At 45.9% G+C, this 72,089-nt stretch overlaps 3 protein-coding genes and 1 long non-coding RNA gene across 4 annotated transcripts; 2 read left to right on the forward strand and 2 right to left on the reverse strand.

Moving 5' to 3' along the window:
* Positions 1-6,439: 6,439 nt before the first annotated feature.
* Positions 6,440-10,296, forward strand: LOC120699743 (probable polygalacturonase). The gene is made up of 6 exons (XM_039983803.1): positions 6,440-6,648; positions 7,012-7,335; positions 8,320-8,440; positions 8,520-8,694; positions 8,810-8,880; positions 9,259-10,296. Exons 1-6 carry the CDS (start codon positions 6,637-6,639, stop codon positions 9,927-9,929), a joined length of 1,374 nt encoding a protein of 457 aa, XP_039839737.1. The 5' UTR covers positions 6,440-6,636; the 3' UTR covers positions 9,930-10,296.
* A 19,158-nt stretch (positions 10,297-29,454) lies between these two features.
* On the forward strand, positions 29,455-30,589 carry LOC120699744 (major allergen Dau c 1-like). Its single transcript, XM_039983804.1, has 2 exons — positions 29,455-29,943; positions 30,026-30,589. Exons 1-2 carry the CDS (start codon positions 29,763-29,765, stop codon positions 30,328-30,330), a joined length of 486 nt encoding a protein of 161 aa, XP_039839738.1. The 5' UTR covers positions 29,455-29,762; the 3' UTR covers positions 30,331-30,589.
* Positions 30,542-33,826, reverse strand: LOC120699745. The gene is made up of 2 exons (XR_005685583.1): positions 33,764-33,826; positions 30,542-30,610 (listed from the first exon to the last, which is right to left on the reverse strand). It is a non-coding gene; the product is annotated as an uncharacterized LOC120699745 (long non-coding RNA).
* Positions 33,827-35,124: 1,298 nt separating this feature from the next.
* Positions 35,125-36,104, reverse strand: LOC120699746 (major allergen Api g 1, isoallergen 1-like). Its single transcript, XM_039983805.1, has 2 exons — positions 35,832-36,104; positions 35,125-35,748 (listed from the first exon to the last, which is right to left on the reverse strand). Exons 1-2 carry the CDS (start codon positions 36,010-36,012, stop codon positions 35,444-35,446), a joined length of 486 nt encoding a protein of 161 aa, XP_039839739.1. The 5' UTR covers positions 36,013-36,104; the 3' UTR covers positions 35,125-35,443.
* Between the last annotated feature and the right edge of the window lie 35,985 nt (positions 36,105-72,089).

A 72,089-nucleotide genomic window follows, 5' to 3' on the forward strand; every position in this document is an offset into this window, starting at 1 on the left:
GCAAATTTTTTTTGCATTGACAGGCATCAGGAACTAAACAGGGCCAAAAATGAGGAACAAATTTGTTCATCCTCCAAATTCTTCTATCCTATCTCAAAAAAAAAAACTTCTATCCTACTTGAATCGATTCCCAACACATCTCGGCCAACCAAATATGGGTAGGTTACATGTCAGCAGCTCTGCTGCATGTGAGTCAATGACGTAGGCAGTAGGCACGTAGCCCGGCTGGCCTCCTCTCTTTGGCCGAGACCTATTCGGATTCGGGGTGTCAGATGTTCTGCATCTGGCACAAGGCACCGCTGCTTCGAGCTCCTACAAGAAAATCCTTATCTCATCTCGGTCATATTGCAAAAAGGGACAGATTGCCATGCAGTCTAGACGTGCAGTGCTAATTGTTGAATCACAGAGCCATTACCTGATTACCGTTAAAAAGTTCGTATCGACGACGACAACCCGATGACAAGCAAAGCCCTAACAATAATCCTCACAGACCTAGATTGTGTAAGCTCAATTTTTGTATATATGGCACCATAGCACATTGTAACTTGTATGTGACTAAACAAAAGAAAAATGAAAATTTCATCAGCAGATATGGACCGGATAAAATGGAAAAATTTGAGGTAGTAAATCAAGTTAAAATTTTGTTCAATCGTCAAACGAACAAAGGTGACTGTTCACGGAAGTAAAATGGATTTTATCCTTAAAAAAATCTTATAAAGTCTTATCCGATTGTAAGGAACATGACCCCATTTAGGGCATTGTTTGTGATTTTGGTGATTGAGTGACAACATAATCAATGGGACTAATGAGTTTGTGAGATCACACTTGTAGGCGTTATTAGGTCCCATGGATATGAGTCAACATGTCTAATTCATCGTCGAGATGCAATGTCCAATCCATCGTCAAGACGTCATGTCCAATCCACCATCAAGATGACAAGTCCAATCCGTCGAAGAAGTGTCAAAGTATAGTGAAAATTGAAGTATACAAAAGATCGCCGCGACATATTGGACGAGGAGTTGCAGATTCAGCTGCACCGGTTAAACCGATGGCCCCAGCATCAGTGCATCCGATGGTTGTCGGAAGATCCGACGCCCTATGCATCGGCGCAATTTGGTGTGCCAACTGAGCCAAGTGAGCAAATCTCAGTGGCACCGATTGAACCGACGAGGTCAAGACGAGCATAGGTACATTCAACGTGCTATGTTCCAGAGACGATGTAAAATATGGAGCAACCAAGCCTTCAACACTGGAAGAACCGATGCCCCATCGGAGCAAGCGTCGGTGCAATGACGTCAGCAAGGAATTATCAAATGCAACGGCTACGAGAAGATCCTGTACCACCGGAAGAACCGATGCACAAGCATCAGTTTAACCAATGGTCCCAAAAAGTTGCTGCAGCCGTGTCAGAGGAGCCAACGGTTAGAATCATTCTGTGAGTGACCGGAAGAACCGATGCTCTAGCACCGGAAGTTCCGATGCCTACGCAGAAAACTGGCCAACGGCTCTAAAAGGCTAGTTCAAGTTGGAGGGCTATATATATGGACACCCCCGGCCATTTAAAGCTTGCTGGAGACTAGAGAGACCCCATACACATTGAAGAACACCTCCAAGCCAACCCAAGTGCATATTGATCATATTCTTAGGTTTTAGCACTAGCTTTGTAAGTGTGAGTGCTAGATTAGCTCTTGAGAGAGTGAACAAGCAAGATTGTGATCCTTGTGGCTAGTTCTAGAGTGAACCAAACTTGTACTTCGGTGCGCCGGCCTCCTTGGAGCATTGGTGGCTCTCCGGCATGTCAACGACCCTCCGGCTTGGTGTGGAGCGGCGTCGACAACATTGTGCGGGGGACGGAGACCCCTCATTCGTGGGCAATCTCCCTTAGTTGAAATCAGGATCAATGTGACTGTGATTGTGTTCACGGAAGAGACTTGATTGTCGGGAAGCGATACTCTTCGTGAGTGCTTCAACAACGTGGATGTAGAGGCGCCTTTGTGGCAATCCGAACCACGGGATAAATCCTTGTGTCGAGAGTTTGCTTCTTCTCGTCCCTTCTCTTTAAGCTTCCGCATTTCATATTGCAATTTGTGTACCTTTACTTTCTTAGTATATTATCTTGATAGGATTGGCTATAGGTTACAAAATTCTTTTTGGAATGAGAGTTCCACACTAGAAGAACCATAGTTGCACATCTAGATAGTTTGTTTTAGTTTAAGTTTTGTGTAAACTAGTTGGAGTCATAGGTTAAGTTTTTAAGAGTGCCTAATTCACCTCCTCCTCCTCTTAGACTAGAGCACCTGATCACTTTCACCGATTTCGCATAAGGTTCAACCATCATTTCCGATCATCTATGCTACTATAAAGCCTGAGTACTTGAGATAGTGATCTTCACATTTCTAGGCACAGTGTTTATCATGTGTTTGTTAATCTTGGCCTCTTGGGTGGTGTTATGTCCGTCAATTTGGATCAGAGGCCATTTTTGTCATATACTCATATAGAAAATATGGAGAGCAGAAAATATAACGAGGAGTAGAAAATACAATGAAGAATGACATTCAAGCATGATGGCAAATTCCTTGATTATGCTCTTAATTAAGAACGGCAAATCCATTTCGATGTCCACGGTTGACCAATCCATACAAAGAGTTTCAGAAATCATTTGTATTATTATATGAAGAACACCTCCTTTGATTTAGCTTTATTTTCCTATAAATATAAAGAGATGTATATAGCCTGAAAGAATGGAAGATAACAATGTGGCGATCTCCTTTCGCTAGGATCAGCTGTAGCAATATGGTGAACGCTTGAATCTGAACCGGTGGAATTTTCATGTTAGTGTTTGTATAGTTTCTTTTTTCCAGACGGTGTATTCTCTTCTCCTAAAATGAATAACTTTCACAAGGCAATACGCTAAAATAGACAATGGAGCAAAAAAAGAAAAAGAAAAATGAAAACGCGTACTAAAATGGGTGTATTAGCAAGTTACAACAGACTTCCCAGCATCATGTCGTGTCCGGTCCATAGTCCATACTACGACTGCTGTCCCCGCCGGGGCGCCCGCGCGCCGGCATGCTGCCCCGACGCGCCGCCATCGCCGGCGTCCTGCCGCCGGTGCCCCGCCTCGCGGCGTACCCTGTCGGCGACGAGCCCGCCGAGCCTCTCGGCGGCGCGCGCCGAGTCCCGCCGCCGCCGCTCCCGCACCTCCTCGGCGACGGCCTCCTCCTCCTTCCGGGCCAGGCTCTCCAGCACCGCCTCGAGCGCCGGGCGGGTGCTCTCGCCGCCCTCCAGCGCCGCCCTCATTATGCCCCAGTGGCCGGCGTAGTAGTTCTTGAGGAACTCCCGGCTCTCCCGGCGAGGGAACAGCTCCTCCACCGAAGCGGGGAGGCCGCCGCCGCCGGCGGCGAGCAGCAGCTCCTCCGCGCGCGCCATCGTGTCCACCAGCGTCGAGTAGTGGGTGCTGAACACCCACATCTCCCGGAACTGGCGGAACAACTTGTCGTCCCCGGGGCTCGCCGCCGCGGCGCTGGAGCCTTCGCCGCCGTTCGGGGCGCGCCTGCGTGGCTTCTTCTTGTCGCCGAGACCGTGGTCGCCGGCGTCGAGGACCGAGGGCTCGCCGCGGCTGACGCCGCCGCCGTCGTCGGCGCGGGGCTTCTTGGTCCTGCACCGCGGGGCGTAGTCGTCGTGGTCGTGGCCGTGGCCATGGCCCCGCGCGACGCCGGAGCATTCGCCGACGCGGAGCGCGTGGCCCCGGCGGTCGCCATCGTCGGTGTGCCGCTTCTTCTTGACGGCTGTGCACGCGACGTCACGATCGAACTCGCTCCGCGTCGCGGCCCCGGCGCCCGAGCTCTCACCGGCGCACAGGGCGGCGCCGTCGGCGGGAGGTATCTTCCTGCCGGCGGCGGCGGCCCTGCGCTGCTGCCGCGCCAGGCGACGCGCTTGGTGCGCCTCCCACTCCTCCAGCCCCGGGAGGAACGTGCCGGCGAACTCCCGGAGCAGGCCGTCGTGTGCCGGGCCGAACGCTTCCCCGACGCGGGAGTGGACCTCGTCGGCGTACGTGTCGCCGGCGTGCAGCACGGAGAGGAACTTGCCCAAGATCTCGGAGCCCGCTTCTTCCTTCACCCGGCGCTGGAACGCGAGGCCCTCTCGGAGCCGGGGGTCGTCGCTCGTGCTGGCGCCGGCCGCTCCGCTCTTGAGGGGCAGCGCGTGGCCGACGCCCGCCACGTCCGGCCCCGCCTCCGCCGGCACGGACCGGCGCCGGCTGCCCCTTCCGCTCCAGCGCGTGCTGCTCCGCCGCGGCCTCGTCGCGGCGATGCCTTCCGCGGGGACAGGGACGGGAGCCCTCGCCCCGCTGAGGAAGGCGGCGAACCGGTCGAGCACGTCGGGGTGTTCCCGGAGGAGCCCCGCCGCGCGGGACCTGACGAAGCGCGCGTCGACGCGGCCCTCTCCGAATCTGCCGAGGAGGCCGAGCAGCTCGTCCCGGACGCCCGGATCCCCCACGAGCCCCGCCTCGATCTCCCCGAGGAAGGCGACGGCCTCGGCGACCTCCGCCACCGGGTACCTCACCATGGCCGCCGCCTCGCCCGGCGGCGGCTTCTGCTGGTCCCCCAAGGATTCCTCCTCGGCCATGACGCCGGCGAAGAAATCAAACCCAGCAGATGGAACAACGATCCCGTCGGAAAATGACGAACAGGGGGAGGGCAGGACGGCGGCGATCGATCGGTCGGCCGGCCGGTCGGTCGTGGGACGGGGGAGAAGACGAGGCACGAGACCTAAAACACCTCCATTTAAAATGCTACTGGCTCGCCGGACACGATTTCCTGCCGCTACATGGCGTCTGATCGCCCGGCGGGAGGGCTGTGTCGCAGTCGGAGTCGGCCTAGAGTCTCCCCGCCGGAGGAGACCCAAGCCAACCCCGACACGGATCGTTCCGGATTAATTAACCGCAGGGCCACGGCTCCAATCCTAGTACTCCCTCTTGACCCTTGACCACCGGACTCCGGAGTCCGGTTGGCGCACGCGCACGCGCGCGCCTGACTCCCCGCCATTTCGTCGGAGGCGGGGAAGAAGCAGAGGAAGAGGGAATGGGCCTTTCTTTTGTTGGGCCAGTTGGGCCGCCTGTTAAGCTATATTATTATCCAACGAGCCCAGCTGATCAACGTGTCCGGCCCGGCCCGTCCGAGACCCCCGCTCCTCCGCCGCCGGCCCACCGGGGAACGCAGCCGCCGGCGGCGCGCCGCCGCCACCCTCGCAGTGGCGTCGCCCAAATGATTGGATTGGGCGCTTAGCTAGCTAGCCCTGCACTCAGCAAGACACAGCACGTGGCATTATTTCGAAGAGTGGACAGCATCCAAAATGGACAGGAGGGATCCCTGGCTGTAAGCACACAACTCAGCACAACCGGGCCGGCCGGGGGATCCAGTTGTGTCTCACATGCGTGCTCTCCGTTCCGTCCAACTCAGCGCTCACCGGCGGCGGCCAATGACGACGGGGTGTGTGACCGTCCGGCGAGCCGTGCGGCCGGACAGGGATTGAGTCACATGGCAGGATACAACATGTGTTGTAAAGTCCTCCTGTGTTGTGCCGCGGTTCTCCTTACCCCTGCGTTACCCACCGTGTGTCCTCGCTCTTTGCCACCACTTGCTTGGGGGATCGTGGCTCCTTTTTCTTGTCCATTGAAATGGAGATGGTAAGATTGCCATTTCTCAAGGGAAATCTATGATGAGCAGTGGCGGATGCAGGATTGGAGGCAAGGGGGGCTGAAACAATAGAGATGTTGATTTGTGTGAAGATTTAATGGTGATTTTGAGGTCTTGCTACAGTGTTTTACGTGTAATTAGGGGAGCTTAGGGGGGGCTTGAGCCCCCTAGCCCCCTCCTGTATCCGCCCCTGCTGATGAGGTCTAGTGTTATTGTGTGAACACCGGAGTTTATTTGGGGGAAGATTTGCGTACCTTAAAGGTCGCGGTGTTCTAAAAAAACTATAACCATTCGGTGTAATTTGTTGTGGTTGGATGTAATCTAGGAAGGAAGGATTGTAACATCAAGGATAACAAAACTCGCGCTTGTAAATATCGAGCCTATCTATTTTCATTCTCACTTGTGTTGTATACGCCATTTCTCTTCATTTATTTATTTTCCAACCAATAGCTTAGAACATGCCAATAGCTTAGCTTTCATGAGCCAATAGCTTATTATCCTCATCACTTAGGAAATAGCCAATAGCTTCTTTATCGTGTCTAACTATAATCCGTACATGTAAAACCATATTACGCTACCATCAACAACAAATTATTATCCTCAAACTTATTGCGGTAAGCAATATGTTAGAACTAGAAATGTACAAATATTGTGGTAGGACATGGCAGGGCCCTTTCATGAGCCAAGCTGTAACCTAAGCACAGCGAAAACCTCCCTGCTCTTAAGCTTCCTCATCACCCCCTCTCTCTACTCGTTCTCTCTCCTCCCCCCTCTCTATCTCTCTCTCTCTCTCCCCTGCGGCAACTCCTCTCTCCTCCAATCCCAGGCGAATTCCTCGCCCCCTTCCTCCAGCGCGTGCCCGGAGCCTCGTCTTCCCCGACCCTCCCGCCCTGATTCGCCGCTCAGCGCTCCCCCCTTCCGCCGCAAAGGGGGGGAACTCATGGCGAGGCTAGTAAGTATGTCTGATCACTGTCTCGTTGAATTCTCGGTGGGTTCCTCCCCCTCGCGCAAAGGAGCCTCTTTTCTTGCTCGCCGCGGCCGCCGGTGAAACGGGTTGCCTGGGATTGGTGTTTGGTGCTGCGAGGAGCTTGGGGGATGCCCGGCTCTCGATTTGCTCTGCTTTGCCTCCCCCCCAAATCCGGATCTTCCTGTTCCGCGGCTCCCCGTGAGATCTTGCGATTGGGCGAGCTGTTCTCGCTCGTTTCGTTGGTTTGGTTGATCTGGGAGTGTGGAGCTTTCGTGCTGGATTCATGGGAACGGTGGTGGGGCTGAGTACTGACTGGTCGCTGTGCTTGTGCTGCTGGGGTGGCTGCAGGTGGCTCTGGCATTGGCGGTGGCGGTGGCGGTGGGGGTCCTCGTCATCGCCCGGGCGGAGGCGGAGCCGCGGTGCGCGCGTCGCGGCCGGAGCGCGCCGCCGCGGCCGCACAGCGTGACGATCACCGAGTTCGGGGCCGTCGGCGACGGCGTCACCCTCAACACGGTGCCCTTCCAGAACGCCGTCTTCTACGTGCGGTCCTTCGCCGACAAGGGCGGCGCGCAGCTGTACGTGCCCAAGGGACGGTGGCTCACCGGCAGCTTCAACCTCACCAGCCACCTCACCCTCTTCCTGGAGAGTGGTGCCGTCATCGTCGGCACACAGGTTTGTCCACCGCATTTTGGCCGAATCGACAATTCTCTTTTATTCATCATGAGCATTTTGCGACGCCATTGGTTGGATGGATGAAGTGAAGTGGACTTCAATTCCATAGATTACTGTAAGACACCTACTATTTCTGTTTCACGTCGGCAGTAGGTGTTTGGCATGTTGGTTTGGCCATCAATTCGCCTACTTGATGGAGATGCACATAGGCTCAATAGATGGGGTATTGTTGCATGAGTTCTGGTTTACCTGTCGTTTTCGATTGCATTTGCATTGAGGGTTGCTAGCGACTCGGAATAGCGCTAGTGGCCAGCTCATGTCATCATTTGTTTGTTTGGATATGGTTGGTGGAAGACGTCCTGATGGAGTGATTTTTAACATGTTTAATTGTCGTATGCGACGCTCCTATGTCTACATTTTGATCTGGGAAACATTTTTCTCATGAGTAACGCACTTATATTGGTCATGCATATATCCAAGAAGGGAGTACTACATCATTCCATATTCTTTTGGGGTCATTGCTAGTGCAGTAAACACTAGAGTAGTGATATGCCACTTTGCAGCTATGCCTTTTCGACAGGAGTATTGGATGGTGACACATAGCTATCGATGTGAGGGCAGTAGCTAAGGAAAGACAAATAACATTTGCATTGTTTTGAAGTCAAGCTGCTTTCTGTAATCTTACCTCAATTGGTTGTAGTTGTACTGGTCTGATTGGGATTGTTTGTCTGTAATATATATTATATTTCCTACGTGGTGATGGCATTTTAGTTTTTGTTCCATTGCAATGCATCCTCCTGATCTTTGAAATGTTCAGAATGAGCAGTCTGATATCTTTTTCAGGCGATGCAATCTTTAAGCAGTTAAAAGGACCCATCTTTGTGCACACATTTGGTTCCTATCTTATAGCTATGAAAATTGATGCTCTACTTACTGTAAAAGAAATATCTGAGTTAACTGTATCCACTTGTCTTTTCACTACAGGAGGTGTCACAGTGGCCTGTTGCGGAACCTTTGCCATCATATGGACGGGGAATGGATCTTCCAGGTCTGAGACATCGTAGCTTAATAAATGGGCTGAATCTAACTGATGTTGTAATTACTGGTAAATACAATCTTCTGAGACATATCCAGGTTTTAACTGCTATTGTTTGTTTAGTCTACTTAAAATACACTTATTACAGGGAATAATGGAATCATTGATGGCCAGGGTTCCACATGGTGGAACTGGTTTCGCTCAAATAAGTTGAACTATAGCCGTCCTCATCTTGTGGAGTTTGTGGATTCTGAACAAATTGTTATTTCAAATATAACATTCTTAAATTCCCCTGCATGGAGTATACATCCAGTGTATTGCAGGTATGCTAACATCATTTGCAAATGTATAATTTGCTCTTCTCCTTTCTGTTTAATGTTTAGAGGCACAAATTGCCCAAAATTATTTACTGACATGCTATTGTTATTTTTCCACCAGGAATGTTGTGCTCAATAATATCACAATTCAGACTTCATTGGATGCTCCACTTAATCATGGAATCGTTCCAGGTAATACTGGATTTGATCACCATGCATTCCTTACTTTACATTGAATCCAAGTACATGAATCATCTGTTAGCTTTTGGTTGGATGTGCATACTAGTTTTTATCTGTGCTTATAGATTATTGTCACAATTAAGACATGTTTCACTGCCAAGTTTCAGTTGTAGTTATGCGTATTTTAGTTATTATTTCAGGAGATAGTGAGTTCAACTGATTTTAAATGGAAGCAATATTGATGCTATCCATGATGGAAACAGCAAGGGTGGTTAACTGGTTATTTCCGACATATTCTATGTTTTATAGTTCTACTCATTACCTAGGGTGATCTGCCGTAGAACCATGGCTTAAATTTCTTCACTCATTCCTGCCCTGTTCTTTCTGTAGATTCAAGCTCAAATATGTGCATCGAAGATAGCAACATCAGCGTTAGCCATGATGCCATCTCATTAAAAAGTGGGTGGGACAACTATGGCATTACTTTCGGAAGGCCAACTTCAGACATTCACATTAGAAGAGTGAATCTGCAATCCCCGTTGGGTGCTGCCCTTGCATTTGGGAGCGAGATGTCTGGTGGGATCTCAGATATTCATGCCGATCACCTCCGAATCCACGGTTCATCCAAAGGCATCTTCTTCAAGACTGCACAAGGCCGCGGAGGCTATATAAGAGATACCGTAATTTCAGACGTCCAAATGGAAGATGTTAATGTTGCCATTGCATTCACCGGTTCTTGGTCAAGTCACCCAGATGACCATTTTGATCCAGCTGCACTCCCACTGATTAATCGAATTACCCTGAAGAACATGACTGGAACAAAAATCTCGGTCGCCGGCGTTTTGTCAGGAATCACTGGCGATCCATTCACCGGAATATGCCTCTCCAATATCAATTTTTCCCTAGCCGATTCGGCCAATTCCACCTCCTGGTCTTGCTCCAATGTTTCTGGATACTCCAAGCTGGTACTTCCTGAGCCTTGCTTAGATCTCCGGACTACACCTTCAAACTCCTCCATCTGCTCTGCCCTCCCTAGCTACCATGCCATCGCAGTAGCATAAATGCATAGAGTACAAAGTGTTCATCCTTACCCTGTTTCAGTCCCTGTACAATTCAGAGACATCTAGCCTTTTCCTCCAAATTCTTTCAAGCCAGGGCGTGCCGTCAAGGGATCATTCATCGTTCCTACAATCAGCTTCAAGGCTCAGAATACATTCCGCATCGCCTTCTTGAGGAGCAAGTCCGTCGGGTGATCAATCGGCATCGAGCTGTTGATTTGCTTGTACAGTTAAAATTTCTTCATTCAATCTGTAAGAAAAATTTTTGTGGTAGGGGGTTGAGTCGGGTGAGTCCGGAGAGTTGCTTCATACAGTTGTCAGATTTGGTGGTAAAAAATAAACACATCATGAGTTTCATGATCCAGGCACCCCTGTACATCCCATCACCCTGTGGGGGCATCCTTCCAATACAGCAACACCTCACATGCTATCCTGAGATGCACAGGCTGGCGCCCCTGTAGGCCAGCCATGGCCGCTCCTTGCTGCCAAATAAATTGGTGTAGATGGAGTTTGTTGGGACCGACGTTGATGGCCTCCCTCCAGGTTGCCCTCCTGGAGGGAGACTCATTGGTTTCGCTATGTCGCGGTGCTGTGGTCCGGTGAGCTGGCTCCGCATCCGGGTCGCCATTTGTGCAAGCTCATGCTCCAGCTGCATCTGCATCTGCTCTCCCCTGTTAGCTGCAAAATGGGAGATGATGAACCACAGCATCGGCAGAGATGGCTGCTAGCAGCCTAGCACTGATGATTAGCTGGTGGTGATGCTGGTGTTTTCCTTGTACTCATCTGGCCTGAACTCAGCAGCATGTGCAAGCCTGCTGCGATCTGTCAATGCTGAATCCTGCATACTGCAGCGGTAGTAACCTTCTGGTGCCAGAATGCCATGTGAAATTAAAAAAAGGGGTTTGTACTGCAGTGAGTGTGATTCTTGCAGCAGTTGCTGCTGGAGGCCTGAAGCTGCACTGTGTTTCCCGAGTGGTGAGCAGGGAACAAAATGTTGTGTGAAAAGACAGAAGAGGGGAGGATATCATTGGATGCCAGATGCCCAGGCTGGTCAAGAACTGCAGCAGGCTGATCCATGTGACGCAACATGTCGTTGTACCAGTGATTCAGTGCAAAGATGCATCCAAAGGAGTCTGAGATGTCTCTGCATCCAGGCCTTGTTGAATGCAATCATAGCTTACCGCGGGGGGCTGGGGGTTGAGGTGATCACTGATCAGGTGAAGTGCCTGTTTGGACGATGGAACGCAGGTTTACAGATGAGAATTTCTTCAGTGGGTTTTACAGCTGATATGATGAGAACTACCGCTCGATTTTTTTTTTACTTCCCGTTTGGAAACTCTTCTTTTTGTTTTTTTTTGAAACATACTTTGCGAGGAAACAGGAAAGGGAAAGGACTTTCTATTTGAAGATGGGATTGGAGAGGCTGGCAAATGGGTTTGTGGGGGCAAGGTTTGTGAATTGTGATGATGCGTCCGACCGATAACTCGATGACAGATACGGGGACCAAACCAACGGGCAGCACAGGAACGGCCGGCAGGCATCCAAGAAATTCTCGACGCCGTGATGAAGAGTTCCAGATGGTCCAACGGACGAACCAACTAGGGGCCATAGCCTTAAAACTTGACTTAGATTATCTAAAGCTCGGATCCTAAAAGAGCTAGGCTCTTATCTTATACAATTTTAAATTCAAAATATATAAGGGCCAACTTGAATTGTGAAGCGACTACTTGGATCATGACTCATTACTACCCCTAGAACCAACCAATGTATCCAGGATGAAAATCCTCCCATGGAGTCGATCTGTTTCAGCAATGAAAAATACCCCTTGCAAAATTCATATACAATGTACGGTACACATTACAAACAGAGAGTGTGTGTATGTGCCACACTTTGCAAGATACTGCACACAGATCGACTCCTATATATCCAAGCTTGCAGATAATGAACCTTACTAAGTGCCTTGTTCTTTTTTATGAAATGTGATCACAGTTGTCGCAATTGTCAGCAATGTTGTCACAGCTAACTTTTTAAGTGCCTCATGAAGATCAAGAGGTTTCTCCATAACACGCCTATTTTTCATCAAACCGTGACAACATTGTGATCAAGATGTGCACTCTTTTCAGCTGAGACATGCATGATGGTGAGATAGTGGTGGAGTTTGGCACTACACTGATCAGCCGCATTTATCACATAGTATGCAGCACACTTTCATCATCTCGATCGATGCTGCAAAATTTTCCTAGCTAACATCTTCTTCCTTGAGGATCTAATTCATAGAAAGCGTGACGTCACTACAAGACATTATATATGGTGATGCCATCATGAGATGATGGTCCTAAAGATTTATTTATGGAGCAACATCTCACAAAGAGTGGCACACACTCGATGCCTAGCTTGCCCAGGAAGGCATTTGCAAAGTGTTGTGTACACTCCTACTCCTTTCGTTCCAAATTATAAGACATCCCAAGAATCTTGGAGAGTCAAAGCAATCTCAAGTTTGACCAAAATTATAGAGAGAAATATAAAAATTTATGATATCAAATTGATGTACTATGAAAATATAACTAATAAAGAATCTAATGGTACTTAGTTTTTATAATAAATATTATTATTCTATTATATAAATTTGGTCAAACATAAAAAACTTTGACTCTCCAAGATTGTTAGAATGTCTTATAATTTAGAACGGAGGGAGTACAAAATTGCCTTGGAGGTGGGCACATTAAAAAACTGCCTCGGTTAATGCCTTCGATTAACCGAGGCAGTCATTTTTATTAACTGTGGCGGTCAAAAAAATCGATTAACCGAGGCAGTCAACATTAAAATAACCATCTCGGTTAATAGTCCTATTTTCAGAGTCGGTCACCTTACAATAGTCCGTCTCGATTAATAGACCAAGCCCAGACGAGGCCCAATGAGCCCAATTGTTGAAAAGGAGTATATAGTGAATATTCTAGGATTTAACGGTGTTGTGCATTCAGTGGTAGGCGACGTCCCCGTCGACAGTGAGGTGCCTGTGGTGACTTCATCAATCTCGAGGATTTACTGGCTCAGTCTTCGAAAATGCTCATAGGGGTAGGATTTGCGTATGTGTGTTCATAGGGGTGTGAGTGTGCGTGCGTTGTGAGTGTCGGAGTTGTACTATGTGATCTAAAAAAACAAAATTGTAGGCCTCTACCAGCCTCCACCCACTCTCTCCCTCCCTCTCCCTTCTTCTCTCCCTCTCTATCTCCCTCCCTTCCGCAACGCGGCTCGGCGGTGGCTCTTCGACTCGCCAGGGGGGGAGGGGGGGGGGGGCGGTGGACCCGCTCCCACTGCGGCCCAGCCGCCTCCAAGCGCGGGCTCCTCCGGCGCAGCATGGAGGGGGCGGTGGGGGGGGGGGGGGGGGTCTGCCGCCGGCGGCCTCCTTCGGCGCGGCCCTGGGCCTCAGTGTGGAGGGGGCACGGCGCAGTGGGTCGGATCTGCCACCGGCGGCCTTCTCCAGCGGCTGCGGACATGGCGTGGGGCGCCAAATGTGGTAGGGCGTGCAACGTGGCTCGGCGGACGGCGGCCGGGCACGACTGCGGGGCTCGCCGATCGTTGGCGGGGCTCGGCAGCGAGGCTCACCGGGCGTCGGTGGGGCACGACAGCAGGGCTCGCCGGGTGTTGGCGGGCTTGGAGGTCGCGCTGGACGTGGCAGGCCCAGCGCGTCGAGGAGCGCCCCGGTGACGGACTGGATGTGCCGTGCAAGCCCCCACTGCTACCACACTCCTCAGCTTCCACGTGCCTGGATCTTCCACCGCCGACTAGATCCGCGAGCATGCTCACTGGATCTGGCACTGGAGGTCGAATCCACTCCTGTGGTGGTCGGATCTGGCGAGCGGGCGCGACGGCGGTGCAAGCGGTGGTGATGGGCTCAGCGGGCCTGTGGATGGGCTCGCTGGGCCTGTCCATTGGATTTTTCTATTTTTTTGTTTTTTAATTCGATTAACCGAGGCGGGCACGAAACTGCCTCGTTAATGACTCTGTTAACCGTGACGATGCCTCGATTGCCCAGTCCGCCTATGAAAACGTTTTTTGCCCGCCTCCAATTAATTTTTTTTATTAGTGGTACAATTTTTTTTAAAAGAACTACCTGTACATATAAAGTGTGGAAAAACATGAATCAGATTGAAAGCCATGCACGCTTGAGTTTTTATGATCGGTTCAGTGAGTTGTTCTAGACTTTCTAAAAGAGAGAGAAACAATTTCCTTGTTAGGCCATCTGGGTGGGGTGGGGTACCACCAACCATCGCGTTTTTTTCATTTTTATATTAAAAAATTTTTCAAAAATATATGCCGAATAGGGAAATTTTCAAAAATGGGTGCATGTCGCCCTCCTAATGGGCGACAGGGTGCCTGTCGCCCATACAGTTGGCGACATGATCTAAATATAAAAACATTTACATTTAGGTCCTGGCGCCCAGGGCGCATTAAACAGTGAATTTGTAAAATCGATATAAAATCTCAGAAAAATCAGAAAAATACAAACTCAACTGTTCTAGATTTTATGAAATTAGATCTACAACTTTTGTTACATAATGTTTTTCATTTGATCAATGTATCTTGCTCTATTTTAAATATTAGTTTAATACACTTTTATTTAAATCTCAAGATCCATCCTTTGGATGCATGTCATATTTGGCCAGAGTGTTGCATATGGGGAGCATATGTTTGTACAAAATTGGTAGGCCCAGAAAACATTTTTAGAATAAGTTTTTAAATTAGATCTTGCAATATGTCTAGTTTAAATGGGTTATTTATCCATGTTGCTATACTGAGTTTTAGAAGCCATAACTTTTACAGTACCATTATTTTATTTTCTAAGAGCTATAAAAAAAGTTTGGTAAATTTTAGTTAAGCACAACTAGACCAAATGAATTATTTAAATAAAAATGTATTAAACTGGTATTTAAAATAGAGTAAGATACATTGATCAAATGAAAAACTTTATGTAACAAAAGTTGTAGATCTTGTTTCATAGAATCCAGAACAGTTGATTTTGTATTTTTCTGATTTTTTTGGATTTTATATTAATTTTACAAGTTCACTGTTTAATGCGCCATGGACGTCAGGACCTAAATATAATTTTTTTACATTTAGGTCCTGTCACCAACTGGATGGGCGACAGGCACCCTGTCGCCCATTAGGAGGGCGATAATCACCCATTTTTGAAAATTTCTCTATTCGGCATATATTTTTGAAATTTTATTTTTTTAAATATAAAAATGAAAAAAACGCACCAACCATCACCCGAGAATTTCAGAATATTAGATGGCCTAGCCCATTAATAAAGTACAGACAGACTGTTTGCAGAGCGCATGTTTCCATGTAAGAGAAGTGCATCCTCTCAATACCCCCACCCCCTAAAAAAATATAAGAGAAATGCATGCATGCAGAAGTGGATAACAATGGTGATATCAGTCACATACGTGCAAATTCGAAATTAAAAAGCTATAACTAATAAATCAAGCATCCAAATTAAATTTGGGTTACACCATTATCGTTCTTGTGACTAGATCTTTAAAACAAAATCATACTTGACTATGTTTGCACGAGATTTTATAAACACATTTTTCTTAATATTAAGTAACTAATTTTATCTACTAGAAACAAATATTTTAAAAACACAAACAAATGATTATTTTTTACGAACAAAAATTTAACTGTAATAAACAAATAATAATATGTTAGGAACAAGATATTGAACATCTCAAACATTTGATTATACAGGATGAATAATGAAAAATGAATATCTCGGACAAATGAGTCAGCATCATCGAATAATTTAGTCTACAACGAGAACAAATAATTTGGCATTGGAAAAAAATTAGTTAAATATGAATAAATACTTGTACGTAAAAAATTATAGGCATATATGCGTACTAATCGAGTCAGTGTGAGTCACCTTTTTTTCACCATGTACCATGTCTCTCTCTCAGTCTCTCACACACGCGCGCGTAGAGCATATGCTTCGGGGAAAATGTTTTTAGTCACAAATCCAATGTATAATTATTCTATAAGTGTGAGCAAAATGTATTCAGCGACCAACAAATCAAATAAAAATAAAATATTTTGAGAAACATATTCCAAAAAAATCTTAGTTAAAAATAAGAATACAAAATGAATATAGAAAAAAAGAAGAAAAAAGTTATGAGGGCTAAAAAAGGAAGGAAAAACAAGTCTATCAGCTAACTAAATAGGGAAATAAGAAACAAGAATGAAATGAAAAATAGCACACAGGGAGTAAGGCGCAAACTACAAAAAACATAAGGAAAGAAATATTAAGTATTACTATATCTGCAGCATCAATGATCCATAGACTTAATCCACAGAAAAAAGAAAATAGAGAATAATGGAGGAAAATATTAGAAGAAATAAAAAATAAATAACATAGAAAATGAAATGAGAAATTATCTACCGGAACATTGGAAATTCCAGTGAAAAGGGAAGGGAACGGATGAAGGAAATAATACAAAAGGAGAATTAAAGAAAAGGAAATAAAGAAAAAGAAATGAAAGCGCTTCTGCTTCGCATACCTACATGCAGCTTGCCTACACATGCAGGTGCATGCTCTCCTGCTCAGGGAATCGTAGGCGCCGCAATCCAAGCACGCTTACTAGACCCCTAGTAGCGTGAGACCAATCAATACAACAGGCTGTCAAATATTTATTGGGTTGGTTTTAGTTTGGAACTGATATTCCTATTCTAGTAGCTCACGTAGGAAACATATACCTGGCGTAATGTTCACAATTTCGGCAAAATTTTCCAGGAAAATCCGAAATTAATATCATACTGGTTAAATTTTATGCCAAATTTTTAAAAACCCCAACTGAATTTGTTTGAATTTAATCCATATTTTTGATATTTCATGTTTGTTAGTGAGGTCCGAAATTTTTTTGTCAACCGGAATTGAACACACATTCTAGTAGTAATCAAAGGAAGTGAGATCCTTTGTGCTGTTTCGTTCGACTGTGTTTATTTGTGAGGATGATATGGAATCCTACGTACACATCACAATCTTCTGAATTCTGATTGCACAAAAATGATGTAATTTACAAAACATTTTTTCGGAATGAAGCAAAAAAAGGTTTCTGGATATGCATCCATCACTGTTGTACATGATCTCGCGAAGTAGTGCAAGATTGTGAAGTTAGTTTTATAAATTACCTTTATTTAATACACCTTATTATTGGTCAAAGTTTGCGATACCTCCTATCGCAAACAAGGCCTGAGTAACAATATTACGTAAAACATCAAAAATAATATCCTGACAGCAGCAAAACTCCTATGTGGCCTCCCATCCGAAAGCTTCTTATGGGCCCGAGCAGCCCGTCATACTGAAACCAATTTGCCGTTGGGCCTCCTTGAGCGCCAGACCATCTACCAAGTCTGACCATTTCTTGTTCTCCTTTCAGCAAAAACAGGCAAACGCAAACAAATGAATCCATCCAAAAGATCAAGATTTCATAATATACTTTTCATGAATAATATTGATGGAATCAAGGTGACGGATGAGCAAGAGCAAGTTGAGATGGACTGACCAATAGATCTATGAAAAGACGTTCTCACACGTCGTAGCAGCTTGAAGACACAAGAATTCATCCAAAATCATCTCGATCGATGCGGCAAAATTTTCCTATCTAACATCTTCTTCCTTGAGGATCTAATTCGTAGAAAGCGTGACGTCTCTACAAGGCATTATCATATATGGTGATGCCATCATGAGATGATGGTCCTAAAGATTTATTTATGGAGCAACATCTCACAAAGTGTGGGCGTGTGGCACACACTCGATGCCTAGCTTGCCTGGGAAGGCGTTTACAAAGTGTTGTGTACACTCCTTTCTAGATACAACTTTTTTTTTTTGGAGTAAAACACACTCGAGGTCCACCAACTTGTAAGGGTGTGTCATTTAGATCTGTGAACTCCAAAAGTGCATTTTTAGGTCCATCAACTTATAATTTGTGTCACTTAGCTCCATAAACTTTAAAAACATAGGTCCATAAATTTGAAAGTATATTTTTGGGTCTATAAACTTATAATTTGTGTCACTTAGATCCATAAACTCCGAAAGTGCATTTTTAGTTTATGAAGTTTATCTTTTTTCTGAGACGATCCATGAACTTCACCAGTCATGTGGCCACAACAGATGCGCTCACAAAGGTCACCCATATATCACTGTCCATGAATATCTTTTAACCCCTCACCGAGAACCACTCTAGGTTGATCTAAGTCTAATATCGTCACGAGATTTTTTGCCACAACACCTAGGGCCACCATATCCAGCCACCCGCGCAATGGAGGATATAATATCCTCTACCATGGTACACATGTTGTGGAGTCCCTCTACAATCTATTCCACCTTTCCCAAGCCATCAACCCTTTTGAATCCTAATACATATCAATAACCTACAAAATAAATCTTTCATCCATCCTCTCTCCTCTCCCTATGCTCTTAATTCAAAATTGGGGCTCAAATTTATTTCACTCTTCTGGCGAAACTCCATCAATATGTGGGCATCACGTAGATTCATATTGGTGCGATAGCAGTGCATGAAGGCTAGATGAAAGGATATGGACCTAGGTGACAAAAATGATAAGTTTATGGACCTAGGAATGAACTTCAGAGTTTGTGGACCTAAATGACACAAATGACAAGTTTATGGGCTGGGCTGGGTTGAGTTTGGAACTGGTATTCCTATTCTAATAGCGAGGGATGGAGCAGGAAATTTTCAAGAAGCATCAGTGCTGATTATCCAGGGTATTACAGACCCGGAATCGATGGAGGCAATAGCCTGCAGGGAGAGACTTGCTCTTTCCAGCGACCTTGCAGCCAGAAAGTTCAGGTTATCCTGTGATAACTTCAGTGTGGTGAGGAACATCAAGGGCGGGAGCATGGGAGCCTATGGACACATTGTCCAGGAGATCAATGCCAGGGCCGGAGCTTTTGTTTCTTCAAAATTTGTTCATGAAGGTCGAGCTTCTAATGTAGACGCTCATGTTTTAGCTAGAAAGTTCGGTTTATTGTGAGGTAGGTAGAAAGGTGTGGTTTCTGTCAGCGCCTGAAGGCGTATGTAATTCTGTCTCTAGAGTCATCAATCAATAAATTTTGGTGATTCCGCTACACACACACACACACACCAAGGTATAGATTCTTCTGTCATTTTTACTTGCCAGAAACCAGCTTTTAAGTCAAATTTTGAGAAGTATTTACTACCTTGTATTCTATTAATCCATTCTTGCTTATTGGGTATATTATAGGCATCATCTATTGTATTATCATTTAGCCTTTTGTAATTAATTACCATTCTCGACTTCCCTCTAGTTATTTTATTATTGTTTCTAACTATAAAGGCTGTTGATCTATGCGGGCTTCTACTTTCTCTGATTGCTCCTAACTTTAGTAGCTCTTCAATATGCATTTTGAACTCTTCTATATCTTTCGGAGTGGCTTCTATTGGGCTAGTTTTAATTATATAATCAGGATTAATAATATTTATTTTACAGATTATAGTATTTTTTCCCAATGTTTCATTGGGATTTCATCAATTATTTGAATATCTTCTAGTATTTGTATTATTCTTTCTATATCCTTTTTAGATTTTATATCTCTATACCAGTTTGGTGCAAAAGATTGTAACTCAATACATTCTCTATTATAGCTTTTAACACAGTATGTTTCTATATTATCACTAAGTTCTAATATTTCACTATCTTCAGATTCTTCATCTTTTATTTACAAGCATTGTGGAGATTTTCTAATTTTTTGCACTTCTAAAATATAGGGAACACTATCATGATAGGGTATGAACGCTATTCCCTGTTCAGTTAATATTAACCCACTTATAGAATATTGTAGAAATCTTAAACCAATTATCATGTTATCATTGATTAGTGACAGGTCTTATTGTAATTTCATCTATAACATACTTAGTTCCATTAATATATTTATCAATATTATATGCTATTTGATTATGAAGCTTCTTAGTTCCTGACATATCTGTAGATACTTCTGCCTTATCATCATCTATGGTTGTTACTAACTCTGGACACTTTGCAAAGTATTTGTCATGGATTATATTCTTAGTACAACCAGTATCTAGTAACGCTAGAAGCTTATATGATATGTTTGGCTTTAGAACTATTTTTATAGGAATTCTTATACCAAGTATATCCTTGAATGGAAACTTTACTATATATTTATTACCAAAACTTGTTATTGCATCTTTTAGTTGTATTAGTTTGTCACCTTTATGATCTTTTATTGTTATCATTTGTTCATTATTTTCTATAACCACACCCTTTTGCTTAATATTATTGTATTCAACTTTATTTTTTAACTCCTCAAATTCTACTTCAAATTTATTCATTCTATTTTCTAGTGTTCTAACTCTACTAGCTAGTATCTTTTCTTCTGATTCTAATTCTACTTCCATTCTTCAGTTATAGTTTTTTGACTTTATACACTCTATGCATGCTTGCTTAAAGCATACACTGCATGTAGCTCTATTGTCTTGACTTGGATAATATATGCAGAAAGAACATTTTAAATTATAATAACATTTGCCTCTTATCCAGTCATGCTTACAATCTACTTGATTCATCATTTCAGATTTTAAATCTAGTGTATCATTAGTCATATTTAATTCATCATCACTTAAACTATTCGACTCTATATTTTCTATCTTGTCAGCTTCTATTATTGTGCATGCAGGTTTGGAATCAGCAGTGTTATTGATTGTAACTGTGCATGTAGGCTTAGGATCATTGATTATTGGGGGGGGGGGAGGGGGGGGGGCTTTTATACTAATATATTTTCTAGGTTCTATGCAACTATTGTTTCTTTCCTGAGTACATGCAACTATTTTATCTTTCTATAACTTCTTTAGACTAGCTATTTCTCTAATAAAGTATAATTCTTTCTCTCTAATTTTGGACCGTTCATGTATCATTGACTTGTCATATTATATTCTAACATTTTTTAAAGTTTGCTCATAGTGTTTTATTTGAGTATCTATATCTGATGTATCCATATATTCAAACATGCTATTTCTTTAGATAATTCTGGTTCTAAGGCTCCCACGGACTATTGCTTAAAGACAAAAATTATAGCTTGAGAACTCCAACGGTGCAGATAAATATTTTCTATAATGCTTGACTGTATATATTCACTTCAAATTCAAATATTTCAGCCCTTCAAATATTCGACAGTATTTGATATTGGTAATATTAAAGTACCTTTGTGATGTTTGGATTTTATTTGGTATTCTGGCCATAGCCTCGAACATCCATATTATCTTCATTTTTGTCATCTTCCATGGCATCATCTACCATTGGAAAATCATATTTATCAGTGAATTCCTTTTTGAGGCATTTAAATTTTTCTTGCATTTCTTCCTTGAGTTCATTTAGTATTTGATTTTTCAATTCTTGTTTGAGCTCTTGTATAATTTGTCTTTTTATTTCCTTCTTCCATTCGGGAGCTATGCTTTCAAACTTCTCTATAATTTTCCAATCTAGATATTCACCATCAAGGGGATCAATTTCCTTTTGAGAACTTTTCTTATATGAAGGCTTATTTGATCCTTCTTCCTTGGTATTGATTGGGGTATTTTGTTGCATAGTACCTTTGTTTTTTGACATCTTGAATTTTCGTATATATTCTTTGGCTATGGGCTCAATATAATAGTTGACACCAAGCATCGCCCTTGCCTTATTTAGAGCTTCATCTATTTCTGTATATTTTTTCTATGACATTCCAACTCCTTCCACTTTAGCTTCCATCTTTTGGGATATTATTTCTTCAAATGTAACATATAGCCCTGGCTTTGGAACTTCAAATTCCACATATATTGGTCTTTGTTGGACTGATTCAGTAGCATTTGATATTGGTAGCATACTATTTGTCGGTACCCCAGGACTGGGGTACCCCCTCTTGCTGTGTCAAGGCAAGAGCCTCGTAGTTATCCTTAACTACGCCCAGACAGACGAGCAACCGGACCCCTGTGGTCCTGAGCCTTGCTCTCTCGGCAAACGGCCCCGGACCCGCACCCCGCTTGGGAAGGGTCCGGTGACGCCACGTATCCCGGAGGAGGTGGCCCTCAGCCAAAACAGCTAGGGCCCCCGGACCTCCCAGGGGGTCCCGGACCCCTGCCGGCTCCGGACCCCATATGCTACCCGGACCCCTCAGTAGGGAGGGAACAGACACCCCGCCTAGGGGGTCCGGAGCCGCCACGTGTCCGCAGGCGCAGGTACGCGCGCGGCTGCCAAGCTTCCTCTGGAAGACTTGCCCACCTACCGCAATCAATACGGGAGACGTTAAGTGCGCTCTGCCGCATCAGAGCCCGAGGAGGCTTTTGCCAGGCTGTACTGTTGGTCGCACATTACCAAGGTGCACAGTACAGCCGCTGGCACCACTTGCGCCACGCGCGTCAGTCTACTACGCCAGTTAGACACGACAACTCGGCGACAGAGTATCATAATGGCTACACGGTAGACCTAACAGTCTACGCCGCAACCTACACTGCCACAACGGGCGCCTCACCGATGGAAAAGGAGAAGACCCCCTCGGTCAGAGAGTCTACAGGACGGTGAAGCGTATCCGGCAAGAGATTCTCCATCACTATAGCACCATTAGTGTCTATTTAGTATAGTATACCTCCCCGTTGGGTCCAGCTGTCGGGATCCAACACCTGTGTACGCGTCCTCCTTGCACTATAAAAGGGGGGCGCCCGCTAGAGGATGACCGGGCCCGGCGGGGTAGAGGATAGACTCATTCATACAAGTGCAATACACCACACAGTGGATGTAGTGTATTACGCTCCGGCGGCCCGAACCACTCTAAACGCGTGTGTTCTTGCGTTCTTGCCCCCGAGCTAGATCGGCCTAATAGCTTGGCACTTCCCCGAGTACTCCCCCTCAGAGAATAGGCGGGTGCGTTCCGCCACCCGGCTGTGGGTACCCCCAAAAGCCCACGACATCTAGCGCCATCCGTGGGGAGCGCGCAAGCATCGGTCAGGTCTCCGCTCACTTCCTCATCTCTGAGGTTGAGCTCATCCTCTGCAACAACGACGAGAAGATGAAGAAGGGCACGGCGCCACCTGCGCCGCATGCCCCAGCACCAAAGCTGCAGTATCCTCGGTGCGGTGGCGCATGGCAGCGACGTCTGCTGTGCATCGCCACTGCGACACCTCAGAGCCGGCACAGTGGTGCGCAGGGGCGACGCCTGCTGCGCGTCGCCCTACGCCATTCCAGTGTCGGCTCAAGGTTTTCTCTCAAGCAACCGCTCGGGGTCTCCTGCGACGACACAGCATCGGCTCGAGGTTCCCTCTCAAGATGGAGCCTGGAGCCGGAAGGATGTCTGTCGCCCTCTCTCTCGCCCGGCTCAAGCCATCCTTGGAGCTGCTGCAGACAGGCGTCAGCCTCCATCGCCAGGCGCGGGGGCCCTGTGCCAGCACCAAGGCGAAGCCGGCGAACTACCGCACTTCTCCATGCTCCGTGCTCATCCAAGTGAGCACCCGTCCTTCTGCTGCGCCAGGATGTCAAGCTGGTTTCAGCGCGTTGAGGGCGGCCATCGGGCTGGCTTCCGGTGGCAGCTGGCAACGGCGGGACCACTCCCATTCAAAGCCAAAGAAGTTGTTCTCATGCAAACTAAGCATGAAACGGTTCTTAAGCTAAGGGGGGGTCCTGCAAGCTCCAGAGGTGATGCTGGATGACGCTGTATAAGTGCGTCCAGGGCGCCTCCGCCCCAACAGTAGAGGAATCTCCAAGGTGGCAGTCCCACTCCGGCAGGGAAGTATACGCCTTACGAATGGCAGCTGTAGGTTACCGCTAGATAGGATTGAGTGTGATTCTCCTTTGTAATGATATGGTGCCTACGTGTGGTCCAGAGCGGTAAAGGTCCGCCCTTGTAAACCCAACCTCTGGCTTCATCGCGCAAACAGGCGACACCAGCAAGTGGTCCAGAGCGGTAGAGGTCCGCCCTCGCAATCCCGACCTCTGATGTACACCACGAATCAAGTAATAAAGGAGATTTTCTTTCTTAGTCCTATCTTTACGTTAACTTAATGGCATTTGCCCGTCCAGCTTGCATGTTTCTTTCTCCCGAACAGAGTTTCTCTTTTGTTGCTAACGATCCAAATCGAGTTACTGGCTTGTGGTCAGGTGGGGACACCCCTTCTAGCTGGAAGGCAGTTCGGACCTCTAGGGACCTGCTCAGGAAAAGTGGTGCCCGTATCCTGGGGTAGAGAAGTTCTGCGTAGCTTAGCCTGGTAATGTACCCTAAGCCTACGTACTTCACTACCCTGTAACGGGTTCCCTAGTATCCGAGACTGCTGTCCCAAGAGGTCCCGGGCTCCTTTCTATTATAAGGCCTGGTTTCCTACACCTTGATGCAAAGTCCGGTGGCATAATTCATGGGACCGTCAGCAACAATCCAAGTCCACTCCGGTGGCCCGCTCCGGCGGAGACCGCTCGCCACGGTCGCTCCAAGTCCACTCCGGTGGCCCGCTCCGGCGGAGACCGCTCGCCACGGTCGCTCCAAGTCCACTCCGGTTGCCCGCTCCGTGCGGAGACCGCTCGCCACGGTCGCTCCAAGTCCACTCCGGTGGCCTGCTCCGGCGGAGACTGCTCGCCACGGTCGTTCCAAGTCCACTCCGGTGGCCCGCTCCGGCAGAGACCGCTCGCCACGGTCGCTCCAAGTCCACTCCGGTGGCCCGCTCCGGCGGAGACCGCTCGCCACGATCGCCACAATCCACTCCGGTGGCCCGCTCCGGCGGAGACCGCTCGCCACGGTCGCCCCAAGTCCACTCCGGTGGCCCGCTCTGGTGGAGACCGCTCGCCACGGTCGCTCAAGTCCACTCCGGTGGCTCGCTCCGGCGGAGACCGCCTGCCATGGTCGCCTAGAGCCAGGTCCGGTGGAGTAGTGCTTGCTCCCTGGGCAGTTCAAGGTTCGTGCAGCTGCTTAGCTCGGTTCCACACCCTAAGCCTGCACCTACGCCACCCTACGGAGAGCGCACTCTAGTACCAGAACCTGACATCAAGAGCTACGGTCTTAAAGGGGTCTGGAGCACCCGCTCTCGACATGAGCATACCGACACAGCCAAGTTGCGTGGAAACACATCATGGTGGTGGCCCCACCCGCGAATTCGTACCTCTCCCGAGGTGGGCCCGGGGGCCACTATCGGTACCCTAGGACTGGGGTACCCCCTCTTGCTGTGTCAAGGCAAGAGCCTCGTAGTTATCCTTAACTACGCCCAGACAGACGAGCAACCGGACCCCTGTGGTCCTGAGCCCTGCTCTCCCGGCAAACGGCCCCGGACCCGCACCCCACTTGGGAAGGGTCCGGTGACGCCACGTATCCCGGAGGAGGTGGCCCTCAGCCAAAACAGCTGGGGCCCCTGGACCTCCCAGGGGGTCCCGGACCCATGCTGGCTCCGGACCCCATATGCTACCCGGACCCCTCAGTAGGGAGGGAACAGACACCCCGCCTAGGGGGGTCCGGAGCCGCCACGTGTCCGCAGGCGCAGGTACGTGCGCGGCTGCCAAGCTTCCTCTGGAAGACTTGCCCACCTACCGCAATCAATACGGGAGACGTTAAGTGCGCTCTGCCGCATCAGAGCCCGAGGAGGCTTTTGCTAGGCTGTACTGTTGGTCGCACATTACCAAGGTGCACAGTACAGCCGCTGGCACCACTTGCGCCACGCGCGTCAGTCTACTACGCCAGTTAGACACGACAACTCGGCGACGGAGTATCATAATGGCTACGCGGTAGACCTAACAGTCTACGCCGCAACCTACACTGCCACAACGGGCGCCTCACCGATGGGAAAGGAGAAGACCCCCTCGGTCAGAGAGTCTACAGGACGGTGAAGCATATCCGGCAAGAGATTCTCCATCACTATAGCACCATTAGTGTCTATTTAGTATAGTATACCTCCCCGTTGGGCCTAGCTGTCGGGATCCAACACCTGTGTATGCGTCCTCCTTGCACTATAAAAGGGGGGGGGGGGGGGGGCGCCCGCTAGAGGATGACCGGGCCCGGCGGGGTAGAGGATAGACTCATTCATACAAGTGCAATACACCACACAGTGGATGTAGGGTATTACGCTCCGGTGGCCCGAACCACTCTAAACGCGTGTGTTCTTGCGTTCTTGCCCCCGAGCTAGATCGGCCTAATAGCTTGGCACTTCCCCGAGTACTCCCCCTCAGGGAATAGGCGGGCGCGTTCCGCCACCCGGCTGTGGGTACCCCCAAAAGCCCACGACACTATTTATTGGATGAAAATATTCAGCAAGGCTATTGAGTATTGAGAGCATATATCCATTTTCTTCTCTTTTATTATTATATTGGTACCAGAAATTGTCAAGTAGGCATTCTTGAACTTCATCTAGGACAATATGATCTCTGGGCTTGAACTTATATGAGTTTGGAGGAAACACTTGAAGCTTGTTTTCAGGAGAAAAGACAAAAGTGTCAACGCCTGAGAAGTTGGTTGTCTTCTTCATCATTCTGCAAGAAAGAAAAACGAGAAAACAAGTCAGGTAACTTATTATCTTTCCCCTTTATATGTTCAAACACAACTTTATAACCATTGCCAGTAATAATATCCTCAAACAAAACCCATCATCCGAATACCATACTACTACTAAGTAATGAAAGTGATTAGGGTTGATTAGCTTTAATCAAGCGCGATCTATATTGTATTCGAGAGTACAGATATTATATTCGGACGGATTCTTTATTCGGCTTAGGAGAGTATTGTATTCGGTGTGATTAGAGTATATATATTCTTTATTCGGCTTGATTAAGGAGTTTAAGAATATCCAAAATATTTTATGAATTTATATACAGGAAGAAATAGACATCAAGGTATTTCCATAGACACTCATATTTTCCCCTTAATTCATTTTGATGATAAACTAATAACTAAAGCTCGTCATAAATATCTTATATTAAGGGCTGATATTAATTTAAAGCTCTGCAGAAGTGTGTGTGTGTATATATATATCCAGATAAGAATATTTTTTTACAATGTCTCATAGATCATGGCCTCACACACACACACAGCGTAATGTTCACAATTTCAGAGAAATTTCCCAAGAAAATCCTAAATTAATATCATACTGGTAAAATTTTATGCCAAAATTTTTAAAACCCCAACTGAATTTGTTTGATTTTGATCCATATTTTTTATTTTCATGTTTATCAGTGAGGTCCGAAAATTTTTGGCAACCGGAATTGAAAACCCATGCTAGTAGTAATCAAAGGAAGTGAGATCCTTTGTGTTGTTTGGTCGACTGTGTTTATTTGTGAGGATGATATGGAATCCTACGTACACATGACATTCTTCTGAATTCTGATTGCACAAAAATGACGTAATTTACAAAACATTTTTTCGGAATGAAGCAAAAAAATTGGTTTCTGGATATGCATCCATCATTGTTGTTCATGCTCTGAGTAACAATATTTACGTAAAACATCAAAAATAATATCCTGACAGCAGCAAAGCTCCTATGTGGCCTTCCATCCGGAAGCTTCTTATGGGCCCGACTCCCGAGCAGCCCGTCATACTGAAACCAATTTGCCGTTGGGCCTCCTTGAGAACCAGACCATCTACCAAGTCTGACGTTCCTCAAAAAAAAATCTAAGTCTGACGCGAAACAGCATGTAATTACAAGAGCCTCGGTAGCTCCTGAGGTTCTGGATTCGATTTTCTATAGAAGCGAATATTTTTAGATTTAACGATATTGTGCATTCAGTGGTAGGCGACGTTCCCGTCGACAGCGAGGCGCCTGTGGTGACCAGGGTTCACCAAACCGGTGGGAACCGGTCCGGCCCGGTTCCGGTTTGGCCCGGTACCAAACCGGCCCAAATTCAAAATTCAAATTTAAATTAAAAAAATGAAAAATTGTCAAAAAATTCCTAAAAATACTTCAAGGTGCGACGAATCTAATGGTGTCAAATTTTCTCAAAAATTCGTTCATTTAGTATAGTTTGCGTGGATTTGAAGTTAAACAAAAAAAACGTGCATACAAAAATATACAAATACAACGTAAAAGTAGTAAAAAAAGGATTGGAGGGTTCATTTAGACTAAAACATGTTATACAAACATTCATTTAGTATACTTTGCGGGCATTTGAATTTAAACCAAAAAAGAAAAAAATTTGAATTTGGCCGGTTACCAGTCAAACCGACCGGTTATCAGTCAAACCGGCCGGTAAACCGGTCAAACCGACTGGTATACCGGTACGAACCGTTTGCACAGATAATTTTAAATTCAAATTTGACTTCGACCGGTTTGGACCAGTTTCCGGCCAAACCGGTCCTGTAACTTAAACCCTGGTGGTGACTTCGTCAATCTCGAGGATTTGCTGGCTCAGTCTCGAAGATGCTCATAGGGGTAGGGTTTACGTACGCATGTTCATAGGGGTGTGAGTGTGCGTGCATTGTGAGTGTCGGAGTTGTACTGTGTGATCTAAAAAAAATCTACCAAGTCTGACCATTTCTTGTTCTCCTTTCAGCAAAATCAGGCAAACGCTAACAAATGAATCCATCCAAAAGATCAAGATTTCATAATAGACTTCATGAGCCGTTGAGATGGACTGACCAATAGATCTATGAAAAGACGTTCTCACACTTCGTAGCAGCTTGAAGACACAAGAATTCATCCAAAATCACAGCACAAGCAATAAATGAACGCCTAATGAAGGCGAAACCAGACAATCTGGGCACAACGCAAATATTATCCACAGCATGGCAACACAGAGCCTTAATTTGCGTTTCCCAAATCAAAGAGAAACATAGAACTTGTGAAATTTGCAAGGGAGCCAATATAAGGAAACTACGACGAAAGGACAGCATGAGATTTTTTGAACAAGTTTCTCTAACAGAATCCTAAAGTAATATCGATTGTGACCTGGATGACACAGACCAAATTGTATTTAATTACGTCCAGCCTAGCTATTAAAACAATTTCGTACAAGTACAGTACGCCCAACTACTATTCCTTGTCAACCCTTCTAGATTGTATTGTCCAACTCTAAAATTTTTCTGAGTTCGTCATCTTTGTCATTATCAAATTCTCTGAAAGTTCTAAACCATACTTCCAAACAACTTTGGAGGACTGCTTTGGCCACTAAATTTTTTTAAGGTTCACCAGTTAACTACTTAGTGCATTTCTGTTTTTTTTTGGAAAGGGTAATAAAACAAATGAATATTATTATATTATTATATTGTATTTCAGTTCTGTAATGGATACCTGGGTACTTTGGCTACCGCATATGGGAGTCCTTTTTCCCATCCTTCTACCATCCAAAGTTCAAGCATGTTTCACGTACGAAACATTAATACAAGTAATTTGAACTACCGGTGGATTTTTCAGTTGTTTTTTATTCAAATAATACCCCATGTGGCATGAGTCCTCTTCTATCCTTGGCCTTTTGGATAAGTGGGATCCAGCCAGCACGATCACAGTATAAACAGGGACACAGGGTACCTGACTAGCTGATTTTGCTTCCTGCTTGCTAGTCTCTGAAAACAAAAATCTCTACAAATAAAACTCCAAGCGTTCATTCTTCAACGCTTCTAGAGCACATCCAGGTCTGAATTTTCCTGGTCCAAAACATGTGATCTCCGCAGTCTCTGAATTCCACACCAGCCAACAACCCGGTCCACTCTTGCTTGCGCGCCCCGGCCGCCACATCTATATATAAGTAACCTTGATGCTTCACCGTTCAGCACACACACAATCACCCAACAAAGACTCTCATCAGTGACCAGTAAGTCTTCAGTTCTTCAACCGACTTGTAGCCACCATGGTTGTCGGCAAAGTCACACTGGAGTACTCGGTGGCCGTGTCGGTCGAGCTGCTGTGGAAGGTGGTCTTCTCCGGCGACGTGTCCATCCTCACCAAGGCCTGCGTCGGAATGATCGACGCAGTAGAGGTCGAAGGCGACGGCGGGCCTGGGAGCGTCACCACCATGAAGCTCAACCCTGGTAGGTATCAAGCCAGAAACAAGGTGCCTGGCGTCGTGTCACCGGTACTCGTCGCCTGAATCTTTCATGTTTCTGGTTGCAGCTGTGGGCGACGCAAAGGTGTTCAAGACCAAGCTCCTGTCCCGCGATGCGGCGGCGCGCGTGGTGAAGTCGGAGATGGTGGTGGAGGGCAGCGAGCTGGCCGTGAAGTATAAGTCGCAGGTATCCGAGGTGAAGGTGGTGCCGGCCGGCGAGGGCGCTAGCGTGGTGCACATGACGGTGGAGTATGAGCTGGTGGACAGCACGCTGCTGCCGCCGGAGGAGGAGGCCAGGATTGGGCAGGGCTACCTCGGCCTCATCAAGAAGGTGGAGGAGTACCTCGTCGCACACCCCAGCGAGTTCGCCTAAAGCTACCATAAGCATCATCGTGGCCATGGGGCTAGAGAAATCCGTGTTAAATAATGATGGTGATCATGCCATGGGTATGTTCTTGATTTGAAAATCGGAATAACGAGAGGAAATGATCCTCTGCCTGGTCGGTCGATTGTGCTTGTGTGGTTGTAGGGAAACAACAGTTTCAGTTTTTGTGAGAACACTTTATGTTCTATGTTCTTTTTTTTGGTGCGTGTCACCTGCGAGTCAATACCAGTTTGTATGTCTTCCTCCAGTTGCAATGTTTGGTGAGAACCTAGGATGCACGGATACGGGTACGTGTATCGGATACGATATGTATCGGATACACGGATACGCTATTTCAAGAAAAACACCAATACGCGGATACGGATATAAATTTTTTAATAGAAATAAAAACATACAGCAACTTGCAGTCTTATAAATAATTTAAAACTTAGTTCCAAACAAGCAAGCATAATAGTCTCATAAGTCATAAATAACTGAAATCATAGTTCCAAACAAGCAAACACAATAGTAGTAAATAACATAACAACAAATTGCATCCTCTAGACTAGATATATCTTCAATCCGCATCCTCGTCGACCGTCATAATCTCATCTTCATCTCCTGTTCCTGCATCTTCAAAAGACACACTCTCCAACACAGGTTCTTCAATAGATAAATCAGCCACTTCTAGAATTCCAACACCGGTCAATGATTCAAATGCACCCCCTCCTACATCCCACATTGCTGATGGACCGGTCTTGTAATCTTCTACCTTTCTTGATAAAAGCCTTAGATTGCTATGGACAAAAACTAGATCTTCAGCTCGCTCAGGAGTTAGTTTGTTCCTTTTCATGCTATGCATGGAGCTATAAGTGCTCCAATTTCTTTCACAACAGGAAGAGGAGGCCGGCTGATTGAGTAGCTTAAGAGCTATTTTTTGCAATAGAGGAACAGACTGTCCATGGTTTATCCACCATTTAACTGGATCCAACACCCATATATCATAAATGGCATCAAAATCATTGAGTTCTTCTGAAGATGTGGCAAACTTAGAATACTCAACCTTCACCTGATTCAGGTCTTCAGTGATGGGGAAAAACTTATTGAAACACTTCATTCTCATTTGTGATATTTCAAGATCCTTGTGTGGGGGTTTACGTCCGGCACGTTCATTGAGCCAATTCTCATGATAATATCTGCAATATTGATTCAAAATTCAGTTCATGATGAGGTATATAGTGAAGGTGCAGATATTGATTAGAGAAGTATAATACCTTGGGTTAAGTGAGTGTGCAAGACAATGAAGTGGCGTGTTGCTTTTTGTCCAACGACCAATCAATATGTCATAGACAACTGTGAAGAAAGAAGATTTCTCATCCTGTTCCTTCTTTTCTTTATTGTATATCACCTTCTTCACATTCTCTATCATTGTATCCCACATCTCATAAACCAAGTGAAGGCAAGGCTTATCTGTGTCAGCTAAACGCAGCATTTCATAGATGGGCTCAGTAAAATCAACAATGTATGACACATTCTCCCACCACTGGTTGCAAAGAATTTTTTTCCCTCACATGCCTTGCTAGACCTGAATTGTCATCCCTATAACTCTCCCATGCATCACTAATTACCATGGTTTGGAGTGCCCTCTTGACCATCAGAAATCTTTTCAACATGACCACAACTGAGGCAAATCTTGTTTCAGCTACAGCTAGAAGTTTCAACTTACTAAACTCATTAAACATGGACAGCCTCATGCCATGGTTCATTATATAATTCTTAATCATACTAGCATCTTGAGCTATTAATTGGATCCAATTCAATTCATCAAAGACAACAGATTCTTCATCATTTCTAGGTACCTTAGCAGCACATATATTTTTCAGAGCAAGATTCAGAGTGTGAACAACACAAGGAGTCCAGAAAATGTTGTCATATTTCTGCTGGACAATTAAACCCGCACCTTTGCAATTTGCAGCATTGTCTGTTATGATTTGGACCACATTTTTGGCTCCAACTTCTTCAACTACAGCCACTAACTTGTCAGCAATGTACTCCTTTGTCTTCTCTTCACCTTGGGCATTTAATGCTCGCAAGAAGATTGGTGAAGTCTCAGAAATAGCAATGAAATTGATTAGTGGCCTTCTTTGTGCATCAGTCCATCCATCTGAGCATATGGTAACTCTCTTTTCCTGCCATACACTCTTTGTCCTACTCAGCAAAGTCTCAACATGAGTCATTTCTTGCTTAAGCAAAGTTGTTCTCAACTTGTTGTAACTAGGAGGTACATAACCACTAAGATTGTGATTTGCTGCAAATTTGAAGGCTTCCCAATAATATGGACTTCTTGCAATATTGAAAGAAAGTCCACAAGAGTAGAATAGCCTTGCAATCAAAGCATCCATGGTATTGCGAGTGTCCATGTCAAATGCCTTCTCAATTGCTGAACACCTCAACTGCTTCTTCACTGGATAACCAGTGCTGCTGCTGCCTATCATATTTTGTGTGCTCCCTGTGGACAATGGAACATCTCTGTCCTTTGATTTACTTGCCTCATCTTTAGCCTTTGCAACCTCACTGTTCAGCTGAGATAAGACGGACTTTGTGACCTTGGCACATATCTTGATTCCACCTCCTTGAACCCGAAGCAAGTGACTCTTTACTCTAGAGTAGCTTCCACCATATTCTTCCCTGCAATACTTGCAACGCCATCTAGCATTTCCTCCAGTCCCTGCCCTCTCTAATAGCACAACATGATTCCACAATGGATTCTTTTTCATTTGCTGCGCATCAATTTGAATCGGAGCACGTTCATCACGTCCAGCCATCTTCTAGAGTAGGTACTAGTGCTACTGGGAGAATGCAAAGCCAAAAGAAAAATCTATCACTATCAGATCAGAGATTCAGAGGGTGAATGTAGAAGCATAGAAGGGAAGGGAAGAAGGACTTACCCAATAGTCAGGAGCAGAGGCGGAGGAGAGGCCGTGGGGCCGTGGGGGAACAGGGACGGCGGAGGAGAGGCCGTGCGGGTGCAGCAGAGGCAGAGGAGAGGCCGTGCGGGAGCAGGACAGGCGGCCGGCGCGTCGGCGGCGTTGCGCGGGGTCGCCGGCGTCCGCGGCGTCGGGCGGCGTCGCAGGTCGCGCTGGCGGATGCGGGAGTAGGGCACCCCCCTGGCGGCTGCTGCTCGTGGGATTGGGAGAGTGGGAGGCTTAGGGAGTTATGGTTATACCTGTGTTGTGGGCTGAATGGGCCAGAAATTATGTTGGGCCGTATCCAAAGTGGCCCATACGTATCCATACGCGTATCCTATGCACAAAAGTATCTAAAAATAATAAAAATCGCCGGATACGTATCCGAGACGTATCCCAGCCGTATCCGTATCCGATACGTATCGGATACGGGATACGCTAGGTGAGCGTAGTATCGGCGCATCATAGGTGAGAACTGGCCATGAAAATTGTTTGAAGCCAGCCACAATAATGCAATCAGATTATATTGCTACTCCATCCGTCTAAATTGTAGGTTGTTTTTACAAATCTAGAAACATAATAAATTTTTGCTATGAACCTAAATAAACATTATATCTAGATGTATGGAAAAAATTATGCATCTAGATTTGCTAAAATGACTTATAATTTGGAATGGATGGAGTAAATTACATAGTGTTCCAGACATCACAGCAGTAGACATGGCACCGGTACTTCTAGAAGTTTGTAAGGTAAAATCAAGATAGTTGCCATAGAATGCACACAGTTTCACACTGTTTTGCAAGAACCGTACGGATTCCACTGAGACTTTAATGTAGAGTAGTAATCAATTGGTGAAAGCGATGTTCAACAACTATTGTATTCTACAAAGGTGTAAGATAATAAACCTCTACCTATGCATACCCTGAATCTTTATTTTATATCTATCTATCTATATTCTATATATACTATAAAGATCCAAAACTTTTGAAAATGTTTTTCGCCTATATTTGGCCTGCTTTACTGTTGGGATCTAAGTTGCGAAACGCAAACGAAAGGATAAAAACAAATGAATGAAGTAGGAGACAATTGGTCAATGGAACAATAGCGATAGCGTTATATTCCAGAAGATTCAACCCCCTTACAAGGTAGACATGAGGGGGGTATAACTCGGACCTTCATTACATTATTCCGGAAATATCCTGGGCGTCTATTGAGGTATATTCTGGGCATTTGGTATACAAATTGTCCATGTTCACGTATTCACGTTTGTCATGTGATCTTGCGAGTGACCTTCAGGCTTACTCTATATTAAAGTTTTATTGTAATCCGTGCGGTTCTTACAAAACTGGGTCATTCTACATCAGCTAATTAATTTTACCTTACCAACTTCTAGGAGTACCGGTGCCATGTCTACTGATGTGGTGTCGGGACACTACGCAAGTTAAAAAAAATAAGCAACCACCACCAACCTTTCAGTCCGCAAGACTTAATCCGAGACCTCTTGACTCACCCATAGCTTCCTTGTCACTCCACATACATAGCATATGTGATTCTAATTCGAATTGGGATGCTATTATGTTGAAGTAACCCATGGAGGATCCTTTAATCTGGGTTGGCAACATAGGGCGACCATTTAGTCTAGTTTGGTGGTACCAAGCGCGATTAAAGGTTTGGACTTTTACTCCCGGTTGGAGCTACCAAATGAGACTAAAGAGACCCCCCCCCCCCCCCCCCCCACACACACACACAACCTCACCACCACCACCACAATGCCCAGCCGTTGGATCACGATTAAAGTCTTCATTAGTCGCAGCCCCGACAACAATCGGAATAAATGTGAAAGATCAAAGACCATTAATTATGTATTAGTGAATCATTGTGACTGGAGGAATACATAAACAGTGGTATTGACTTGCAGGTGACACGCACCAAAATAGGAACATAGAACCTAACGTGTTCTCACAAAAACAGAAACTGTTGTTTCCCCACAACCACACAAGCACAATTGACCGACCAAGCAAAGGATCACTTCCTCTCGTTATTCCGATGTTCAAATCAAGAACACACCCATGCCATGGTCACCATCATTTAATTTATTTAACACGGATTTCTCTGGCCCGATCGCCGCAACGGACGATGCATAATGGCAGGTAGCTTTAGGCGAACTCGGTGGGGTGCGCGACGAGGTACTCCTCCACCTTCTTGATGAGGCCGAGGTAGCCCTGCCCAATCCTGGCCTCCTCCTCCGGCGGCAGCAGCGCGCCGTCCACCCGCTCGTACTCCACCGTCATGTGCACCACGCTAGCACCCTCGCCGGCCGGCACCACCTTCACCTCGGACACCTGCGACTTGAACTGCACGGACAGCTCGCTGCCCTCCACCACCATCTCTGACTTCACGACACGTGCCGCCGCATCACGCGATAGGAGCCGGGTCTTGAACACCTTTGCGTCACCCACGGCTGCAACCAGAAACAAGAAAGATTCAGGCGAGTACCGGTGACACGACGCCATGCCCCTTGTTCCCAGCCGGCTTGATACCTACCAGGGTTGAGCTTTATGGTGGTGACGCTCCCGGGCCCGCCGTCACCGTCGACCTCCACGGCGTCAATCATGCCGACGCAGGCCTTGGTTAAGATGGACACATCGCCGGAGAACGCCACCTTCCACAGCAGCTCAACCGACACGGCCACCGGGTACTCCAGTGTGACTTTGCCGACAACCATCGTGGCAACAAGCAAGTCGGTTGACACTGATCAGTGTAGAACTGAAGACACACTGGTCACTGATGAGAGGCTTTAATTTGTTGCGTGATATTGTGTGTGCTGAACAGTGAGGCATCAAGGGTTACTTATAGATGTGGCGGCCGGGGCGCGCAAGTAAGATGGGGAGGTTGGAAGCAAGAGTGGACCGGGTGTTGTCTGGTGTGGCATTCAGAGACTGCGAAGATCACATGTTTTGGACCAGGAAAATTCAGAACTGGGTGTGTTCTAGAAGCGTTGAAGAATGATTGCTTATTGGAATCTTATCTATTCGTACAAAAAAGGGCTAGTACGAAGAGAAAGTCAGCCAATCAGGGATTTAGTTTATACTGTGATTGTACTGCCTTGATCACTGTCTACAGTTATTTCTAAAAACCTTGTGAATCTTCAGGTCACTGTCAGGCAGCGTCAGCAGCCCCTAAATCTGAACACCGCAGATATCTTCAGATGGAAGTGGACGGCAGATGGCCAATTCACTACTGCCTCAGCTTACAGAGCTTTCTTTCTGTTCAACAGGCGATCCCAGGAGCCAAGGAGCTGACCAAAACACGAGCTCTAGGTCGATGCAAATTGTTTTTCTGGCTTGCTATTCACAATCGCTGATGGACTGGTGATAGAAGAAAATAGAAGACATAACTTGCAGGATGTTGACAAATGACAACTGCACCTTTTGTGATCAGCACTCCGAGAGGATCTTCCACCTTTTGACTGATCGCGTACTGGCTAGGGAAATTTGGTACTTGGCGCTTAGAAGATGCAACCTTCAAAGATACGCTCCATCTTTGGCTAACTCAGATTTGGTCGACTGGCGGCTTCTCTTGCGAAAGCAATTAAGAAAAGAGATGCGGAAAGCTTTCGGATTCTCTGGTAGTTCTAGTGGCTTGGTTGATCTGGAAAGAACGCAACCAGCGAATCTTCCAAAAGGTGAAACTTCCTGCAGCTGAGCTGGTGGATTCAATACTAGACGAAGCAAAAGGTTGGTAATTTGCAGGGATAGCGCATTTTTCTATGCTTTTCCCTTGGCTGCCTCAGGGATAACACGGATTTCTCTGGCCCCATCGCCACGACGGTGCTTATGGTAGCTTTTAGGCGAACTCGCTGGGGTGCGCGACGAGGTACTCCTCCAACTTCTTCTTCTTGATAAGGCCGAGGTAGACCTGCCCGATCCTGGCCACGTCATCCGGCGGCAGCAGCGCGCCGTCCACCCATTCGTACTCCACCGTCATGTGCACCATGCTGGCACTCTCGCCGGTCGGCACCACCTTCACCTCGGACACCTGCGACTTGAACTGCAGGGCTAGCTCGCTGCCCTCCACCACCATCTCCGACTTCACCACGCGTGCCGCCAGAGGACGAGGCCAGGATCGGGCAGGGCTACCTCGGCCTCATCAAGAAGGTGGAGGAGTACCTCGTCGCGCACCCCACCGAGTTCGCCTAAAGCTACCATGAGCATCGTCCGTTGCGGCGATCGGGCCAGAGAAATCCGTGTTAAATAAATTAAACGATGGTGATCATGGCATGAGTGTGTTCTTGATTTGAAAATCGGAACAATGAGAGGAAGTTATCCTCTGCTTCATCGGTTGGTTGTGCTTGTGGAGTTGTGGTTGTGGGGAAACAACAGTTTCTGTTTTTGTGAGAACACGTTATGTTCAATGTTCCTTTTTTGGTGCGTATCACCTGGAAATCGATACCAGTGTCCATGTCATCCTCCAGTTGGAATGATTGGTGAGAAGTGGGAAGTCAGCCATAATAATGCAATTAGATTATATTGCTGCTGCATCCGTTCCAAATCGTAGGTCATTTTCGCAAATCTAGATAAACACTATGTTTAGATGCATAGAAAAATTATGCATCTGGATTTGCTAAAATGACTTACAATTTGGAATGGAGGGAGTACGTTCAATAGTGTTCCAGACAGCACACCAGTAGACACGGCACCGGTACTCCTAGAAGTTCGTAAGGTAAAATCAAGATAGTTGCCATAGAATTCGGGCCGGGCAAATATAACTAAGAATCGAGGCCGAACTGAAAAAAACCAAGAACCGAAACCGAGAGAATTCGGTTCTACTTTGGTTCCTGATTCTGAAGAACCAAATTTACTCGATTCCTTCGGTTCTTTGGCTGGTTAACCGAAGAAGCGAACCCAGGGCAAATTTAGCCTAGCTGGTAAAGGCCCAACTAAACCGGCCCAACATTGAAACCCTAGCTAAACCCATCCGCCCATCCTAGTTCCACATGGTGGCCACACTCCCATGCTTCGCTCCGACAGTCAGGCCCCATTGGCACCCCGCGCGGCGTCCATCCCCCGGCCAGCACCCGCTGCCCCACCATTCCGCTCTGGCCTCCGGTTCGTAGGAAGCCTCGTCTTGCATCCGGCTCCTGCCCCGCTAGGACCCTGCGCCACAGAGCGCGTCTAGTGGTCCGGCCCCCGACATGACCGACCGAGAGCTAGGCGCAAGTGGGTCCGATGCCGCCACGACCGGCATAGGGGCCAGCGCGGAGGATCCCCCATGGCGCCTCCACCTTACCGCCACCTGCTCCTCCTTCCTCTCCGGCCCCGTCATGCGCTGCCCCTACTCCAAGCCCAACCTCCACGGCTCCACCTACCCCAGCTCCGCTCTTAGCCTTGGAGATCCTCAATGGCGGGGGAGGCGTAGCTCGATTGTTTGGTTCCCTCAGTTAGTACCGGAACCGAACCGAACTAACCGACACTGAAGTTGTTCGGTTCTTGATTCTGAGAAGAACCGATCGGTCCTCATATTCCAAGAATAGAACTTCTTTGAAAACCGAAGAACCAAACCGATCGATTCGGTACTAAACAAAAGCCCAGGGCTACATAGAATGCACACAGTTTTGCAAGAACCACACGGATTCCAGCGAGACTTTAATGTAGAGTAGTAATTTATAGGTGCAAGCAATGTCCAACAACTATTGTATTCTACCAAGGTGGAAGATTACAAACCTCCACCTATACATACCCTCAATCTATATTTTACATCGATATATATATAATATAAAGATACAAAGCTTTTGAAAACGTTTGTCACCTATATTTGGCCCGTGCCTTACCCCTCATATTAGACTCACGTGTTGGCGTCGAGAGAGGTGTGGTGAAAGGTAGACCCATAGAAATAGCATGTTCCAGAACATCTGCCAAAAAGTTTTTTTTGTCACCCACCTACACATACTCCTCTACCACGCGCACCTGCCTTAGTGCGAGCGCCCGTGCACCTCCACCACACGCGCCCTGACTGAATGTGTCCACCCCCGCAGACGCTTCCTCTTCTATTGTCATACATCGGTCGGCCACAATCTGTTAGGCCTCGCCTCTCATTGTCTCGCGCACGCTCTGGGCCTTCCACCTCCCCCTCCAATCCTTATCCCGCTCCATCTCCCCGCACCCCGTGCTTGGAATCGCTGACATCGCACTAGTATATTTGCTCGTTAAATCTAAAAGTCCATTATTTGAAATGTGATAATCCTCCATCTTTGTTAAAGGTAAGATTCCTAGTAATATCCAACATAGGGGTTGGTCAGTCAGGCTTGGATGAAATGTACAAGCAAAGCCTAAATAAAAGGTAGTCTAGCACAATAGTCTTATTTTCAACCCTCAAATACAAAACCAGACAACAAAGATTTTCTTTTAAAAAATAAAATTATAGTTAAATCTAAAAAATCAAAACTATTTTTATTTAGAAAATATGAAACCAGTACCAATTTTTCAAAAATGATACTATCTGTTGGTGCTCTATTTGAATTTTATTTATTCAAAACAGTAGGCATAACTATAAACGGACAAATACTAGGAACAGGGGGAAATTGAATATGGAAAGTAGAGTACCAACAATAGGTAATTTTTGTAGAAAAGTGTTGGTACTTGTTTCTTTTTTCTAAATTAAAATGAATTACTCATAAATTTTTTAGTTTAAACTTAAATATTTTTAGTTTCCACAAAATGAAAATCCACCTTTGAAACCATTCCAGTCTCCAAATTTTCCTAATTTCAAAAGTTGGATGCCGGCCCCTTGTTATCGGTTTGTACTTGAAAGTTGAAAAATCAGAATTTTATGATAATTTTTTTCCTATTTAATTATCTGAATCTATTTTGGGTGATTTTTTTATTGACTCATAGTGCCCTAAATAACCTGAACAACACGAAATCAACCCAGAAGTTACTCAGTAGAGCATCCAACCTCTACAATTACACACTAGCCCAACTATGCGAGTAAATCTAACATCCCACTGACCCACCCACCAAGTCATCTACTCCTTGTGCCTCCAGCTCGCCATTCCCACCTCTTTTCTCCTTTGCAATGGTGTCCTCCGCCTCTTCCTAGCAATCGCCGGCACCCTCTCCATGCTTGTAGCAGTTTAGATGCTGGGGCTAAAATTTTGAGTTAAACTAGTATTCTGATTCTGATTCTGACCGGTGGCTGCTGACATAGGAAAAAATATATATATTCATAGCCCTCTCAGGCCAACAACATCAAAAATGGAAAAGTCTATCAAATGACTTTCAAATTTAGCGAAACAACTCAAACGCTAAAAGAAGAATCAATCCAAAATATCAATATTTCATAATAGACTTTATGAAATATTGGCAAAAGTTATGGCTACACAACCCCTGAATATTTCTTTCAGGAGGGCACTGATGGATAATAAACTTGTCGAATGGCAGGATCTGGTAGCCTAGATCGCTCATGTCAGTCTGGTGGATGGCACAGATACCTTTAGATGGAACTTAACCAAATCCGGGGTATACACAGTTCGATCTTTGTATTTGCATCTTATCGGTAGACAACCAACTTTTAGACATCAGTTCATATGGAAATTAAAGATCCCTCTAAAAATCAAGATTTTTCCTTTGGTATCTTCAAAGGGGCATAATCTTAACTAAAGATAACCTCGCTAGGAAAAATTGGACAGGAAGTCAAAACTGTTGTGGATGTAATAGTAATGAGACTATTAAACATCTCTTCTTGGACTGCCCATTATGCGAGGATGGTTTGGAGGGTTATCTTTTTTTTGCTACCGGTTTAACACCGCCTAGATCGATCAGCCAGATGTTTAGTTCCTGTCTCTCTAATAAGCATATTAAGATTAGACAATTGATTTGGGTAGGGGTTGCTGCTGTTTGCTGGGCTATCTGGCGTAGTCGGAATGATATTGTTTTCAACAAAACTAAATTTAATTCAATTATGCAGGTTATTTTCAGGGGAACATATTGGTTACGTTTCTGGGCGCAGTTGCAGCGTAACGAGCAGGCCAGGAACACACTCTCCTCACTGAGCCCAAAGATTGAGATGGTCGCTCTGGAACAAGCGCAAGGAGGGTGGAAGCACAATTATTGTTTGCTTTAGTTTCGTTTGCTCTTGTTTGAGACTGGTTTTGCTCTGTCGTTCTTGTTTTAAAACTTTGTAATAATTGGTTGTGTACGTCCCTCGACGTAGAGGCCGGATGATGCTCATCCTTTATCTAAAAATATGACTTTATGAATGATGTAGAGGAAATCAAGGTGAGAGATGAATCAGAGCAAGAACTCTATATTTATGGTGATTTTGAGATGGACTGAGAAAAATGTTTTTCCTTAAACATTCTCACAAGTCCTAGCACGTTGAGGACATGAGAATTTATCGAGTCTGCTTGGTCGCATGCAGTAGCTGCACCGGGGATGCGTCTACCGCTGCAGCTGCCACCCCCAACTGCGGCAGCTGGCCAGAAGCAGCAGCCAGCCACCGGCAGTTGCGGTTGTTTTGGTGCTGCACAAGCGATAAATGAACAAGCAAGAACTCGTGAGTATTGGATTCATCCAAATATCATCCATATAATGGCAACACAAACCCAGAACTCGCATTTTGCAAATCGTAGAAAACACTCATCTGGCAAGAAATTTGCAAGGGGCCGGGGGCAAATATGGAAGCTACGCTATGATAGGAGAGATTTTTTTTGAAACTTTTCGTTTGTCCTTCTTAGAATTCTAAATAACTATCGATTGCGACCTGGATGACACATCCTAACTTGTAGATACATCCAGCATATGAAAACAATTTCATATATACAAAGCATGCACCCAGCTACTATTCCAAGTCAACCCTTCTAGATCATATTATCCAAATCTAAAATTCCCCGAATTCATCATCTTTATCAGCATCATTCTTTCAGAATCTTCTAAATTGTATTTCCCACATTGGAGGACTGCTTGTCCAGCATTACTTGTATCTATGGTCGTTCACCAGAATACTACATAGTGCATTCATAATTTTACATCAAAAAATACAAAAAAAACAGATGAATATTAATATTCCTTTCCTGCTATCTACGTGTAATAAATCCGCGAATACTTTGGCATTGGCAACCGCCTATGGGAGTCTTTTGTACTTTCACCATTAGTACTTGGATCCATACAAAACTTTTAAGTCCCTGACTTAGTCCTCTTCTATCCTCAGACGACTTTTAGAAGGCAGCACAATCACATTATAAACTAAGTCCCTGATTGGCCGACTTCGCTTCTACTGGAAAACAGGCCAAAGGTCCAGGCCAAAGGTACCAGCTGTTGTTGCATCAGTACCGGCTGCAACAGCAGCTGGTACTTTTGGCTTGGACTGGGCGCAAGGGAGGGATATTGGTACCGGGTCATGGCACGACCCGGTGCCAATACTAGAGCCCAGGCACCGGGTGGTGCCTCCAACCGGTACCAAATGACGACGGCGTCAAAGGCACCGGTTCGTGGCATCACCCGGTGCCCATTGTGCAGCTGAAGGCACCGGGTAAAGCCACGACTCGGTGCCAGACATTCCTCCTTCTTTAGGCACCGGTTGGTAATATAACTCGGTGCTCATGCGCTAGATTTGGCACCGGGTTGTTAGCACCAACCGGTGCCTTTGGCCCGTGCCTATAAATAGCCCACCCTCCTCCAAGCTGCTGTGAACTCACTGTTCATGGCAGCCAAGTGAGGGGAGGGGAGGGGAGGGGAATTTTTGCAATTTCTTTTTGAAAGGTTAGTATTTTTTTCCTCCATGATTTAGAAATTAATTGTTAGATGTAGTTATTTAGTTTATAGTTGTTATATTAATTATCCTTGCAATTAGTTTATTGTTATATTTAGATGTAGCTATTTAGTTTATAGTTGTATTAATTATTCTTTCATTTAGTATATAATTATTGTTATATTAATTAATGTACATGTGGTAATAATATTTATTTAGATGTAGTTAGCAATTTGGTTAATTTGCTATTATTTTATAGATGTGTTATTTTTTATATGTAGTTAGCAAGAGATTTAATTAATTATATTATTATAATGAAATGTACAATTATAATAAGTTAGTGATTTATTAAAGGGAAAATATAAATATGTAAAAAATTGTGAGATAGCGTATTTAATTTTAGGTTAAATTGTGTATTATGAATGAATTATTATGACAATCTATGATGTATATAAATGAATTGTGAACCCAGATGAGCCGGCAATGGATGTACATGGCCGACCGGCGTTCAAAGGAGTTCATGGATGGCGTGCATGAATTCATAGAAGCGGCCGAGAAACACAAGTATGGCGGTTTCGTTTGTTGCCCATGCAAATTCTGTAAGAATGAGAGGGATTACTCATCATCAAGAGCCATCCACCGTCACTTGTTCAATAGTGGTTTCATGCCGAACTACTATGTTTGGACCAAGCATGGAGAAAAAGGAATTATGCTGGATAATAATGAAGAAGAAGAGGATAGAATTTCTGACTTTGCAGCTAATTATGGTGAATTTTTTGATGACACTGCAAATGGGTGAGCCTGAAGAAGATATTGAAGGACACGTTGTAGAAGATGATCTGGGTCAGATGCTGCATGAAGCTGAGGAAGTTTGCAAAACAGAAAAGGAATCGAGAGATCTGAAGTGTATGTTGGAGGACTACATAACATTATTGTCCCCAGATTGCAAACAAGGCAACAAAAAGTTGGGTACCACACTGGAATTGTTGCAATAGAAGGCATCAAATGGTTTGTCTGACAAGAGATTCGAGGAGTTGCTGAAACTTTTAAAAAACTTACTCCCTGAGGGTAACACCTTGCCCGAAACAACATATGAGGCAAAAAAGGTTGTTCGTCCTTTAGGATTAGAAGCACAGAAGATACATGCTTGTCCTAATGACTGCATCTTATATCGTGGTGAATATGAAAATTTGGATTCGTGCCCTGTATGCAACGCATGTCAGTATAAGATCCCTCGAGATGATCCAGGCGATGTTGACGGGATACGTATCAAGAAGAGGGTGCCTGCAAAGGTGATGTGGTATTTCCCTCTAATACCACGTCTGAAACGTTTGTTCATGAACAAAATGAATACAAAATTGATGCGATGACACAAAGAAAAACGTAAGCAAGACAATATGTTGAGACACCCCGCTGATGGGTCGCAGTGGAGAAAGGTGGACAGAACATTCCCAACATTTGCAAATGATGCGAGGAATATAAGATTTGGCTTAAGTACAGATGGCATGAATCCTTTCGGTGAGCAGAGCAGTGGCCATAGTACCTGGCCTGTGACACTCTGTGTATACAACCTTCCTCCTTGGTTGTGTATGAAGCAGAAGTTCATTATGATGCCGGTGCTTATTCCCAGCCCCAAGCAACCTGGTAATGATATTGATGTGTATTTGAAACCACTGGTTGACGATCTTCTATTGTTGTGGAATGAGGAGGGTGTTGCTATATGGGATGCGCACGCAGAGGAACATTTTAACCAACGTGCATTGCTTTTCGTAACAACCAACGATTGGCCCGCACTAAGCAACCTGTCCGGACAGTCTAATATGGGTTATAGGGCAGACACCCATTGTTTAGAAGAAACCGACAGCATGTATCTGAAGCACTGTAGGAAGATAGTGTATATGGGTCATCGTCGATTTCTTCCAATCAAGCACCCATTAAGGAGGAGGCATGATCACTACGGTGGAAAGACAGATCATCGTACGAAACCTAGGCACCATTGTGGGAAAATGGTGTTTGAAATGGTTAAAGATGTAAAAGTAGTATTCGGAAAAGGACCTGGCAGCAGATCAGTGCAGAGTGATGACGGAAGCGCACCTATGTGGAAAAAGAAAAGTATTTTTTTGGGATTTACCTTATTGGGAAGTCTTAGAGGTCCGCCACGCAATTGATGTGATGCACCTAACAAAGAATCTTTGTGTGAACCTTTTAGGCTTCCTTGGTGTCTACGGTAAGCCTAAGGATACACTCGAAGCGCGGCAAGATCTTCAATGATTGAAACAACGGGCAGTCCTACGTCCAGAAAAAAGGGATAAAGGACGTCATTACCTAGGTCCTGCGTGCTACACTCTTAGCAAGGAAGAGAAGCAAAGTATGTTCCATTGTTTGAACAGTATCAAGGTTCCATCAGGCTACTCTTCGAACATAAAGAGGCTACTAAATCTGAAAGAGAAGAAATTCACACACGTAAAGTCCCATGACTATCACGTGTTGATGACACAATTAATTCCAGTTGCACTAAGAGGTATTCTACAAGCTAATGTTTGAGCAACAATCATAAAGCTTTGCGCGTTTCTCAACGCAATTTCTCAGAAGGCAATAGATCCATCGAGTCTAATCAGGCTACAAGAGGATGTTGTCCAAAATTTAGTTAGTCTTGAGATGATATTTCCTCCATCATTCTTCAATATTATGACACATCTTCTAGTTCACCTGGTCAAGGAGATTGGTATTCTCGGTCCTGTTTTCCTTCATAATATGTTTCCTTTTGAATGATATTTTGCAGTCCTAAAGAAATACATTCGTAATCGGGCTCGTCCCGAAGGAAGCATTGCGAAGGGTTATGTCACAGAGGAGGTCATTGAGTTTTGTGTTGACTATGTGGATGAACTCTGTCCAATTGGTGTTCCAGTATCACAGCATGAGGGTCGACTGATTGGAAAGGGCAAACTTGGAAGAAAATCAGTAAATGCCACCGATCATGCCACATTGAGCAAAGCACATCTCACAGTTCTGCAACAATTAGCCTTGGTGGCTCCGTACATGGAGGAACACATGCAAATGGTCCGAAGCATGTACCCTTCGAAGTCTGAGACATGGATTACAAACCATCATAACGATACGTTCGCCATCTGGTTGCAGAAGGAAGTCATGGCCAACGATGAAATTCATGAGTAGCTAGCTTGGCTGGCCAGGGGTCCGGCAAATTCAATCTTGATGTACCAAGGATATGAAATTAATGGACACATATTTTACACAAGAGCCCAAGATAACAAGAGCACCAATCAAAATAGTAGTGTTAGTATAGATGCCACAGACTCTAGTGGACAAACAAACTCATATTTTGGTTACATTGAGGAGATCTGGGAACTCGACTATGGGCCGCTGAAGATCCCTCTATTTCGGTGCCAATGGGTTAAGCTGACAGGAAAAGGTGCTGATATCGACGAGTACGGAATGACAACAGCAGACCTCAAAGCGCTTGGCTATCAAGACGAACCAATCGTCCTAGCTAAGGATGTCACCCAAGTTTTCTATGTGCAGGACATGTCTAGCAACCAAAAAAAAGGACAAGTCTAGAAATAAATCAAGTTTTGTAGGTGCGGGAGATGAGCCAAAGCGCCACATAGTTGTGACAGGCAAAAGAAAAATTGTGGGAGTCGACGATGTCACAGATGAAGAAGAATACAACAAGGTCGAAGACATGACTCCGTACGCAGTGGAGATTGACACAAGAATTCTTTTAGCCCAAGAGGAGGCTCCCTACGCACGTCATGATCACAATGAAGGGACGATTGTAAAGCGAACCATCATTAATATTCCATTAGTTGAATGATTATCTCTTGTAATAGTTTCCATGAATATTATCAGATTTATTGGGCAATTAAATGATTTTCTAGGTATTTATCAAATTTATTATTCAATTAACTAATTTATTAGATGATCAAATGATAAATACGATAAATAATATAATTATTAGAAAATTAAATGATTTTCTAGCCATTTATCATATTTATTAGACAATTAAATGATTTATTAGGTAGTTAATAGATTTATTGAGCAATTAACAAATTTATTAGGCATTAATTAGATGTATTATTGAATTGACTAATTTATTAGGCCATTAAATGATTTTCTAGGCAATTATTAGAATTATTATTAAATTATCAGATTTATTATGAATTATCTATTTTATTAGACGATTAAATGATTTACTAGGCAATTATCAGATTTATTACTCAATTATCTAATTTATTAGCTGATTAAATGATTTACTAGGCAATTATCAGATTTATTACTCAATTATCTAATTTATTAGCCGATTAAATGATTTACTAGGCAATTATCAGATTTATTACTCAATTATCTAATTTATTAGACGATTAAATGATTTACTACGCAATTAATATATTTCTTGGGCAACTAAATGATTTTCTAGGCAATTAACTGATTTATTAGTGAACTATTTAGAAAAAGGAGAATAGAAAAGGAGGCCTAAGGTACTGGTTGAAACCTTCACCCGGTACCAAAGGTACCTTTTTGCAAAAAAAGGTTGCGCGACGGGAGTCGAACCCTGGCCGCGGCTTGCAAAGTGTGTATTGTTACCATTGAGCTACTCTGTGAATTCGAAACAACGGGGGGGGGGGGGGGGCAAAAAGACTAAAGACAACATAATTTTCGGCTTTAGGTACCTATTGGTATTCTTTAATCGGTACCTTAGGCCTTTTTATTTCCCGCCCGTTGGGGACCTAAGGTACCGGGCGTAAACCTAACCGGTACCTCTGCGGTGCCTAAGGTACCGGTTGGGTTTACAACCGGTGCCTTAGGCCTTCTTAGGTACCGGGTGATATTTTCACCCGGTACCTAAGGGCCAAGGTATATAGCCCTGTTCTTCTTCCTCCCACTCTGCTTCCTCTCCAGTGCACAATCGTCGACCTCCGCGACGCACCCTCCGCGCCCGATCTTCCGCCGCCCCCTCCGCGCCTAGTCGTCCCCCACCGCGCCGTCTCGACGCCGCTGCCCTCGACATCGGCCGTCCTTGACGCCCCGCCGTCGACCCCGGCCCCGCCTCGACGCCCCCGCGCCCCCGGCATCGGCCTCCAACCACGCAGCGCCGACCTCGAGCGCCCCGGCCGCCTCTACGCCACGCCAACCTCGAGCGCGCCGCCGCCCTCCCCCCGCGCCCCTCCTTGACGCCGCGCGCGCGGCCCCCTCCACTGCGACGCCGGCCCCCTCCTACGCGCCGCGCGCCGGCCGACTCGCCTCCTCCACCGCGCCGAGCTGTTCCCCCTCCACCAGTGCCGGCACCGCGCGCGGCCCCCTCCACTGCGACGCCGGCCCCCTCCTACGCGCCGCGCGCCGGCCGACTCGCCTCCTCCACCGCGCCGAGCTGTTCCCCCTCCACCAGTGCCGGCACCGACCTCCCCCCATCGACGTAAGCAGCAATGGCGCCGCCGCCGCCGGGTCTTGCTTTTTCATTTTTTTCTTAATTATTATATCTAATGTGTAATTTTCTAGTTTTTTATTTCTATTTCTACTATTTAATTATGTAGTGAATAATTTAGTATAATGAAAAAGAATGTAGAGAATTTAATATAATTTAGTATAATGAAAAAGAATGGAGAGAATATAGAGAATTTAGTATAATTAAAAAGAAATCATTTCTATTTAATTTTTGCAGTGAATAATGTACATGTCAATGTCAATTTTTATTACTTTTTCTTTACATGTGTAATTTAATTAGATGTACATGTATTCAAATACTTCAATTTATTGTAAATAGACATGTATTTAAAGACTTAAATTTATTTTAAATGTACATGTATTCGAAGACTTCAATTTATCAAGCTCCTCTGTAACTCATTACATGTATATTCCACGTATTCAAAGACACACACACACACACACTAACAATACCACTAACACTGACACTAATTGACACTTAGGGTTTCAGTTAACAATGGATCCCTATAATGAGGAGGCCGCCGCAAAGTACATGATGGATGCTATAAACGAAGACACAAGGGTAAACGCCGCGGAACAATTCAGTGCCAAAGAGGCCCGCACAGCCGATTTGTTCCTGAATATGTCCGGAGATGGTAGTGACGGGGATGATGACGTCACCCCGACGCCCCGTTCCAGTACGTATCTTAATTATGCATCACAGTCGTGCGGCTCTTTACGTTCCACTATCATGGCATTTATTAATATATCTTTTGTTACATTTAGTCGTGCTCTGCATCGAAGTCGAAAGGGAGACGCCGTCCTACCAAAAAATTTGAGGGAAGATAGGTCATCACAGAAGTGGACACAGAGGGCTGTCCATGTACTCCAGAGGCTGCTAGCACCAAGTTTGTCGCACAATGTGGGGTTGTTGTTCGGACGAGAATTACGATCACCACAAGACTCTGGAAATCGAGCAATCCAGAAGAACAACAACACGCTGTGCCTCCACACCAGAAGGAAATGTTGTGGACAGAACTGAAGGATATGTTCACATTTCCGGAAGGAGTCAATGAAGAACTTGTGAAGCAGTGTGCCTTGAAGAAGATGGCCCTTGCATTTGCAACATTCAAGAAAAAGTTGTTCTCCATTTACATCAAGAAGGATATGGAACCGGACTGGAACGATTTTCCTCAAGTTAAACCTTACTGGGAGGACTTCAAACAGTACAAGCTATCTGAGGAAGCACAAGAAAAATCTGAACAGGCCAAAAGGAATATAGGAAACAAAAAGTACAGCCACCACCTTGGGGTAGGTGGGTACAAGAAGGCAGTAAAGAAATGGCAGAAGACGGAGCAAGACCTTATGGATAGAGGCATCCGGCTGGCGACTTGGGAATGGCCGGATAGATCGAAGTGGTGGTTATTTGCTAACGGTGTGACACTCAACCCAACGGATGGAACTTTGGTCGTGCCTGGGAATGTGGAAGAAGTATCCCGCGATCTGGTCACAGTAATAGATGAGGCAAAACAAAGAACATTCCAGCCTCAAAGGGAGAATGATGAGCTAACCAGGGCGTTAAAGAATCCTGAACACCCTGGACGAGCCCGCAGCATCAGCGTGGTCCCATGGAAAGTTGCTTGGGCCGGAGATAGCTCATATAAGACTCATTGAAGGAGCAAGGTTGAACAGGATGAGAAAATCCGTGCTATACAAGAAGAGATGAATAAAAAAGTTGCGTCACTAGAATCTCAGATGGACGCAAGGGTTAATGAGGCAGTGCAGCAGGCTCTGAGCCAAAGGACCATCGGTGCCCCGCAGGCGCAGGATGTTGTGATAAGCCCGGCCGACCAGCGACGCAGCAGTTGTGCATTGTTGACGGTCCTTAAGTGTCATTTCGGACCGTCAACTCTTACAAAGATCTGTGCCAAAAACAAACACCAAACTAGAATTAGGACTTTGATACTAATCATTTCCACAAGTTTTGGTGAATCGCTGTTTACAGGAAGCAACATCTGCATATGGGTGAAAACCGTGCTCATAAAAAGGGAAAAGTACACATCAGAGCATTCTACGCGAGCACTAGAATTAGAGGGCCCACATCCTGAAGAAATTAGCCCAATTCCAAGAGAAAAGACACTTTCGACAAACAGCAGCAGTGCGCACAAGGATCTTAGGGCCCAAATGACATGCCAAACCCACACATCTACAGGAATGCACCCTGAAATCTACATAAGGAGCCCACAAGGAGTGTGTCGCCCGAAGATGAGCCCAAAAGGCCTCAGCAAGGGTGTGGACGAACCCTTGGTTCGGCTGACCCCCTTCTGGGCCTGTTCAGGCCCAGCTTTCTCCAGTAGTCTCCCATGGCTCTCCTACATCCATCCTGGATGTGCATAGTGCCACCTCGCAAGTCTAACTGTGGATCCACCCTTGGAGAGGCTATATAAGGAGCAGGAGAGCCCCCCATTCAACACACAACAAGAGAGGAGGAAGACCTCCACTCCAAGGCTTAGGCCTAGTACTTAGAAAATAGGGAGAGAGTGAAGGGGAGTTTGGAGGGGCGCCGGCCTGTCGGCGCTCTTCTCCAACTTGTACCTCGACAGATGCTTCTTTCTTAAGTAAGTATTCGTGATCTTCTATGGTAGTTAGTGTTTTAGTAAAGTAAGTTCTATTCTTTATTTGCTTGCAGGATCATCGTCTGTCCTCGTGACGGGTACCTAGTCTGATGGCTCGAGTCGTGGACGGAGTCGGGGCTAGAGTAGTAATCGGTAGCGTAGACGTGGTGTCTAGGCTAGAGGTTACCGTTGTTTGCATACCTTCTCCATGGTCTGTCGGGGTAGGCGGTAGGTGGTGACAGCCCTGTCTGTCCCTTGTAGTCCCCCACATGAGGGTTGGGTGTAGAGCTAGTAGCCGGATACTCTTGGCAGACCAGGAGTAAGCCGGTGTCCGAAGTAAGCAAGTAGAGGTAGAACCTATCTTACTAGAACTGTAAGCCATAGGAATCCTCTCTATCCTTGCCTACCTACCTCTTGTTTTTCCTTGGACAAACCAGTTAGAAGGCTAGTACCTCTGTTCCCCGTGGAAATACGATACCCTTGAATACTCACGGGTGAAGTGCTACAACGGTATCTCCGTACGCTTGCGGATTATTCTGTGAACGTTAAGAAATACCAACAAGCATTTCTGGCGCCGTTGCCAGAGAACGGTTGCTATATTGCCTTCGAATCTAGTTCGTCCTCGTATATTTTCAAAAACAATAAAAAAATCTGTTTTCTTTTCTTTAGCTCTACCTTCACCCCTGCTACCCATTCTATCCTCGTCTTTTTTTTTTGCTTTTCTTATCTCTACCTTTGCTCCCGCTACCCTTGGAAGGTTATCCTCGTACACACCTTCCGTCCCTGTGGGGTGAGTCTCTAGAGCCATCTCTCTGGAGTTAGTTCCTCATCCAGCTACGAGATTCACCCTCATGCCTTATCGATCAAATCGAGTGAGACAAACTCCCACCCTAATCCTCGATTACTGATCGATGCCAATCAAATCAAGTGATTCAAAATTCACATCTTATTCCTTGATTTTGATTGATGCCCGATAGAAGTTGCAATCATTTTTCATTTCAATTTAACGTCTATTGGAAGCTTAGGATGGGGTGCTTTGTCACCGATTCATCTTTGATGAAACACGTGGCTTTCCACCTAAAGAAGGGATGAGTTGAAACTCATTTCCTTCGGGACCCGAACTCAGAATCGTTCATATGGCCCACAGAGTTACACATCCTCTTTCATTATGGGGCCATGAACATTCTCGCCTTGTTCGGAGTTCCCTTGTGAATTTGGGGAAAAACTTTTTTGAAAAAATTAGAAAATACCTCGAATTATCCCTGCCAGAACAAACCACCAGTTCCAGAAATCCCTCCTGACCTTAGTGCTTCCAGAAAGAAACCTCGAGGGTTTTAACGACCGTTTTGTGCGAAGAGTGGTAAACGATGGGGAGTTTTTCTTCTGGAGAAATTCAGATTCGCACCCATTCTTAAACCACTCAATGCCGAATTCAAGGAACTGAAGTGGATGTTTTGAACGATCTCATTGCTGGTGCTAGTCCTCACCCAGACCTTTTGCTTTCACCTTCTTAGTTGAGGAGTTTTTAGCACCAGCTAAACCTTCTTGAGCAATCTCAGAAGGGATCGAGATCAGGTGTCACCACAATCTTAACCAAAATTCCTAATGGTGACACCACGAGGAGGTGATGTTCTTGCACCCACCGTTGTTGCCCTTTCTCCTCCAAGCAGCCATCACCTCCTAAACATTGTTCCTCTGGCCCTCAAACTCCTATCTTGATGTTCTTTAAAGAACTCAAGGGCCATGAACAATCTTCGTGATCGAACCTGGAGCCCCATAAAGACGAGATTTTTTTTTCATGAGCATGAGAGTTCCTCTTTTCAAAAATCCCAAAGTCAACTCTCATCAATTTCCAGATGCATCACCCCCTCATGTTAGGGAAGTGCAACAACTTTTACATCCTTTGTAGAAATTTGTGTTCTTACGGTTGGATGTAATTGCTTATGGTTATCAAAATTTTGCACATCTTGTTGCACTTTGGCACTAACCTTGCAGCTAGAAATAATGGAATGACAATTGGTGGTGTAGCTGGGGTGTACATCACCTATTATGGCTGCAACAGGAAAACCCCCATGGTCGAGCTTGTGACCATAAACAAGCACTGCCGGGAGATAGCCCGGACTCTTATAAAAAAAACTTTTGCTAAACAAATAAAAGCAAGAACATGTTGTCGGTTTGTATGCACCCTCGGGTATTCTTTGTCACTAACCATTTTCAGGACGAGAGGCATACGATGCATGAGGACATGAGAACTGCACCAACTGCACACCCGGTACCTCCAGTTGGCGGAATATACTTGGAGATACCGACATCACACACTTGGCTTTTGGTGTCGTAAGGCACAAAATTCCAAGTGTGGGGGAGATCGGTTAGACCCCGCAACAGGTTCATTTCGTACCAAGGATGGTGCTAGTTCTGCCTTGCTAAAAAGAAATGAAAAAAAAGAAAAAAAAAGAAAAAAAGAAAAAAAGAGAGAAAACATGAGCGAAAATAAAAGAGAGAGAGAGAGAGAGAGCAAGCAAAGCAGACTCCACATGGACAGAGGCTGCATTATGTGCGTGCCTCCAAACCATTACATTGCACGCTATTATATATAATCCCGCCACCTAGCTCTTGCTCATGCCTGCATAGGCTGCCCATAATTCTCATCCAGTTCAAGCTTTGCATAGCCTCGCTCTAGCAGCTCTTGCGCGCATTCAAGCAAGAGGAATTACTCCTCTTCTGCTTCTAGGTCTTCGCTGCTCCATTCCGATTGGCACTTGCTGGTATATTCTGCGTCCCCAATCTTGGAGTACTGTGCCCACGAACATGACACCAAGGCCCATGTTCCGCTACAAACTTCCCTTGCGTAAGATCTGACCTTGTTGTCTACTAGAGTTGGCATGGTCTACGTGCCTTCCTCCGCTTCAGCCTGCATCAACATGGAGGAATAATTGACAACAATTTGTGACCACGCCACCGCTGCAGCAACTTCAGTACTTCCATCACATATGCCTGCCGGTAAGAACACTCAGGTACGTGCAGCGGTAAGATAATGTTCACCTACAATTTACTCATGTTCATCTCTTTATGGGTTTAGCTTGTTCATGTTTTTATGCTCCCTTTGTTTTTGCCTGTATGCTCTTGGTTTGAGTGTATGCTACAGCATACATCCATTGGCATTTTAAATTAAGCATGGTGCTTAGGTTAAAATAGCCTTCTTTGATCAAATAAGACATGGTGTCGAGTTTGATTAATGAACCGTTAGAGTTAATACGATCTTGACTTTAGAGGTATATCTTTTGTGGACTAACCCCTGTAGGAAGATTTCAAATCGAATGGGTAAATCTTCAAGTTAAATTCATACTAGAGATAAGACAAGGCCCGGGATGCACTCCAGCACACAAAAAAAATTGCATGCAAAGGAGGTATAAATCACCTTTCAAGGATCACAGTGAGTATGTTGTCAAAATACTCCTTTGTTATGTCTATGCAACTTTAACTCAGCCTTGTTTGAGCTTTTCTAAAAAATGGTGAACTGTAAAAAAACAAATCTCTCTTCCAAAGTTTCTCTGTCAAAAAATTATTATAATAATAATAAAATGATGGCAAGCATTTTGGGATCCATGCCAAATAAATCTTTTGAACTTGTTAAAGCATGGATGTGAACAACAAATCCAAAAACAAAAGTCCTTTATCCATCTCGCAAGTATTTGTTGTCCACTAACCTTTTGCAGGAATGAAAAAACGACAACACTAGGAGCAGCGTACATAACTCCAACTTCAACACAACGCTCCTTGGTCCAATGGGAAGGCAAATGCACAAGGAACCAAGCTGAACAAATGCAAAGCTTCGCTACATCAAAATAAAGTTCCACTTTTGCATCTTTGTTCATTGCTTGGCGAGTTCTTCCAGGTAAGTATCCTACACACCTTGTGCATCATTGCCTCATGTATCCACCCTACTAAGTTATCCATCATGTTTAGCTTGCCATAAAAAAAAGAAACATATACATATTAAAATAAAAAAATTATTAGATTTGAAAAAAAACCTTAGTATTCCCAATGAAAGCATTCTTTTATTCAATAAAGTTTAGACTCCCCGGTGTTCAAAACCGGCAGAGTGCCTTGTCTCCACTTTTGTTTTTCTTTTTGAATAAAGCTAGGTACAAGAATAAGTGTGGGGGAGATCTCCCCAAATCACCAATTACAAACCTGTTCGAGATCTCTCCCCCAATTATGGTGCACAACATCGACGATCCAACACGCTGAAGAATAGGACGGAAGGAATCCAGGGAGGAATGGCCGAACCCTTGGTTCGACCAAGCCACCACTGACTCCCTTCGTTTCGCGCTTCTTCCTCCTTCAACGATGGTATGTGCAACTCACGCCTCACAAACTCCCTCAAACTCTTGAAGTTCTTGAGTTTAAATAATCTCCTTGCTGATCATAAAAACTAAACTCAATGAACCTTGCCAATCCTCCCTGCACTCCATGCTCTTCCAAAAATAACCTTGCATACTCTTTATTCCTCGCTTTTCTTCTAGTTCTTGTGAGCAAATATCTTTATAGGGAACCCATGCTATCTATGTAATTGACTAATGTGATATGATTGGATGAAGGGAACCGTGTTTTTCCTTGCAAAGAACTTGGTATTTATTTTCAAAAAAAATCAGCAATAGCTTGTCTCCTCAAATTAATATAAAATCCTACCAGAGCCAAAGTTTGAGCATCATGAAAAACCTTTTGCAGCTTGCCTTTTGCTTTGAGCTTTGTCAAATTCTACGACCCATGTTACAAACTTTTCATACTCCAATGATCAAGATCACGTACACGTCCACTCATATGCTATACTTCTACACTGGAAGATAGCAAGCATTTCCATCCACCACAAAATAAAACTCCAAGTCACACCATGACTCCCTCTCTCTAAAGTTGTCATCAATGATGTGGGCTATACAAAAAGAAATAAAAGATGCATACCCAAAGAAGGTATGCCACATGCCCACAAGGCATGAAAAAAAAATGCATACCCAAAGAAGGTATGCCACGTTCCCACAAGGCATGTCAAAAAAAAGGGAAGAAGAAGAAAAAAATAGCCCACATCCAAAAGAAATAAAGGAGAGAGATGGTTCATGAAAAGGAGTTCATACACCATCCACCCAAAAAGAAAAAAATATTTATATCATCACACGCTTGCACATCTTGATCAAGGTTTATGACTTGTTTCTTTTTGGATCTAGACTATGACTTAGCAACATAAGCAAAGAAAGCATGACTCTCTACTCCTATCCTGAGCTCCACATAAGCCTGATTAAGATGATAGGAGAAAAGAAGGCAAAAACTTTGCCTTGGTGAGGATCCAAAACAAAAAGAGTGATTCGAGAGAATAATTTGAGGAGCAAGACTATTCTTTCTTTTCAAAAAAAATAAAAATAAAATAAAAACCAAAGTTTCTAAACAGGAAGAGCTAGGAACCTGAATTCTGTATCGTTCCATTCTTCAATTACCCAAGAAAGCATGGTAGCCACTCAAAAGTTCACAGAATTTGGAAGAAGCGTGGAATAACTTGTATGCAGGTTTCATAAAAAGGAGTTGCATCTACCTTAGTCCTTCAACCTTTACTTGAGGACGAGCAAAGGACTAAGTGTGGGGGTGTTGTTGACGGTCCTTAAGTGTCATTTCGGACCGTCAACTCTTACAAAGATCTGTGCCAAAACAAACACCAAACTAGAATTAGGACGTTGATACTAATCATTTCCACAAGTTTTGGTGAATCGTTGTTTACAGGAAGCAATGTCTGCATATGGGTGAAAACCGTGTCATACAAAGGGAAAAGTACACATCAGAGCATTCTATGCGAGCACTAGAATTAGAGGGCCCACATCCTAAAGCAAATTAGCCCAAGTCCAAGAGAAAAGACACTTCCGACAAACAACAGCAGTGCGCACAAGGATCTTAGGGCCCAAATGACATGCCAAACCCACACATCTACAGGAATGCACCCTGAAATCTACATAAGAAGCCCACAAGGAGTGTGTCACCCGAAGATGAGCCCAAAAGGCCTCCGCAAGGGTGTGGCCGAACCCTTGGTTCGGCCGACCCCCTTCTGGGCCCATTCAAGCCCAGCTTTCTCCAGTAGTCTCCCATGGCTCTCCTACATCCATCCCGGACGTGCATAGTGCCACCTCGCAAGTCTAACCGTGGATCCACCCTTGGAGAGGCTATATAAGGAGGAGGAGAGCCCCCCATTCAACACACAACAAGAGAGGAGGAAGAGCTCCACTCCAAGGCTTAGGCCTAGTACTTAGAAAATAGGGAGAGAGTGAGGGGGAGTTTGGAGGGGCGCCGGCCTGTTGGAGCTCTTCTCCAACTTGTACCTCGACGGATGCTTCTTTCTTAAGTGTTCGTGATCTTCTATGGTAGTTAGTGTTTTAGTAAAGTAAGTTCTATTCTTCATTTGCTTGTGGGATCATCATCTGTCCTCGTGACGGGTGCTCTAGTCTGATGGCTGGAGTCGTGGACGGAGTCGGGGCTAGAGTAGTAATCGGTAGCATAGATGTGGTGTCTAGGCTAGAGGTTACCGTTGTTTGCATACCTTCTCCACGGTCTGTCGAGGTAGGCGGCAGGTGGTGATAGTCCTGTCCGTCCCTTGTAGTCCCCCACGTGAGGGTTGTGTGTAGAGCTAATAGCCGGATACTCTTGGCAGACCAGGAGTAAGCCGGTGCCCGAAGTAAGCAAGTAGAGGTAGAACATATCTTACTAGAACTCTAAGCCATAGGAATCCTCTCTATCCTTGCCTACCTACCTCTTGTTTGTCCTTGGACGAACCAGTTAGAAGGCTAGTACCTCCGTCCCCCGTGGAAATACGATACCCTTGAATACTCACGGGTGAAGTGCTACAACTCACGGGTGAAGTGCTACAACAGTATCTCCGTATGCTTGCAGATTATTCTGTGAACGTTAAGAAATACCAACATGCATCCACGGCGGCGCCCGATGTACAAACTGATCAACTCCACATTGAGGCACCAGCACCAGAGCAGCAGAGGTACCCAGTCGATGATATCACCATTCCAACAACATGCGAGCTCAATGTGTGAGTAAAGAATATATCTGTTCAGGTAGCACACGAGTCTGCCCTACCCGTGAATCCTGCTAGTACAATTCATGGAATGCCGATACCCCTTGGCTACGCCTCCGTCACAGTCGAGTAGATAGTTGAACCGACCCATATTAATGAGAATCTTGAGCTTGATTTTGTTGGAGGTGATGGAGAGAAGACATTGGGAGACGCACTACACGGGATTGTTCTATGGCGCAAGGCCGACATCAAACTGACTGTGAACAACAAGGCTCCCATGGATCCGCCTCCATCAGCACCATCTCTGATCGACTATGGTAATGTTGATCGCAATCCAACTCCCTCACCTGAGCAGAGGGCCGGTAGTACTCCAACTCCTTCGGCACCGGAAGGAAAAGAAAAGAAAAAGACAGCATCCCTCCCACTACCTGGACCCACAAACAAGAAGCAGAAAAGGGTTGAAAAGAAGATAGGCCGTAAGAAGAAATTAGCTTATGAGCTGACCCAAGATGAACTTGACGAGGAAGTGGATCGCGAGGTGAAAGAACATTTCAAACCTAAAGTCCAAGAGAAGAGGGTACCAGTAGATCGAGAAATAGAAGTCAAGGTCTACTCATGCTTGAACAACCCACCAGGACCGAAACAACTACCCTCGAACTTTGATCGCACGCTGATAAAGGCACAACAACAGAGAAAAAAAAAGAAATGTGGAAAGACTATTCCTCAGCTAGGCTCAGTACAGAAGCAACTCGAGCCCCTCCTGGTGGTGAGGCAACCAAATGAACAAGAGGTTGAATTTCTTCGCGAAACAGGATTCACGCTTGATCAGGCAGCGGGGACAGCAGATATCCCAATTGCTGAAGTTGTTGCTCATCCATTCAAGCTTGGGAAACCTCTTGTCACTGAGGAGGATGAGATCAAACTAGGCACACAGATGTTCAATTTACACAGATGGTACATGCGCATGTCCAACAAAAAAATGGATATGTTTGGAGTTAAGTATCACGACCATGATTTTTATCATGGGGAGGATGACTTCTGGGTCTACTTCGAAGATCTACGTGCCATATATCATCGACAAGCCCTAGACGTCTCTATCATCACCATTTGGGTTCTGTAAGTATCAAAAAAATTTAGATTGTCATCAACGTAAATAACTCTGTGCACTTCATAATTTGTATTTTATCATTCAGTATGGAGCTTCAAAGATGCCGGAAAGAAGGATGGCATCATCAGGTGGGCTTCATGATGCCGTTGATAATCAACCAGAAAACTGTTAACGACAACTACAAGAGACGTGTCAAAACATCTACCATGCCCTGATGCGCAAACATTACAAATCTTATATAATGATATCCTACAACTATGGGTAAGTCTTGGTCGAGTAAAACCTCTTTTATATTCCTAAATAAATGCTAAGTCTAATATGGTTGTGTATATATCTGTAGTTATCAATGGGTTTTGCTCATAATTTGCTTGGAGAGCGGCAATCTTACAGTGTTCGACTCCATGAGGTGCCCACAGTCTACAATCCAACACTTCTTAGACCCATTGAATAGGTAAGTACAATGTGCACATATCAAATCCTTTTCAATTTTACATCAATTATTCAACATCCAAGTAAATTTCTTGCACAGGGTGTGGAAACAATTTGTAAAGAAGAACAAAGGAGTCAGTGGAGGGAAGACGCAATTGGATGTTAGAATGGATTTTCCGGTATGTTGGGTCGCGCCCAATTCTCTAAGTAATATCAATTGTTCTGCATAGGCGTACACAAATATAGAATATCTGATTTATTTCTTTTACAGTGTGCGAGACAACAACAAGGAACTGATTGGTGTGGGTACTATGTATGCGACTACATACATGGTCTAGTAGAATGCGGGAAAGAAACTTCGGAGGATGCCAGATTATGTCCATACCGTTCTCAACTCCGTTCAATTAATTATACTAACGTGGTGAATTAATATATATTCATCTTTTCAAAAATGATAGATGTCGCAAATCTACATGGAATCTTTGCCTGTTGATCGAATTAACGCCGTGTGCGAGCAGCTCGCAGGATTCATTGTGAAGGAGATCCTAAATCCTAGAGGCGATTTCTACCATGACGGACACATCAATAGAGGGTCCTCTTGAAACTCTTTAGGGATTAGTAACTGCAGTAAAAACATGACTTGTATATTTGTAAATATTTTTAAATGTGTTGTCTTGTTGTTTACATATTTTTATATATGTTATAATTGCTAGCTAACTTAACTAAATTCTTGACTTTGACTTTTAGTTAATTTCTTTGAACTCTAACACGACCGATGGACGTATACGTTTAGTTCTGTATTGGTCGATCGGGTACGCATAGCAATTCTCAAAGAATAAACAAAACAAATAAAAAGGAAATTTGGGATAATAAACGGGGAAAACTCTTTGGTACCGGTTGGGAATATCAACCGGTACCAAAGAGGCTGCACGCTTGCGTCAGCGTGGCAGCCTCAAAGCACCGGTTGGTTTTTCCAACCGGTACCTATGTGTGCCAAAGGCAGCGGCTAGGTTACCCGGTATCCTAGGACCGAGCCCAGGGTCTCGGTTTGCAGGTGCCAGTTGGAAAACCGGTACCTAAGGTCTTCTTCAACCGGTACCTAAGGCCTTCTTCAACCGGTACCTAAGGCCCATTTTCCAGTAGTGAGCTACTAGCTAGTCTCTAAAAAGAATAATTTGTATAGATAAGATTCTAATAATTAAGCAATCATTCTTCAACGCATCTTGATCACATACAGGTCTGAATTTTCCTGGTCCAAAACATGCGATCTTCGCAGTCTCTGAATTCCACACCAGACAACACCCGGTCCACTCTTGCTTCCAAACTCCCATCTTGCTTGCTCGCCCCGGCCGCCACATCTATAAGTAACCCTTGATAGTTCTCTGTTTAGCACACACAATCACACAACAAAGCCTCTCATTAGTGACCAGTAAGTCTTCAGTTCTTCACTGATCAATGTCAACCGACTTGTTGCCACCATGGTTGTCGGCAAAGTCACACTAGAGTACCCCAACTTGCTTGGGAAAAAAGGTTATGTTGTTGTTGTTGTGGTGCGTGGTGTCCTGACACCATATCAGTAGACATGGCACCGGTAGTCCTAGAAGTTGGTAAGCTAAAAGTAATTAGCTGATGTAGAATGACCCAATTTTATAGGACGGATTACAATGAAACTTTAATATAGAGTAGTAATATCTAGGTGCAAGCGTTGTCCAAGAACTACCGTATTCTTCCAAGGTGGATGATAACAAACCTCCACCTATACATACCCTCAGTGACGCGAAGGTGCTCAAGACCCGGCTCCTAACGCGCGACGTGGCAGCGCGCGTGGTAAGGTCGGAGCTAGTGGTGGAGGGCAGTGAGCTAGCCAGGCAGATGAAGTCGCAGGTGTCCGAGGTGAAGGTGGTGTTGGAAATTTTCGGTGGCCAAAAGGTCGTAAAATAAGAAAAAAAGATAAGAGGATAAAACTGCCGTTTTCACGCCTTCATCGTTGGCGCAGTCAACACATGGTTGCAATCCTTGATCGTCCAGTGCCAAATAAATAAGTGGGGAGGGACGTCGGCATCATGGATCTAGTGCAAACCTAACCAAAAACCCTAGCCCGCCTACATGCCATCTGATCCCTAACAGCGTTTTAGCAATTGAAGTTCACCGTCAACTCGTCATCACCGTCGTAGGGCAAACGACGTGGTGGACCAAGGGACGACGGTACCCACGACCTTCTACGACTCCGGGAACAACTACGTGAACACCTATTATTCCAACCTCATCACCAATCGAGATGGCCAGATCTGCGTCAGCTGTTGCACCCGGTTTAGATGTTGACATTACTCATGTTATTTTAAGTTGTGCTAACATTGTTTAGGTGGAGTTTGTTCCTACAGGGTGGTGCCGGCTGGCGTGGGCGTCAGCGTGGTGCATATAATGAAGCGTCCCCTCATAAGAGAAGACATAAATGTGATACAATATCAGTCCCAGGAGGCTGATAACCTGTAGGATAGGGTCACCCGCAGGAAGCTCCGTATGGCGCAAGACTCTGATGACCTCTTCGTAGTTAATGTCGTTGTGTGAGTTTTAGTTGTTATCCTTGCGAAAGTGGCGCTTCACTGCCCATTACCGTATAGAGTTGTACGGTGATGTACCATCTGATGTAATAAATGTGTTATCAGCCTTCTGGGATTGATATTGTATCACATTTAAGTCTTCTCTTATGAGGGGACGCTTCAGGTGGTATCAGAGCCGTAAGTTGGCCATAGGACGTGACCCTAAGATCGAGACCCTTTTTTTCGAGCTGTTCCACGTTAGGACTTTCCTTGCTTAATCCTTTTTCCACTCATACACTCACCATTGACTCTTGCCCTGTTCCAGATGGCTGACAATGGATGGAGTGGCGGAATATGCCACGCAGAGCCCGGCCTTCCTAAGTTATTGATACTCAGCCTGGAACGCATCGGAGTGGTGGACCCACCAGAGTACGTCTACCAGGAGTATGACTCCAGGGGCACTCTTCGGTGCGACATGATGATTTTCGTGGGAAAGAGCACCCGCTACCCTAACGTGGACCCCTGGTTCATCTCCACCACTAGCTTTCGCTTCCCAGACACCTACCGAAAAGCCGCCCGAAAAGCCCTGCGACGTCTGCGTGTGATCTACAAGCATCATCTTCAGCAGACTCCTATGGGATTTTTCCCACCTACTGGAGAAAGAGGATGCTCACGGATTGCCCGAATGAGAGGACTTGGAAGAGAAGAAGAAGACCTAGAAGATACGGTCTCCCACCTATCCATCTACCCCACCGGCCTGGATGAACTTTACCGCGAACAGGCGGCACAACTGAAGCACCAAATCCACATGGCAGAAAAGGCAACCCAAGAACTGGAGGAACAACGGACAAGAGCCGCACGCGCCGAGTATTCCCTAGCCACTCTCCAAACCCAATGGCAAGAATACGAGGCTCGTGGAGGAATAGGTGGGTGGATAGAGGAAGAACCCGAAGAAATCAATTGGGATAGAGGTACTCAGACCGAAGATGAATTGATGGATCAGTGTCTTCCACCAAAAAAGCGCCCTATCCGGATCGAGGAAGAGTCCCCATGATAGGAGTAGCACTCCAAGCTAGAACCCTATCCTAATAATCATGTATCCATGGAAACTGTACCCCTCCATATTGTAATAATAAGTACCATCTGTCCCCTTTGTATCCAAATACCTGTGCAAAATTTGTTCACCCTATCTTTGTTTTCAGATGGCTGAGGAAGGATACACCCGGGGCAATTGCCAAGCTGCACCTGGCTTCCCCAGCCTCTTGATCAACGCCGTGGAGAGCCTTGGCGTTACGGAATGCTCAAGGTACTGCAGCAGAGAGTACGAGAACCATGGTACCCTCCGCTGCAGGGTGATCCTGGTCATCACCAGAAGTGACCGCTACCCCGACATCCAGCCATGGCGAGTGACCGCCATAGGGTTTAGGCACCAAGACACCTATCCCTTGGCCGTCAGAAAGGCACTCCGTTATCTGTGCCAGATTTTTGAAGGACACCTAGCCCCCACACCAATGAGGTTCTTCCCTCCAACCATCAGAACCCCAGTTTGGGAAGCTTGTAAGAGAAGCCTGGAACGACACCGTCATGAAGAAGATCCTCTGTACCAAGTGGCTACCTACCTAGCCTCCTTGGATCAGCTCTTTGACGAGCAAACTGGCATCCTGAGGGAGCAGACCCATCGAGCCGAGCAAGCAGAGCTCGCGGTAAAACTGCAATAGATCCGGGCAGCCCAAGCTGAGGCAAGAGCCGCAGCCGCGGTCAGCAGCGAAGCGGTTGCCCAGGAAAGCCTCAGGCAGGCCCGGGACCGGCATATGCAAGAATGGACCAGAAGCGGAACGCCAGTCCCGACAATTGGGGAAGACCATGTTCTACTCGGGACACCCGTCATAGGATGGGGACCACCCTTGAGAACCCCACAAGCCCCGCCTGAGAACCCTGAAGGGTCTACTGCCGCCGTTGAAAGAGAAGCTGCTGCATAACCCCGGGAAAACATAAACCTAGAGAACGGCGAGCAAGGACTGCTCGTTCCCCTGGAAGCACACTCCGAAGAAGGCTCGCCCCGTGAGTAGAATGCCCGACGCCACCCTAGTGTTGTACCCTCCCAGCCCCCTTGGCCTAAGTTGTACCCTTAAATGTGACCCTGTACCCGGACGTGTAGTACGCATTTGGCCTTGCCCCGTGTTGTACCCTCCCTTGCAGTAATAAAGTTGTTTGTGCTTGTTGTTTGTTATGTTGAGTGCCTGTTAGTTGTGTGCTTTCCGGCAGAAGTTAGATTCTTCCTTTTCAAAAATACGAATTAAACAACTTAAACATCACATAATCTTAATCCCAATCTCACAAAGACTCTACTCGATCTAGAGATGGCTTCCCGAAGCGGTACGAGGGCCTCCCACAACCGGACCCCTACAGCCGCTGATGCAGGAGTACAGCCTAATGGGCAGAACCCTCCTCAGGAAGAACAGGAAGTGAGCCAGAACAGAGGAGAAAATCAAGGAGAAGTGCCACCGCCACCACCACCACCCCTCGGGGATCTGGCAGAAGATAATACACAACCAGACCCTCATACTGGAAACACTGGCCAATGCCCTCGTTAACAAGCGGCCACGAGAGCAGACCATGAATAACAAGCTGACAGCTTTTCTGAGTACCAAGCCGCCCACCTTTGCCGAATCCAGCAACCCCTTGGATGCAGACGACTGGCTGCGTGTGATCTAGAGGAAGCTCGAGCCATTCGATTGTCAAGATCGAGACAAAGTTCTCCTGGCAGCTCACCAACTCACTGGAACTGGCTTAGCCTGGTCGGAGAATTACTGTGCCGCTGCCGAAGATGCCTCCACCATCACGTGGAAGGAATTTGTGAAGAAGTTCTGCCGCTACCATATCCCCTCAGCCACCATGAAGCGCAAGGCGGATGAGTTCTGAGCACTGCAGCAAGGAAGTATGTCAGTAGAAGAATACACCCACCAGTTCATGGAGCTGGCCCGATATGCACCAGAGAAAGTGGACGAGGATGAAAAGAAGCAGGACATGTTCAAGAAGGGACTGACCCCAGAACTCCGAATCTTGCTTACCCCTCAGATCTACCCGGACTTCAACACTCTGATGAACAAGGCCATTCTCACAGAAAGGGCCAAAGAGGAAGAAAGGAAGGATAACAAGCGCAAGTTTCTAAAAAGCAAGGTCCGCCAGCAGGACCGCTTCCAGAAACCAAGGAATTCCAGCTATATAGCACCAAGATATCAGGCCCCAATGCAGTATAGAATCCAGTCACAAGTGACAGGATCCCAAGCCCCTAACACACAGTTCAGAAGCCAGAACACCATGAAGGCCCCGCAGAGCAATGCCAGCCAAGTCACCACCAACAACAGCAATGCTAGGGACTGTTTCAACTGCCGAGAGACAGGGCATTTCATTGCTAACTGCCCATATGTCAAGAACAAGCCTGCTACATCAGCCTTCTCCAACTCTGTGAATGGACCAAGACTAGTATTGTCAGGTGCCAACTGAGTGCCCATCCGCAACAACAACAACATCAACAACAACAGTCAGCAGATGAGGCAGCCCTAGCAGTCATTTGGACGAGCCCGCGTCAACCACATCAACGCGCAGGAGGCTCAAGGAGCTCAGGGCGTAGTGCTCGATGAGTACATAGTCAGCTCAGCTCTTGCAACAGTACTATTTGATTCTGGAGCATCACACTCGTTCATATCCTCAAGTTTTGTGGAAAAGCACAATATACCTACAGTACTACTAAAAACACCCCTATTAACCCGGACGCCTGGAGGTGACATCAAGTGTCAACTAGGTTGTCTACGGGTAAAGATCAATTTAACTGGTGTAGAATTTCTAGCAGATCTAGTAGTACTTAAGTCTAAGGGAATAGACGTGATTCTTGGAATGGACTGGTTAAGCCTGCACAATGGTCTCATAGGTTGTGCTGATAAGGTGGTACACCTGACGAACCCAGAGGAAATACGAGTAACCTGCCATACCCGGGGAAGTGGACCAGACCCGATGGTGTTTAGCATGGAAGCCAAGTCCTTAGAAGGAGTCCCGGTAGTAAATGAATACCCAGATGTTTTCCCTGAAGAACTTCCCGGAATGCCACCAGATAGGGATATAGAGTTTGTCATCGACCTTGTCCCTGGAACCTCTCCTATAGCCAAGAGACCCTATAGTATTGCAGCCTCTGAGCTGGCAGAGTTAAAGAAGCAACTGGAAGAACTACAACGAATTGGCTTCATTAGACCAAGCTCATCGCCTTGGGGAGCCCCAGTCCTATTTGTCAAGAAGAAAGATTGGAGTATGAGGTTGTGTGTAGACTACCGTGCACTGAACGAGGTTACCATCAAGAATAAGTACCCCCTCCCCAGGATTGATGATCTTTTTTATTAGCTAAAAGGAGACAAGTACTTCTCCAAGATTGATCTAAGGTCAGGATACTTTCAGCTCAAGATCAGAGAAACCGACATTCCAAAGACAGCTTTTGTCACCCGTTACGGGCAGTTTGAGTTCACTGTGATGTCTTTTGGACTCACTAATGCACCTGCTTATTTCATGAATCTCATGAATAAGGTGTTTATGGACGAGTTAGATAAGTTTGTCGTAGTTTTTATCGGCGACATACTTATTTAGCAAGTGTGAATTCTGGCTTGAGAAAGTAGCTTTCCTTGGTCATATTCTGACCGTAGAAGGAGTAGCAGTCGACCCTGAGAAGGTCGAAGCAGTCTCCATCTGGCAGCAACCGACCAATGTTAGTGAAATTAGAAGTTTCCTTGGATTAGCTGGGTATTATCGAAGGTTCATTGAGGGATTCTCCAAGATAGCCCGACCCATGACAGAACTACTTAAAAAGGAAAAGAAGTTTGTCTGGACAGAATCCTGCGAAAGGAGTTTCCAGGAATTGAAGAGAAGATTGACAACCGCCCCGGTACTCACCCTACCGGACATTCATCAGGATTTTGACATTTATTGTGATGCATCCCGACAAGGCTTAGGGTGTGTCCTTATGCAAGATAGGAAAGTAGTTGCATATGCTTCCTGCCAACTTAGGCCTCATGAGCAGAACTAGCCAACACATGATTTGGAGTTTGCAGCCGTGGTGCATGCCCTCAAGATTTGGAGCCACTACCTGATTGGAAGCAAGTGTGAGATATACACGGATCATAAGAGCCTGAAGTATATCTTTACCCAACCAGACCTGAACCTCAGGCAAAGAAGATGGTTAGAACTGGTTAAAGATTATAATGTGGAAATCCATTACCACCTTGGTAAAGCTAATGTGGTAGCTGATGTCTTAAGCCGGAAATTTTATGGACCCAAGAATACCCATCTGCAGGAAGAGATGGCACGATTGAATATGCACATTGTCCCCCGAGGTTCCATTCGCAAGATGAGCATTCAACCTACTCTGGAGGATAAGATCAAAAGGGCCCAAAGTTCGGACAAGGACTTGATGGAAATCCGAAAGTAGACTAGAGAAAATAAGGCACCGGATTTTAGAGTGGATAATGAGGGAACTTTATGGTATAAAAGTAGGATTTGCGTGCCCCAGGAAGGGGACTTCCGACACATAATCATGGATGAAGCCCATAACTCGGCCTACTCCATCCACCCAGGATCCACCAAGATGTATATCGATTTAAAACAAAAATATTGGTGGAAAGGAATGAAGGCGGATATTGCACGATTCATCGCCCATTGTGCTACTTGTCAAAGGATCAAGGCCGAACATCAGAAGCCAGCAGGATTGTTGCAATCCCTACCCATTCCGGTTTGGAAATGGGATGAGATAGGAATGGACTTTGTAGTGGGTTTGCCCAGAACACAGAAAGGACATGACTCCATAAGGGTAATAGTGGACCGACTCACTAAAGCGGCTCATTTCATACCCGTACGGACCAATTACGGTGGAGAAAAGCTAGCCAAGCTTTATGTGGAAAACATAGTAAAGTTGCATGGTGTGCCTAGCAGAATTGTTTCAGATAGAGGGACCCAATTCACCTCTAGGTTTTGGAAAAGTTTGCATAAAGCCATGGGCACCAAATTGGATTTCAGCTCCGCCTATCACCCACAAACGCATGGCCAAACAGAAAGAGTAAATCAGATTATGGAGGATATGTTGAGAGCATGCGTCCTTACCTATGGTAAAGATTAGGTGCAGAGTTTGCCCTATGCGGAATTTTCATATGACAACGGTTATCAAGCGAGTTTAGGCATGTCACCATTTGAAGCTCTTTATGGGAGAAAATGCAGAACTCCTCTGATGTGGTCAGAAGTTGGAGAATGTGCCCTAGTTGGACCCGCACTCATAAAGGAAGCCGAAGAAAGAGTGGCCAAGATTAGAGAAAACTGAAGGCCACCCAGTCTCGAGAGAAGAGCAACACAGACAAGAAGAGACGAGAAATAAGCTTCAACCCGGGAGAGTTTGTCTACCTTAAGGTTTCACCTATTCGGAGAACTCGAAAATTTCAGGTACAAGGAAAGTTGGCCCCTCGGTACATTGGACCGTACCAAGTTCTGAAGAAAGTCGGAGCCGTAGCATACCGACTAGAGCTACCAGAAGGAATGTCGAATATACACCCGGTGTTCCAAGTGTCCCAGCTAAGCAGATGTTTAAGAGTACTGGAGAAAGAGCATGTGCCAGAAGAAGAGATAAATCTATAGATAGACCTTCGGTACAAGGAAATACCTATCAAGATTTTGGACACTATCACTAGGAGGACAAGAAACTCCGAAGTACGGATTTGCAGGGTTCAGTGGAGCAGACACGGAGTAGAAAAAGCTACATGGGAGCGTGAAGATGCTATGAAGAAAGAATTTCCCCATCTGTTTAGGAGCCAGCCGAATCTCGAGGACGAGATTCATTTTAAGTGGGGTAGGTTTGTGACATCATGAAAAATCTACCAAAATAAAACACGTGCTAAAAATAACTTTCAAAGTTTTTTTCGTCGAGCTCAATTATCCCTAAACCCTAATCCCTTCCTAGAATTTTTCGCCGCCCCGACACCCGGTTTCAACCGTCGTTCCATTCCCCTTTTTCTCATTGCTCCACGTGCGTCGCCGTCCTACCGGACGACGCAACGCACGTGGCCGACCGGCCCCGCGGTCGCCGCCGCGAATATCGCCGGCGCGATCGCTCTCTCTCTCTCTCTCTCCTTCTCTTTTTCTTTTTCTTTTTCCATTTTACCTCCTTTTTCTTTTTTTCCTCCTTCTCCTCCCTTCCTTCCCTCTCCCCACACCCGGCTCCCCGACCACGCCCGGCTCCCCGACCACGCCCGCCCGCTCGCTGCCGAAGTAGCTCGCCGCCGCCCTCTCCCCACGCGCGGCACGCGCCTGCCTAATCCGCGCGCCCCGCCTTCCTAGCCGTGCCGAGCACCCCTGCGCTGTGCGCACGCGCGCACGCACGCATGCGATGCCCGCACCACGCCACAGCCGCCTGCCCATGCGCCGCACGCGTTCCACGCTGTCCCGAAGCTCGCCGCGCCGCCCCCTGGTCAGCACCACCACCGCCTTCCTGTGCCCGCCCTCGCCGTCGGCCACGCACATGCGCGCACTGCTCGCACAGCGCCGCCGCCTCGCCGCTCAGCGACAAGCATAGCGCCCAGGGCCCCTCCACGTGCTCGTCTCCCCCCTGCACGCCCTACTCTGCCGAGTCGTCGCATCGCCGCAGCGAATCGTGCGCCGCGCCGCTCCACGACGCCCCGAGCGCCATTAATGGCCGTCCTCGGAGCTCGCTAGCCGGCCACCTGCCCCGCCATCTCCACCGCCTCTCCCGGCCTATAAGTAGGGCATTCGCGCAGCTCTTGGCCTCCACCACCGCTCTCGCCACCGCGCGCCCCTCTCCGACCTTGCAGCGCCGCCGCAGCATGCCGCTCCGCCCGCCTCTGCCGGCCACCGCAGAGCCACCTCCTCGCCCCGTCCCAGCTCAAGGTAGGGAGGGGAATCGAGCTACCTCGACCCCCAGCACCTCACCCACCGCTGCTAGCCCTCCTCCCCAGCCCGCAGGGCCGCCACCATAGCGCCGCCGCCCGCTGCCCGCCGGCCCTCGTGGCCAGGCTGCTTCGATCCGCCTCCGCCCGGGGATCGGGCCTCCTGACCTCCCTCTCCCTTTTCCCCTCCCCACGGCCGCTGCCGAACCCCCCAGGGCCGCCGGCCACCCTCTCCCCTCCCCTGTTTTGGTCGCGGGAGAGGGGAAGAAGAAGGGCAAATATGCCCAAAACCCCCTGCCCTTCCCTCTAATTCTTAAAGAAGCCCCCCCTTATATGTTACTTTTGAATAAAGGCCCTTCTACTTTTACTTATTTAGGGAACTAGCCCTCCACCGTATAAACTTAATTTCAATTATACCCCTACACTTTTCCAGAGTGGCCCCGATATTTTCAAAAATTACAACCAAGCCCTTGGCCCTCAAAAATATTTACAAAAAAGCCCTTGAACCCCGTTCGACCCCTAAACCTCCCTGTAACCTATCATTTCATGTGTCAAACAATCTCCGATCGACCTGAAACTTTACCACACCTCCCCTAACATAGTTTTGGCCATGCCATTAGGAAACTGGCCAAAAATATTACTCTTATATCTATATCTTAATTATTTCCAATACACGCCCAGCGATAAAACATTTATTTCTTTTATTTATTTTTCTTGATTGTGTGCTTACCCGTCGACGAGCAGCACTGCGAGCAAGTGAACGAGGACCAGTACCGTGACCCCGAACCCGAAGGACAGTACCTCAATTAGGACTTCCCGGAAGGCTTTGAAGACGGCAAGTTCAATCTCATCCTTTGATGTATGTTTTGTCCCAGTTTTTATAAACACAACCTATTAGCCTATTTTATAAAATTGCATATGTTTTGCCTGCTAAAAACATGGTTGGATAGCCACCCCTTGATTTGTTATAACCATTCCTTGACCACCTAGATTAATGTCTGAATGTGATTTTTTTGGACGTTAATCGCTGCTAGAACACTTAGGACCTTAAACACAATACAACTTGTTTATAAAAGGAAAAATGTGTGAGTGTGTGGGAAGGGAAAAATGTGGAATTTCGAAAGATGAGTTTAGACGGGATGGATGGCACTTCTGTGTGAATTGCCGAATGGTGTGCTCGTACCTGTGTGGTTGAGCAAGGAAGGGAGATATCCATCTTGTTACAATTAAGGACCGAGTTGGTGTGTCATCTTGCCTAACTCCACTATCGTGCAAGCCACTCGACCGTTGTATGGGCAACGGCTTAGCATAAACCCCACTAGTTAGTCTGATAGCCATCAGGAGAGCTGAGAGCAACGGGTGATTAAGGAGAAGGGATAAGCTCTGTGTGACTTATGCCCCGGTTAAACCTCGGAGATAGGTCAATGGCCCCTTGGTGGATCCTGTGGAGCCTAGTCAGGTCTAGCTAAGGTGGGTAATGGCTTTGTTGGGATCTGCACCGACACTGAGGTGATCGTGCTGTGGTACCCCGCTTGTGGGTAAAGTTGCACACCTCTGCAGAGTTAAAATCTATTTAAATAGTCGTGCCCACGGTACTGGGCGAGTTACGGTTTGGTCACACAACTAGTATTTCTTCTGAGAATGAATGGGTTGGCGTGAGTCATTTTGGAAAAGTGTCCGGCAGTGGTGCCGTGTGCTACGGCGGATGAGGAGTCCGGTAGCAATTTAAAACTTGGATCCTGTGTGGATCAACCCTACGTGTTACTCAGCGCAAGATAATGGTTTTTGAAAACCCCTTTCTTTCAAATAAACACATGCATAAAATTAACTTTCCGCAAATTAAACCCTAGCCTTATCCTTGGTTTATTCTGTGCATTATATTCTGTTTATACCCCCTCCATGGGTGTGGTTGGACTTGCTGAGTACGTTT

This window comes from Panicum virgatum, chromosome 3K (genome assembly GCF_016808335.1).
Source record: "Panicum virgatum strain AP13 chromosome 3K, P.virgatum_v5, whole genome shotgun sequence".
NCBI classification, from domain to species: domain Eukaryota; kingdom Viridiplantae; phylum Streptophyta; class Magnoliopsida; order Poales; family Poaceae; genus Panicum; species Panicum virgatum.

Bases quoted from the DNA above. Each gene is read 5' to 3' on its own strand.
- LOC120699744 (XM_039983804.1), top strand. From the start codon at position 29,763: ATGGTTGTCGGCAAAGTCACACTGGAGTACTCGGTGGCCGTGTCGGTC. The intron at 29,944-30,025 runs GTAGGTATCAAG...TTCTGGTTGCAG, and splicing joins CACCATGAAGCTCAACCCTG to CTGTGGGCGACGCAAAGGTG.
- LOC120699743 (XM_039983803.1), top strand. The intron at 8,441-8,519 runs GTAAATACAATC...CACTTATTACAG, and splicing joins AACTGATGTTGTAATTACTG to GGAATAATGGAATCATTGAT. The intron at 8,881-9,258 runs GTAATACTGGAT...TTCTTTCTGTAG, and splicing joins TAATCATGGAATCGTTCCAG to ATTCAAGCTCAAATATGTGC.
- LOC120699746 (XM_039983805.1), bottom strand. From the start codon at position 36,012: ATGGTTGTCGGCAAAGTCACACTGGAGTACCCGGTGGCCGTGTCGGTT. The intron at 35,749-35,831 runs GTAGGTATCAAG...TTCTGGTTGCAG, and splicing joins CACCATAAAGCTCAACCCTG to CCGTGGGTGACGCAAAGGTG.